Genomic DNA, 72,089 nt, shown 5'->3' with positions numbered 1-72,089 from the left:
GAATAACCCTGCCACTTTGTTTACACAACAGTATTTGCCTCCTACCCTCAAAAGACTGCAGGTCTGTCTTGTGTATGTAAAGATGTCTGTAATTTGTCTCCTTCCCTCTTTCCTCCTCTGTTACTCTTTCCCTCTTTGCATTAACTGGTGGGAAGCACAGATTGCAATACAGTAGGCCGATGAATCAGTTCTTTCTCCCACTTCAATCATTAAGTTTCTGGTGTTGCCTATTTTCCCTGTACACCCTTCACGGTGGCATGAAAGTGCCTTATTGGTAATCAACTTCAAGTATCTTAGAGAGAAGAAGATTATTACTTCCATACAAATATAAAAGTTGTGAGTCAAATCATTAACTTTAAAGAAAATTTACTGAGTCTAGCAGGGTGATGATCTGATTCCTTTCTCTTTATCTTATTTCCTTTGCTAACTTTAACATAAAAGAAGTGTGGTGCCAATTTTGAGACTGTGTTATGTTGTGTTGGAAATCATTGCTAACAATGTTTTTGGGCAAATACATGAGTAGCAACAAGAGTTGTATTGATTATCATTGCACGGTTTGCTCAGCTAAAGCTTTGTTATTTTCCTAGCACTGTCAGGGGAAACCAGAATTTTTTTTATCATACAAATATGCCGATTATTTGACTATGAATTTGTCTCCCCGAAAATATTTTGAGGTTTGTATGAAATAAATATTTAATATCTCAAAATTATGAAATGAAAATAGTAATTTTGCTATATAAAATATTCTTTTTGGGGGGGCCGGTGAGGTGGTGCTAGAGGTAAAGTATCTGCCTTGCAAGCACTAGCCAAGGAAGGACTGCAGTTCGATCCCCTGGCGTCCCATATGTCCCCCCAACCCAGGGGCAATTTCTGAGCACTTAGCCAGAAGTAACCCCTGAGCATCAAACAGGTGTGGCCCAAAAAACCAAAAAAATATTCTTTTTGATAAAAATTTTACTATAGATGGCTGATACTCAAACTTAATTGTTGCTTTTTTTTTTAAAGTTTCCACTATTATTTGTGTGAAATATTTGAGAGGATGGACTTAGAAAAATAAAAAATACAAGGGCTTTACTAAAATATTTCCTAAACTTAAGAAGCATAGAAGGAAAAACACAAGATGTTGAGATTCATTCTGAAGCAAGTGGTGGTTCTTTTTCGAGAAGTCCAGTTAGACCAGCTATGAATACTCTTTTTTTGTGGGAGTCTCTGCGGTGGTTTTTATCACATGAAGAAAAGGAGGTTAGAAATAACACCTCACCTGTATCATCAAAGATAAAACTTCTTGGCCAAACAAATCTTTGTCAAATCTTTCTTCCCTCATAAAATGAAGAGTCAAGGAACACATAAGACCTTTACCTTGAACTCTGAATAAAACTTGACCCCACAATATTTACACCCTTTGTGGTCAAAATGAGAAAACTGGAAAGAAAAGGCATTGCCAAGTCAGAAGCAAACACATGTCTTGCAAAAGTCAAAGGTCTAAACACTCCTCTGGGGTGGGCTGTCACTAGCTCCTAGAAAACAATTTAGGTTGTTCTTCAGGGATACAAATGTGAGCGTTCTTCAGTCAGCTCCCATGAGGAGAGTTCTTACCTCTATCAAACTCATCTGTCTTAAGTTATCCCTGGATACCAACATGATCTGTGCGTATGTGTTATAGGGCTGGAGTGATAGTCTACATTAATATCTGGAGTCCTTTTGATTTTTAATTTACACAATTGTGAATAACTATTTTTATTAATGAGTCAGTCTAAAAGCAACAATACATATGAACCATTCCTGAGATAACTATGCATTTTATCATTCAAATTTAAATATTTTTATTGTAAAATATAACCTATAAATGTTCTACTCAGCAGCAATAAGAAATTGAGATCATCCAAAAATCTAATTTTGGTTTGTTGGATGCAACATTTTATTTGTAATGTAGCTGCCAGCATTGATTATTAAGTAGAAGAAATGAAATGAAGCAAATGTCAAGATTCCCAGAGCAGGGACTTTATTACTTTTTTAGTTCACAGAATTTAAAAGGTCTCTCTGAATGTTGGGCAGGTTCAGAATTTAGTCCCCATCAACATCCCTAAGGCTGTGCAAAAATCTTATCTTCCTCATAAAAGGAACTCAAAATTATTAAATTCACACTTTAAAAAAATTAATGTGCCTGTAACTGACCTAGGGATCTTGTAACCCTTTTAGTTCAGTAATCTTCAGGGCAGAACCCCCAAATTCTGCATTTCTAACAAGTTCTTTCCTTGTGTTACCTCTGCAATGAATCCCTCATCGAAGCACAAAAGTTTAAGTTATTTTACTAAATTTACAAATCCTGCTAGTTTTTAATAGTGTCATTCAAAATTCATCTCATCATACCACTAACAAGATGACACTAAATTCACCTATAACAACCATGTTAGATAAACTGAAAATAACAAAGCATAGGATTTTTGCAGAAAGGCTTCTGATCACCACTGCTAGAGTAATTTGTAAATTATATGCCTTTATAAATGGCATACACCTTATAAAACAAAAGACCAAAACAAACAAAACATGAAAATAAAACAAAAAACCCGAAAGAAATGTTTAGCTGAAAAGACAACACAGTATTTAAAGTGGTTACCTTGCATGTAGCCAACCCTGATTTAATCTCTAGAACATCTAATTTTGGCTTCCTGATCACTTCCAGAAGTGATGAATAGTCTTGTATACCCCTGTGTGATCCTTCTTAAGACCCCCCCAAATAAACAAAATGACTTCCCCAATCGCATGCCTTGTCTAAGTGTTAATTTAGATCTTATGTCTTTTCTCAAATTAATTCATTTCTTCTTATTTTTCCAATCCCTTATTATTATTATTTTTTTTATCATTAAAAGGTTTACACTTTCTCTGAGAAGTCCTTTCAATGTTCCAAGATTACCTTCACCTACGACCTTCTAGCTCAGATCAGATGTTTTAGGGTCAAATGTATCTCTCTCTCTGGGGGAAAAAAATGCCTCAACAACACGAACCATCATTTATAACAAAAATTCAGATACTGTGTTGGTTTTATCAGTTCTGTAGAGGTTTACTTGGTGTTATATATAATGAAGTGTTGAATATGGGGAAATTAGAAGGTTGGGCAGTAGGAGTAGATGAAACTGTTTATCTGTCTGGGGGAAGAGGCAATCAATTAGCTCCTCCTTGTTCAGGAACACTATTTTTGCAGACAACCTGTGCAGATCAAGCCATAACTATGGGATTGCCCCATGGTGATAATGCCTCCACAGCACTCTGATAGAATCTAAATTAACTTTAGAATAGACACTTTAATTAGAATACTCTGCAACAGAGTCTTGAAAGCATATTCATAAACTTTGTCTGCCAATGACCTTTAAAGCAATAGAGCATTGAAAAAAAATTAATGTTAAGTCATCTTCATATATTCCTCCCTTGCCACACATACATTGCCAGTTAATACATCCTGAAATTCTTCAATCAAAGAAAGGGAAGTATTTCTGTTCTAGAAATAGTCATCATGTTTGATAGTCTGTTTTTCCAGTCTCTCTTGCATGCCTAGAGAAACATATTTGCACTTTGACAGGTACTTAATATGTCTCAGGAAAAGGGAGACACACAAAGAAACTCACATACACATTCGTAGACATAGCACACAGACTTAAAAGTTAGGACAGTTGTACTAACTAAATTCAGCCAAGATTTATTTAGTTACTAAATGCAGAAAAAATGTATTCCTGATTATTCAAAACAGGCTCACAATAAGAAGCAAGATGAAATATCAAGATAGAAGGAATTTTGACAATTTGGCTCCCAGTATGCTCTCATTCCAGTTTCAGACTATCCACAACAGATGATCTAAGATATGGGTCACATATTGGTCACATATGGGTCACAGTCTCATATGGGGGTATGTAACTGAATGTAGGTATTGTGGAAAATTTGATTACAGTAATAAATTATTGAATTCACAGTGATCAAAATTAATTCAAAATAAAATGTGCAATGAATGAATCTGCGGTTTTTCTCAAAGTGTTCACCTAGAAAACACTTTGCACTTTACACTTCTTGGGTGAAAGTAATAAACGAAAATGTTTAAGCAGCCCTGGTCAAGATCGTCTACTTGTTTTTGTTTGCTTGTTTGTTTGTTTGGTTTTAGTTTTGGGGTCACACCCAGCTGTGCTCAGGGATTACTCCTAGCTATCTGCTCAGAAATAGCTCCTGGCAGGCATGGGGGACCATATGGGACGCCGGGATTCAAACCAACCACCTTAGGTCCTGGGTCGGCTGCTTGCAAGGCAAACGCTGCTATGCTATCTTTTAGCCCCAAGATCGTCTGCTTGTTTTCTTTAGAATGTTTGCCCCTGCTACCAAGTACTTATAGATGCACTTATAAAAAATAATACTAATTCACTTTTTTCTCAATAGGGAACATACAGTACTGGGGTAGGAATAGAACTAAAGCCCTGTGCTATACCACTTGAACTTTCTGCCAATTCCCATATACAGTTTAAATAATATTCTATGTGACAGGTTTCTTTTAGATTAGGCTCACTTATGAAATCTTGTGATCAAAGTCTGTTTTCCATCCACTGTGGCTTCTGTTATTCTTTGATCATTTATAAGATCTATGAGTAGCATTATGTGCATAATCACATTTTATATATATATTTGTCTTTGTTTAAACACCTTTTTATTATAACATTTAAAATGTTACTAAATGAGAAATGAAAATGAGATCATATCAATACCTATTAAATATAGCATGGTGGAACTATTATTTTTAATTAAAGATAGAATTAAATTTTGAATTAAGTATTTTTGGAAAAACTAATTAAGTGAATACAATTCAGTATTATTATATGAGTAAATTATTAATAATTAATCTTTGATTTCCTTATGAAAACAGTTTCTACAAGTAACAGAAAAAGTGACCAGAGAATAAAACACTTCATATGCATTGCATGCCATACAAAGAGCTGGTCATGGTAAAATATTCCTCTACCTTATGTTTTTATTATGGTAATTGATTACTATGATTACAGATTTGAAGATGTTTTTCAATAATAGCTTCCATTTATTGAAGATCTCCCAGATGCCCACAAGCGAAGTACATGAATCATTTAAAATACTCTTATCTGGGTTTCATTATTCCCTTGTAATGGATGATGGACCTTGAGCTCAGAGAGGTTAAGTAGTTTCTCCACATCTAACAGCTCGTTAGTGCTGGGCTTGGAGGCAGACTTATAGTACCCAGCTCAATAAAAATTTCATGTGCATTTATGATTTACATTTTCTAGGGAAAAATGTGCCATGAATACACGTTGATATTTTATGCTGTTCAAAATAGGTGCACTTGAATATTTTTATTAATTGGACTATAAAAAGAAATAAAATGTCACTGCCTAGAAATAATTTTTTAGGTATTGATCTGTTTTTTAAAGCAAAGATAGATCAATTATCTTTGCTATAAATCTCTTTATGATTTTTCCAAATTGCTTTCTTCTTTACACGGTTTTTTTCTGTTGTCCGATGTATTCCACCATTACATATAATATCAATCTTACCATCCAGACTGTTTATATTCTATCTTTATCATTTCTATAAGGATGCTAATGATCAGATGTGACATTTATGACTATTTTAAATATTCTCACAATTATTGTACTTCTGAGGCATAATGTTATAGGAGTTGTACATTAAAACCATAAAAATGAGTGAAAATACAATATGTGATAAATCACAAAACAAAGTATCAGCTAAGGCTTGGAAGACCTTTCTCAAGTACTGGTTAGATGTCATCTCCAGAGGTAAAAAATCTTACCAAACAGGCCTCACTCTAGAGGAAAACAGGCTTCAACTGACTTTAAAAAACATAAACTGGGGGCTGGCGAGGTGGCGCTAGAGGTAAGGTGTCTGCCTTGCAAGCGCTAGCCAAGGATCAGGACCGAGGTTCGATCCCCCGGCATCCCATATGGTTCCCCCAAGCCAGGGGCAATTTCTGAACAATTAGCCAGGAGTAACCCCTGAGCATCAAACGGGTATGGCCCGTATAACCAAAAAAAAAAACAAAAAACAAAACATAAACTGGCTTCAACTCTAAGAAGTTCACACATAAGCTTTCTTGCAGACACATGTGATCACTGTTGTTAATATATGCATATGTTTTCATATGTAATGCACCTGGTATGTTTATTTCTTTTCCTTCTGTCTACTTTCTTTTCAAAATTAAGTATTTTAACATTTGATGTATTTGATTGACTTGTTATTTTCAAATTCAGTCATGGCAGACATTTTTCCATCAAGTCCTAAACAGTGAAATATATAAGGATGAATATGTATCATCAATTTAATGTATATTTATCTATAAAAACTATACAGACTTCTATGCCCAGATAGCCAATTGAAGCTTATTTTAAGATAAATATTTTTAAAAGTAAATTATGAATTTTTTTCTATGTCTGAATAAACTGTTTCTTTTATGACTTTGACTTCAAAGATTTTATCTAACTGTTGAACCTTAGCTTTCAAATCTAATGTGTAGCACATGATATTAAAATATAACTCTAGTTCTATCTCCTGTTGATCTTCTGTCATTTCAGAAAAATATGTTTATTTTTATAAAAAAGAAGCATACTTTGAAAGTAGAAGGATAATCCCTGTGTGCTTCTCGGCATTAATAAGCCTTTAAAAATAGTTTGGCAAAGATCTCAGAAAATTTTCAGCTATATAAAAATTTAAAAGTTCATGTTTTGCCCCTAAATCAGGCCTCAAAGGATAATACGTATCCATGTATTGTAAATAAAGGGTGTACTGTGGTTTTGCTGTTGTGCAAACAGCTTGGAGCAATTCTAATATTCAGTGGTGCCACACAATTTAAAGAAGACATTGAAGAAGACAGAAAGTGACCTTATTCAAAGCATAAGCTTTGAAAAAAAAATAATTTCCTTATTCTTTTCTAGTAGGTGAAATATAACTAATGAATATCAAATATTTCAAATCAATGTCTTATTTCACATTAAAATTAAACAATAATCCAAATTCATGAGTTTTCATATGTGTCCTAAAAATTGGGTAAAATTTTACCAATAGATGCCTTAAGTCATTTTTTTTTTTTGCTTTCTACATAAAGAAACATTAGTCTAAAATAGAATAAACTTTAAGAACAAGGTACTTCAAAAAAAGATCTTCCTTTGTGGTAAGTGCCAAAGAGAACACGTTTTACATTAATTGGTTGTCTCAGTCCAGACCATCTGTCTCTCCAAATGTAATGAATGCTGGCATTCATACTGGTATATACTCAATAGCTCAAATTGGGTCTGAAATAAACCCTGCTCCAAGTATCTGCCTGTGTGTTGTGGAATGTTAAAATTATTTTTATCAGGTTCCCTCCTTACACTAAATTTTTGTTCAAACTCATATAACTTGAGAAAAGACTTCCCATAGATCCATATTGCATTTGCATAGTTATATTTACATCGTTCTCTCACTAAACAATTCATAGAGTATACATGATATTCTATGACTCTCTAGAAATTTATATATTATGAAATTAAAATAACATTTTCCTTTATGCAAAATGCTTTATATATTTTAAATAAGCTTTTTAAATAAATGTTATTTAGAATAAAAAAGTTTTTTGCATCTTTGTCAAGAAGTAGGCACCATCACTTATCTTCATTTTGTAGACAAAGATTAAAGGTTTAGAGAAAGCTTAAATATTTTTCCTATAATATCTCTACCCACTCATTTTGTTGGTATCAGCAATTCTAATCATCTCATATAGTCTAAACTCCTTCCTGTCCTGAATCTCTATAATCAATGAAAAAAAAGATGAGAAAAGTCCCTCCATATATTCATTTGTTTTTTGAGTCTAATTGTAAAAGTCTCTTCAGGAACATCTTGTCTTAGATCAGCTTTGGCACATAGGTGCTTTTTATTAATTTTTTTTCTTTATTTGGGGGGACACACCTGGTGATGTTCAGGGGTTACTCCTGGCTATGCGCTCAGAAATCGCTCCTGGCTTGGGGACCATATGGAAGGCAGGGAGATAGAAATGCGCACGGTCCATCCTAGGTTAGTACGTGCGAGGCAAATACCCTACTGCCTGTGCCACCACTCTGACCCCTTCTTATTAATTTCTTTAAAATAACTATAATTACAATGATAAATGTATACATATACTTATTCAATAGAAATTAAATTTCAGAAAGTAAATAGAGACTTTGCTTATCTTGTTGGCCAAACTCAGTTCTGGTATTTATTACCTTATATAAATGAGCAATTAATTATTAGGTAATATGTTAGAGCAAAAACCTATAGTCAAGAACTGAAGGGACAGGAAAAATAGCACAGCGGTAGGGAGTTTGCTTTGCATGCAGCCAACCTGAGATGGACCTGGGTTTGATTCCCAGCATCCCATATGGTCCCCTGAGCCTGCCAAAATCGATTTCTGAGCAAAAAGCCAGCTGCAACCCCTGAGCAGCAGCGAGTATGCCCCAAAACAAAAGAAAACAAAAGAACTGAAAACTATGAGGTTTCCTCTCAGTTTTTGTTTTCAGTACAAGAACATGATAAATGTAACTTAGTCCAATAAATATTATTGCATATTGTATATCCAGTGAGAAGTCATTGGAATATGAAGACTCTGAATAGGGGAGGGCTAACAGACAAGTAACTTAAGTAAATTTATAATCACTAATATTTACTCTAAGGACATTAGATGATAATTTATTATCTTTCCTCTGAATATGTGTTTGCAAATATGTACACACATATTTTATAGCCAATAAGGTAGTTGATTATATCATATAGTAGAAGGCATATGTTTGAATAGTGGGTAGTTGAAGACTTAGAAAGACCCAAAGTTATATTATGAAAAAAATTCTAACAAATTTAGGACTTTTTCATTATTATTAAATAATTACAGTGAAAACAATGAATAGTATTCAATGGTCCTTTTGCTTCAAATAGAAAAAAATTCAAATCTACTGTCAAAAGTTCAAAGCAGAATCAGAGGAAATGTTTGGAAGCTTAACCAGGATTTGGAAAAACTGCCATCACACAGAGCTACCAGGAGCATCTATACTACCATTAAGTTGATAGCATGGAAGATAAATAGAGGGAAGGCATTGTAGAGTGCTAAATGCCAAATTCTTTTATGTAATCTAACAGGGTACAAAATAGTCATGAGCCCCATTATTCCACAATGTATACAGTCAAGGATTAAGTGCAATTAATAACTAAGTATAGTCAAATGAATGCCTATGAGGAATACTTTAAAATGACTTTGATCATGTACAATTTGAGAAATCAGGAAACCCAAGGTATATAAGGAACAATGAAACAGGACTAACCAGGAGAAAAATGGAAAGGAGTTGAGGGCATTATATGCAAAAGGTTTGAGACTAGAGGAGGAAAGCTAAAAATCACATAAAGCAGACTAGTTTCTAGAACCTATACACAGATTATCTCAATTAATCCTGATGAAGTATTTTATTTTTCCCATGTGTCAAATAAGGAGATAGATTTTCAGTAAACATATATTTAAAATTAGATCTTATATGTATTACTGAAATCAAACTTAAGTGCAATTAAAATATAATCAGTTTATTAATGAACAATCATAGAATCCTTCTTGGGCAGTATGAGCGACACTCCTGATTAATGAATAGGTAAAATTAAAACATTTGGACAGATTACATTGTTTAACATCTAGAATGTTCAAAATAATGTCCAAGGAGATTTTTGTCCCTTATTCATTTGGAAAACTAAAATTAAATACATATTAGAAATAACTCAGCATCCTATACTTGCCTTGCAAGCAAGATTCACTTTTAAATTATTTAAGAAGGAGACAGATGATGCTTTAAGATTATTTGAACTGTTTTAAGCAGAAAAAAATCTACACATTTCACTTATTTTATTTTTACAGGTGTGGCTCTTGCTAAATTTGTCTGTAAAATATCTACCTTAAAATATGGACTATGAATTCCTAAATGTCATGTTAACACACACAGTTTATATTAAGTAGCCTTTTCTTTTATACAAAAAAGAATAGAGATAAAGTGGACTTGATTGATAGAAACAATTTCATGTTGGTTTGTGTGTGTGTGTGTGTGTGTGTGTGTGTGTGTGTGTATGTGTTCTGGTTGTTGACAACTCCGTAGATATGGTATTATAGAAAATGTTTCAGCTCTTATGGTTATATGGCTTGCTTAAACGCTTAAAAACATAAAGGCAGAAAAAAATATATAGGAACATTTACCTTTCAAAATAATACAGTGGTAACTTTCCTAGCTGTTCAGCAGAAACAAGTAGCTTTGAGTCTTATCAGACTGACACCTCATTTTTTGGCAATAGTCATGATAAGATATTGTGTATCCCTTTAAAGTCTCAAAATGTTTCCAAGTCTTTAAGAACAGGAAACTAAATATGACAGATTGTATTCTGTGCTGTTCCCAATCAACAATTCATGCTTTGTTCCTCCTGAAAGTCATGTCCAATCTTGTTTCAGGCTTCCAATTTAGGAAAGCCCCTCAAAGGCCTGTCTCTAGGTTATCAGATACTGTGGCCTCACAGGAGAGGAAACAGTGGCAGGAAACTACACTTCGACCCTGCAGACCGTTATGGAAGCAGTTCTGACTATCTTACAAAATATCTGTTAAGAAACACTCCCTAAATTCATGGGCATCATTCCCCAAAAGCCTGTGGAAACAGGATGTCAAACATCATAATTCCATTTAAAGAATAAATCCTCAATGGATTAAATCTGTTTTATTTCACAGCATCACACCTAGTAAGGGAATTTTGCAGTCTTCTTATGTACAATTGACAACATTTTTCACTTTTTGCTTTCTAAAAAAAATTCAGGTTAGCTATTATTTCCATGTGTAATGCTCTAAAATATCTCTGTTGGGGCCAGAGAGATAGCATGGAGGTAAGGCGTTTGCCTTGCATGTAGGACTGTGGTTTGAATCCCAGCATCCCATATGGTCCCCTGAGCCTGCCAGGAGCAATTTCTGAGTGTAGAGCCAGGAGTAACCCCTGAGCACTGCTGTGTGACCCAAAAATGAAAAAGTAAAAATAAAAAATAAATTAAAATAAATAAAATATCTCTGTAAAGATTTCATTGGACACAGTAACAGGAATGGTGCTTTATTTAGATAGTTTAAGGTGTTTGAGAATTGATGGAAAGTAATTCTAATACCCGTATATGGGACATTGGGGTGGAAAACATTATTGCATTCATCTTTGCTTCCTTTGATCAACATTATTTATCTTTGTTCTTTGTTATACCGAATTAGTTATAGTCGGTATATACATATATTATCTTTGCAATACTTAACATTTTCTGGGTTGCTAGACTAAGAATTTAGTGTTGGGATTGTGCTAATTTGGATTATCACCTTATCTGAGAGGTGATAAGGGAAGCATTATTATGAAGAGCACCAGTAGCACAAAATAAACTATGGAGTTGGAGCTTCTGAAGTGATTGTTAGGTTACTACTGTAAAAAAGGAAGAGAAAAAAAAAAAAAAGAACAAAGTGAGCAATATCCATAAGCATTGTTTAGATTTCTTTGATTTTTATTCGTTTTTTTTTTCTTTCCCATACTTTTGGCTTATTAAATCCATGTTTAGGTTGCTGCAGAACTTGTTCCCCTCCCATCATTAGTGAAATGATTTAAGTGTGTTTTATTCGTTCAGCAATGAAAAGACAACCTATGACTTCACATAAAAACAGATTAACCTGCCAAATATTGCGCAAAAGAAGCAAGACAAAAAGAGAGAGGTAGAGTATCCTATTTAATTCCAATTACATCTAATGCTTTAAGAGAATAATCATGTTGCTCAAAAATCTACATTTGGATAATTGATAAAGGGAATTACTGACTGGAAGAAAGGAGAACATTTTGGTGGTATTGGTCATTGTATTGTTTCTTTAACTGAAAAAACTTTCAAAGACTGTTTAGTTTGTGAAAATGAATTGAGTTGCAAGCCTAAATGTACACTACTGGAAGTGAATATTAACTGATTTAAAAAGAAATAATGAATCATACACTTTATGCCTTAAAAACTGTGTTATTCAAGGTCCTTAAACATTAATTTTAATCGATAAACAATGTCACAGTCATGATTATTTCAGGGCCCTCTTATATCTTGTGCCTTAGACCAGTTCCTTACTTTACGACCATGACAACAGCATATGCTTCCTTCCGCAGGGTGGAAGTGAAGGTACAAAGTCACAAAGCCTCAGAGATTACTTCTTTCTCTTAGAAAGTATTATTCTCATTGGTTAAAGATACTTTCTAATCTGCCAAATCTCTTAAAATTCACAGCATGAGCTGATCTTCAATCTTCCATATCTTCATTCATCCAACTAAGGCATATGTTAATTTCTAAAAATTAATTTTATACTAACTTCAATTTGTTGAACAACAGTTATATGCAGTCACTGTCCTTTTTTTGCTTAAGAGTTATTTCCGTTAGAGTTCAGAATAAATAACTCTAATCCATTCATGCTTTTATAAAAAAAAAAACTAGAGAATATCCATTTTAAAAGAAAGGAAGAAAAGGAAGATAATGAAGATAATGTCTTACCACAAAGCACATGGCTAAATAGATGAACTCACTATTCACCATTATGTCCATATTTAAACTGCCAACTCATACTTTCACACAGAACTGAGAAGTACTGAGCTAAATCCAGAGTGTAGTATGAGTGCAGTGACAGAATCTTAAGAAGTAAAGTTCATCAAGTTCCCCAAATAGTTAAATGTCTAAATTTTGCAAGAAGAAAATAAAATTCTGCAAAGTAACAGTTTTATTCACTACAATATTCCCAGTGCCTAAAATAGTGCAAAGGATTCAACATTGGGTTATAAAGTATATTAATCACATCTGATGAAATAATTTAAAAAATTAGAGAAACATTTGTCAAACTCTGTCCTGCAATGGGAGACAGCCAAATGTCAAAAATAAAGAGATTTTCTTTCCCCTGCACCTTTAAATGTCATCAACTCAAGGGAATTCAGTTAGAATAAGGCCCAAGGTCAGATTCACTTTTTAAGAACATATAAAATCTGTGATTTAGTTTTTTCAAAGAAATTTAATTTCAAAGTCATCAACAATTTCTCAAGATTAATTATTTTCTTTGAGAGAAATAATGATAAGTGCCAATTATCAAAAAAGTTGCAAATCAAAGAGTGTATGATTTTCCAATTATTGCCTTTATGATTTTTTGTCTTTTTCTCAATGATAAGTTGTATTTAATATGATTTGATTCTTTCTCTTGACACTTTAAAAGTCTATCAAGCACTTTTGTCACTCCTTTTGACTTTGCTTTTGCTTTTGGATCGTCTATTTCTGATTAACAGAAGCTTGAAAGTCTCTTGTTCAGAAGTCAATCAGAAAGCAGCTGTTTAATAATGGTACAGTGAGCAGTTGACACTTGCCGGGCTAACATCTTTTCTACAAAATGATTACATCTACTACACATCAATCATTTGACATAACCAAAATAAAGCCAGCTTAATAGAACAATATCTCATGATAAATACCTTCCCTTGAAACTTCCCATCTTTGCCTCCACACTTACATATTGACAAATGATGCTCCCTCACCTACGTCCTCTTTTTCACTAAGTAGGAGGCCCATTGTCCGTGACAGCTTCCTCCTGAATTCACTACGTAACCTAGTTGTTAGAGACAGTGTTCAAACGGAGTCTTCTCTATCTCCGTTTACAGCGAGCTAAATCAATAAATACTGAGGAATAGCCATAAACTTATGGTTGTAGCTCCTTGCCCGAGTCCAATGGAACAAAGAATGTAACATGCCTTTCTTACTTTGTCATCTATAAAAATCATGTATTAATATTGAAATTCTTGCCTTTCCTGGACAATTTCACAGGCCGTAGATGAATCTGAATGGAAGTTTCCACACTCAGTTCGCCCCCTTATCAGAGTGGGAAGAATATTTATCTAAGAATTTTTGGTACGTTTATCTGAAGCAGCTGTTGGAAATGACTTAAGCACCATAATGGGGTCTTAAAGATTTTTTACTTCTGGGCCCGGAGAGATAGCACAGCGGCGTTTGCCTTGCAAGCAGCTGATCCAGGATCAAAGGTGGTTGGCTTGATTCCCGGTGTCCCATATGGTCCCCAGTGCCTGCCAGGAGCTATTTCTGAGCAGACAGCCAGGAGTAACCCCTGAGCACCGCCGGGTGTGGCCCAAAAACCAAAAAAAAAAAAAAAAAAGATTTTTTTACTTCTATTCTTTTTTGCTTGTCTGTTAGTTTTTGTTATCTCCAAAATGAATTGGCATTTTTTTTTCTAATTTACACCCTGTATTTATTAGTTCTGGTCGTAAACAAAACAGAAAACATCACTTTCAAAGTATGTTGCTATAAGAAATAAATATTCATTATTTATTGCACATAAATCCATGAGTCAAACTCATATTATGTATCAGCACTCAGTGGCAGGCATTTGGGGACTGACTAGTCTAAATTCATATGCCTTAATTCATGTGCCATGCTTGGATGGCAGCCATCTAAGGCAGTGTATTATCTGGGTTGCTTAGCTCTCTCTAATCTAGAGATCACTTTATTAGTTACATAAATTGGTCAGACTTCACAGGAATAAAAGAAAGCACATACCAAAACATTGAACCTAACATGTTTTGTTGGCTTTTACAAATTACAAACCTAGAACAAATTTAAGGTATGAGAAATATAGACTACCTCCTCTGGTAGGAAATTAAAAGTAATGTCAATGACTATGACTATAGGAGAAATGTAAAAATCATAGATGATTTTATAATCTATAAATGGTAAATTCAAGTGTTTTAAAATATATTTATTCACATTTTAAAAAGAACTACCCACTTTTAAATTTTGACTATTTTTTAACAATGAAACTTTAATAATGAAACTTTTATTTGTCAAACATGTAATTTTAAAGTTTTATTGATAGTTTTTTGTTATCGTTGTTATTTTTCTTTGTTTTGGGGCCACACTCAGTGGTAATCAGGAGTTCTGAGTTCATGGTTCTGCAAGATATTACTCTTGGCAGGGGACAGGGACCATATGTGATGCTGGAATTCAAACCAGGTCAGCTACATGCAATGCAAACACCCTATTTCTGTGCTATTACTCTGGCTCTGCTACTGATGGTTTTGTTTTCATTGTTGGATATCAGCTGGAAAGTAACCTTTTCTTAGATTAAAACCTTTCAACAAAAATTTCTGTTTAAAGGTCACAGTTTCATTTTCACATAAAAAACTTTTAATTGTATTAGTGTTAGCTGTACAAATTTAAAATTTTATGTAACATCTTTTATGTAAAGCATAAAATTTTCACACATCATTGAGGCAAGTCAAATACCATATTTGTTCAGCTTGGCCATCATCCAGATGTTTTAGGTTTGTCTCTAGTAAGGGTGATGGAATATATTATACTATATTTATAACAACACTGTAAAAAAATAGTTTGAAAGACACCAATTAAAGCAAAGAAAATTTAAGAAAACAATGAAAATGTTTAATATTATTTTATTTATTAAAATGTTACATAAAATAATGTATGTAAATAACTGTTGGAGTATTTGATATTTTTCAAGAATACAGGGCAGTGCCTTTATTCTAAAATTCAGCATAAAATAACTTATTTTTTGGAGGCTAATGTATATGTTTGAATGTATTCTGTCAACATCCATCTATCACTATGGCACATTTCTGGAATTTATTTTTAACCAGTGAATATTCTCACACTCTACTGGCTATAACAGACTTGACATTTTGTAATTCAACAGCCTTTTTCTTTATTTGTACCAGTCACATTATTTTCCATCAATTTGTCCTCTGGAGAGAAGTTTTATCCACTGAAAAAAGAAGAATAAATGGATAGAAATTATATTAATGCATCATACTAAATGTAAATATATATAATTTTAAATGTTTATTGAAGACTAAAATGTCTTAAACAAAATAAAAGAAATAATACTAAACTCAAGCTTCTAATAATTTGCAAGTGGAGCCACAAGGAAATAACATATTGTATGGAAATACAGAATAAATAATTGTTTAAATGAATTCTTAAAAATAACAACTGATTTCTACATTTCAGTCATTTTTACATTAGTGGGTTTATAAAAATGTTAGCTATTGCTATTGAATTTTAACATTTACTACAAAAAAGACATTCTGTAAAATTTATAATAAATTATTGCCATTTATCCTCTCTGAAATTATGTTATCAAATAGTAAAACAAACCTTGTTTTGTTTTTTGAGTCACTCAGCAATGTTCAGATCTTACTCTTGACTCTTCACTCAAGGATCATTTCTGTTGAAACTCAGATGAAAATAAACCAGCTGTACTATTTATTTAGTCTCAATGAAATAAAACTTTTGAAAGCATGACACAAATGTTAATAGAACAGGATAAATTCAATATATCACCATATCTATGACTATATTAAACCTTCTTTTTAACTGAAGATTTAGAGTGAATTAAAATATTTCAAAAGAGGTATCAAAGCAATAATACAAAGTGTAGAACATTAGTCTTGCATATGAATGACTACTATTCAATCCCTAGCACTCCATATGGTCCCTGTAGTTCACCAAGAGTGATTCTGAGTACAGAAGCAGGAGTAAGACTTAAGTACCCTGGGTGTAGTCCTTAATATCAGAGAGAGGGAAAGAAAGAGATATAGAGACACACGAAAAGAAAGAAAGAAAGAAAGAAAGAAAGAAAGAAAGAAAGAAAGAAAGAAAGAAAGAAAGAAAGAAAGAAAGAAAGAAAGAAAAAGAAAGAAGAAAAGAAGGAAGAAGAAAGAAAGAAGTAAAGAAAGAAAGAAAGAAAGAAAGAAAGAGAGAGAGAGAGAGAGAAGAGAAAGAAGAAAGAGAGAAGAAAGAAAGAGAGAGAGAGAAAGAAAGAAGAAAGAAGAGAAAGAAAGAAGAAAGAAAGAAAGAAAGAAAGAAAGAAAGAAAGAAAGAAAGAAAGAAAGAAAGAAAGAAAGAAAGAAAGAAAGAAAGAAAGAAAGAAAGTAAGAAAGAAAGAAAGAAAGAAAGAGAGAAAGAGAGAAAGAGAGAAAGGAAGGAAGGAAGGAAGGAAGGACGGAAGGACGGAAGGAAGGAAGGACGGAAGGACGGAAGGAAGAAAAGAAAGGAAGGGAGGAAGAAAGGAAGGGAGGGAGGAAGAAAGGAAGGAAGAAAGAAAGGAAGGAAGGAAGTAGGAAGGAAGGAAGTAGGAAGGAAGGAAGTAGGAAGGAAGGAATAAAAACTTGAAGAGTAAATTTGTCACAATGACGATAATTTTTAGTAGTTGTAGAGTTACCATTACCAACTATTACAAAGTCATAGTTACAAGCGTTTCAGATACTGTATAGTAAAATGTACTCAAATTTGCAGCAATATTAGCACTAATTAATACCACTATTAAAAGTGAATATATTCAACCCATTTTTACACGGTTAAGTTTTTTTCAATATTTTCAAAATTACCTGGCACACATTTTAGTTGTTCTCCACTAAACAAGTTCCATTTTCCTATTCCCCGTAGAAGCATCTTAATTGAAGTTGATTTACAGAAACTGTTTCCTAAGTACAAGACCTTAAACAATTATAGTTGCAATCAAGCAAAAAGATATTTCATCTTCAACTTGTAATGTATCTATACTCAGTTGTTTTCCAAAATGTATCAGAAATTTCAGACTTTGGTACTGAGTTGAAGTTCTGTTAAAACAGCAAAGTATTTTCTTCATGGAGTATTCCCTTTAGCAGATCCAAAGACAAGGAACTGAATTTTTCCTTCAATTTCTTGGCTTTTTCCTCTTATGCTTCTCAACTATCACTCCCTCACCGCGTATGTAAAATGGGATACCCATATACTGCCCCAGTTCCCTTAAGCGTTAATCAATGTTATGTTCTTAAGATATACGGATCTTTAAGGAAGAAATGCACTGATTGAACTTGCTTCACATTTCGGATTCAAGGGAACAGGACTGAAAAAAATAATCAATACCGACTAAAGCTGATCATTTTAGAGGTGAAAGAAAATCTATGAGGAATACCAGAACCATCAAAACATATCCATTTAGAGCTTAATCTGTTATATCAAATTAATAAGAATGTATTTTTAAATAACCCACCAAAAAGTCAGCATATGTATAAATTTCGTAGCAAACTGGATACTCTGATTATTATTTAGAGTAAAAATATTAAGAGGCTACTATCCCATTTTAAAGGGAAATTCTCACAGGGAGATAGTTTATGGTGGCTTTTCTAGAAGGCTTATATTTTAACATATTTAATATGTCCAGGAGGGAATGATTTATCCTTAAATATATGACTAGAAATAAGTTTGCATGTACTTTAAAAGCAATTACTTATGGCCTATATATTTGACATAAAATGCCTAAATCTAATAGAGAAAATACAACTTTTGTACTTTTTTTTTTTTTTTGGTTTTTGGTTTTTGGTTTTTGGGTCACACTCGGTGGTACTCAGGGGTTACTCCTGGCTGTCTGCTCAGAAATAGCTCCTGGCAGGCACGGGGGACCATATGGGACACCGGGATTCGAACCAACCACCTTAGGTTCTGGATCGACTGCTTGCAAGGCAAACACTGCTGTGCTACCTCTCCGGGCCCACAACATTTGTACTTTTAAAATTTGTAAGAACATTAAAAAAGCTCCATGATCTTAAAATGTTAACTATAACATATAGCAATGTTAACTCTAAGCACAAAGTTATGTAATGATCTACAATGGAATCAATTTATAGAATTGAAACGTATTTTTTTCAACTAATAATAGATTTCCACTGAAAATAAGGACAAAGGCACTAATATTAGTAACAAAATATTTATCAATAAACATTTTAGAAAATTAAAAACCACATTTTTTATATTCTAAACATACGTGGATCAGCTTGTGTGCATGTGACTTTAAGTTTAGGCATCAGAGCTTCATCAAATTATGCTCATAAATTCCATGTCTATCATACACAAGCAGTCAGATCTATATAACTTGATGCTAATGAATAAACAAAATATATAATTATACATAAATCATGCTGGCTGATCTAGATTCTTTTTAGATATAAATTTTGAAAGTTTTTCTTTTAGAGATATTTTGGTAAGAGCAGGGGATAAAATAATTTTTTTCTACGTGTTGTTCTATATACCTTATGGTATCAGGTCTGATATTAAGGTCTTTAATCCATTTGGATTTTGCCTTAATACATGATGTTAACTGGGGGGTCTATGTTCGCTTTTTTGCAAATGGCTAACCAGTTCTGCCAGCACTACTTGTTGAAGAGGTTTTCCCTGCTCCACTTAGGATTTCTTGCTCCTTTGTCAAAAATTAAGTAATTGTATATCTGGGGAACATTGTCTGAGAACTCAAGCCTATTCCACTGATCTGAGAGTCTGACTTCATTCCAATACCATGCTGGTTTGATAACTATTGCTTTGTAGTACAGTTTAAAGTTGGGGAAAGTAGTGCCTCCCATTTTCCTTTTCCCTAGGAGTGCTTTAGCTACTTGAGGGTGTTTATTGTTCCAGATGAACTTCATAAGTGTTTGATCCACTTCTTTAAAGAATGTCATGGGTATCTTTAGAAGGATCACATTAAATCTGTACAATGCTTTCGGAAGTATTGCCATTTTAATGATGTTAATCCTGCCAATCCATGAGCAGGGTATGTGTTTCCATTTCCATGTGTCCTTTCTTATTTCTTGGAGCAGGGATTTATAGTTTTCTTTGTATAGGTCCTTCACATCTTTGGTCAAGTTGACTTCAAGATATTTGAGTTTGTGTGGCACTATGTGAATGGGATTGCCTTATTAAAGTCCATCTTTTCCCTATCATTATTGGTGTATAAAAAGGCCATTGATTTCTGTATGTTAATTTTGTAGCCTGCCACCTTGCTATATGAGTCTATTGTTTCTAGAAGCTTTTTGGTAAAGTTTTTAGGGTTTTCTAAGTAAAGTATCATGTCATCTGCAAACAGTGAGAGCTCCATGACATTGAGAGTAAAGGCATCTTCAAGGAGGAAACTGCACTTTCCAAACAAGTGGAAGCAGAGATCAACAGATGGGAATACATTAAGCTGAGAAGCTTCTGCACCTCAAAAGAAATAGTGCCCAGGATACAAGAGCCACCTACCATGTGGGAGAAACTATTCACCCAATACCCATCAGATAAGGGGCTAATCTCCAAAATATACAGGGCACTAACAGAACTTTTACAAGAAAAAAACATCTAACCCATCAAAAATGGGGAGAAGAAATGAACAGACACTTTGACAAAGAAGAAATTCAAATGGCCAAAAGGCACATGAAAAAATGTCCTCATCACTGATCACCAGGGAGATGCAAATCAAAATGATGAGATACCATCTCACACCACAGAGTTTGGCACACATCACAATGAATGAGAACAATCAATGCTGGCGGGGATGTGAAGAGAAAGTAACTCTTATCCACTGCTGGTGGGAATGCCTTCTAGTCCAACCTCTATGGAAGGCAATATGGAGATTCCTCCAAAAACTGGAAATTGAGCTCCCATTTGACCCAGCTATTCCACTCCTAGGGATATATCCTAGGATTACAAGAATACAATACAAAAACCCCTCCCTCACACGTATATTTATTGCAGTACTATTCACAATAGCCAAGCTCTGGAAACAACCAAGATGCTCTTCAACAGAAGAATGGCTAAAGAAACTGGTACATATACACAATGGAATATTATGCAGCCATCAGGAAAGATGAAGTCATGAAATTTTCCTATACATGGATGTACATGGAGTCTATCATGCTTAGTGAAATAAATCAGAGGGCGAGAGAGAGAGATGCAGAATAGTCTCACTCATCTATGAGTTTTAAGAAAACTAAAAGTCATTTTTGAAACCATTCTTAGAGACAATGAGAGGATGGCTGGAACTTCCAACTCACTTCATGAAGTTCACCACAAAGAGTGGTGAGTGCAGTTATAGGAATATCTACACTGAGAACTACCATAATCATGTGAAAGAATGAGGGAATTGGAAAGCATGTCTAGGTGGGGGTGGGATGGAATGGAGGGAGATTTGGGACATTGGTGGTGGGAATGTTGCACTGGTGAAGGGGGACATTCTTTATATAACTGAAACCTAATCACAATCATATTTGTAATCAAGATGTTTAAATAAAGGAAAAAAGAAAAAAAAGAAATAATTGTATTTTTCTCAGTCTGAAGCTCATAGTCCATGTGTTTCCTACTTTGCTATGTCTGACTTACTCTTTTTCTTAAATTGGTTAAGAGAGGTAAAGGAATGTCTTTTTCTATCTATAGAACTGTAGCTAAAGTGATATATAGAGATACTCAGATAAAAAGATGTTAATAGCATTGTACATAGTTTCCATGACTATTATTGCAAATGTCATGTCACACCAAGTTCAGTACAAGTTTAGATGTTGCAAATGTCACCTCAAGTTCAGTACAAGTTTAAATTACAAGTTTTAATTGCATTACACTAAACTTTGCAAAATAGTATCAAATGAAGTAAAAGAAAATCTATTTCCCTTATGTAAAGTGAATTTGAACATAGCTAGTTTAGGTGTGGTTTATTGACTTCAGTAATATCAGAAATTTAAGTTGTGTCACCTTTCTGCCATAATAAGCACATTTTATTTCTATTTGCAAGGTTACTACATAGAGTAGATGAATGCTAAAATTCCAGTACTTAATTGTAGTTATTTCTTTTATGTAGAACAAAAGAGGAGAAAAGGTACAGTCGCAGACATTTCTTAACATTAGAGTCAATGTCTTTAATCTTGAAGCTCCCTATAAATCTTATGCCATATTCCTACTTAGGTCACACTTTGAAGTACATATTTTTTCTTTTTCTTTATTAATATCTCATGGGCTACATCTGAAGGTTATACTCAGGGCTTATTCCTGGGTGTGATCAAGGGACAATATGTGTTCTCAGGAATTGAAATTGGGTCAGTCACATGCATAGCAAGCACCTTAATTGTGTACTATATATCTCCAGTCCCAGAACAAAAGTTTTTGATCACACAAAGAGCCCTCAAATAATATGATGACTCTAATCCCAAAAATGAAGTACAGGAGAGAAAATGAAAGGACCAATGCTAGATCCAACAAACTTTTTTTTTTTTTTTTTGGTTTTTGGGCCACACCCGGCGGTGCTCAGGGGTTACTCCTGGCTGTCTGCTCAGAAATAGCTCCTGGCAGGCACGGGGGATCATATGGGACACCGGGATTCGAACCAACCACCTTTGGTCCTGGATCGGCTGCTTGCAAGGCAAACGCTGCTGTGCTATCTCTCCGGGCCCGATCCAACAAACTTTTAACTAAGTATTAACAAATATTAATACCTTATTTCAATATTTTGTGAATACAAAGATAAACTAATAAAAATGAACAAATCAAAAACTTTAACAATTCAATCTTTTAGGCAACCAATACATATATTGAGTATCCCCCTCTGCTCTCCTCAATAACCCCAACCATTACTACAACCATTAATTAGTACACAATCCCAGTAGTAATGTCTTGTCTAGTAAAGTGGCCCTTTTACACAGCTTTCGATTGGAGATTTGGAAAATGCTAATGTAAAGTGAGAGGAGGGAGGGCACAGGAGTACTGCAGCAAATTAACTATGCACATTTGATTTGGATATCATTTTATGAGGAAACTATGATGAATTGAGAGTTAATATTACTAAAAGTTGGCCAAGTAAGACTGAGAAATGCAAAAAGCATCTTTTAGCATAGGAATGGTTGTTGGAACAACTCAATGGCCTGGGGATCTCAATGTTGAGGAATTTGGGGCTCAGTCTGATTGTTGTCACAAGAGAAGTAGCAATGTACACCACAATAGAAAAGGCAGAGATGTAAATAGGATTTAGTGAACCACTTAGATAGTAACTGTTTTTGTTCTTGGACTAATAGTCATTAAAGGATGCAAACAAGAATACGCTTTCATCTGAAGTACTTAGTATTCCAGGGGCAATGAATGGTTGAATGGATCCACTAACTAGAAACCTCATATGCTTTTCCGTACTCCTTTTTTCAAATAGGATGAGTATAATTTCTAAAGCCAAATTTAGAAAAATCTCATGAAAATCATTTGAAATGTTGTCTTTCTTAGAAAATCCAGCCTCATTTTTCGGTTTTGAAGAGCTTTATTTTGTATGATATGTGTACTGTTTGAAATCATGCATCGGATTTATCACAACTCCTAAATTCAATTTAGATAGTTTCTAAAATAATTTCCATAACTTTAATGAGTTTTGTAAATCACCTCTGAGAACACACAGGCTAATATGCTTTGTGAAGCTACTGGAAGAACGACGGTCATAAAAAAAGGAGCTATGCTAATGAGTGAATTGTACTGGAATATTCCTTTCAGTGTATGTTTTCCATTATTTTAATCAAGAAAGTGACAAAAAAATCTCCATACTTATTGTGCAACAAACAACAGAGGCACCTGCAGAAAATGGAGAACTGTGACAGTTAACAAATGTAAAGCATCAAGTGCATTAAAATATGCAATATTTCATCAGGATGGAAAATAATTTTCAGCATTACATTATATGGGACTTATATTGTCATTCACAGCAGTTGAGCATATAATTAAAACCAACTCTGAAATTCAGACAACATAATCACTGTATCTTAGTTTTCTATGGTTAAAATATAAGAAAAAACTATGATTAATTAGAAAATATTTTTGTTCAGAGAGAATTATTAATCTGAAAATCCTATCTTCAACTGAAAGAAAAAAATGTTCTAGTGGAATCATTTTTCTATTAATTATTCCCGTTGAGACTTTCTCTGTTTTACAAAGCTGTACAAGCTTATATTTCAGATAAATATAATAATGTCACCAAGAATGAAACATAAATTATGAGACTGTACAATGAATGTTTGTGTCAAGGTGTCAGAAGCACTTTGAAGAATCTTTACCTCTAAGGTTGTTCATTTAGTAAGATAGTAAATAAGAAACTTACTGTGACTATGCAAAAAAACAAAACAAAACAAAAAAAAAAACCACACAAGCCAAACCAAAACAACAACAAAAAAAACCCAAACCTTGCCACACCAGTCCCCCTTCCTTTTTTTCTCTTGATATTATTGTTTTTTGTTTGTTTGTTTTTAGTTATTGCTGTTTTTGTCGTTGCTTGTTTTTCTTTTCTCTTTTAAATTTATAACTTTTAGATGGGCTCCTCCCAGCTTTGTTCTTTCTTTCTTTCTTTTTCTTTCTTTTTCTTTCTTTCTCTTTCTTCTTTCTTTTTCTTTCTTTCTTTCTTTCTTTCTTTTTCTCTTTCTTTTTCTTTTTTTTCTTTCTTTCTTTCTTCTTTTTCTTTCTTTCTTTCTTTCTTTCTTTTTTCTCTTTCTTTTCTTTCTTTCTTTCTTCTTCTTTCTTTTTCTTTCTTTTTCTCTCCCCTTTCTTTCTTTCTCTTTCTTTCTCTCTTCTTTCTTTCTTTCTTTTCTTTCTTTTCTTTCTTTTCTTTCTTTTTCCTTTCTTTCTTTCTCTTTCTTCTTCTTTCTCTCCTTCTTTCTTTCTTTCTCTCTTTTTTCTTTCTTTTTCTTCTTTCTTTCTCTTCTTTTTTTTCTTTCTTTTCTTTCTTTCCTCTTTTTCTCTTTCTTTCTTTTCTTCTTTCTTTTTCTCTTTCTTTCTTTTCTTTCTTTCTTTCTTTCTTTCTTCTTTTCTTTCTTTCTTTCTTTCTTTCTTTCTTCTTCTTTCTTCTTCTCTTTCTTTCTTTCTTCTTTCTTTCTTCTTTCTTTTTTTCTTCTCTCCTTCTCTCTTTTTTCTTTCTTCTTTCTTTTCTTTCTTTTTTTTCTTTCTCTTCTCTTTCTTTCTTTCTTTTCTTCTTTCTTTCTTTCTCTTCTTTTCTTTCTTTCTTTCTTTCTCTTCTTTTTCTTTCTTCTTTCTTTCTTTCTTCTTTCTTTCTTTCTTTTCTTTCTTTCTTTTCTTTCTTCTCTTTCTTTCTTTTTCTTCTCTCTCTCTCTCTCTCTTCTCTCTTCTTTCTTTCTTTCTTCTTTCTTTCTTTTTCTTCTTCTTTCTTTCTTTCTTTCTTTCTTTCTTTCTTTCTTTCTTTTTCTTTTTCTTTCGTTTATTTAACAACAGAACCACAAAACTTGAATCATCTTGTTCTGCCTCATAAATTGAGGAAAAAGTAATGATACCTGGAGCAAATAGTCGCATGTACATTGAGAGAAAATAAAAAATGAACAGATCTAAACACCAAATCTAAAGTCAGGGCTGTAGCGGTGACGCAGCGGTAGGGCATTTGCCTTGCATTCAGCAGACCTAAGACGGAGTGGTTCAATCCCCTGGCATCCCATAGGGCCCTCCAAGTCAGGAGTGATTTCTGAGAGTAGATTCAGAAGTAACCCCTGAGCATCACTGGGTGTGCCCCCCCCCCAAAAAAAATCTAAAGTCAACCACACAGAATCAAGATAACCCAATCTACAACTTATACACAAAGGGGACCTTTTACAATAGCAGTCCAGTGGACAAGAAGGGTGGGAACAGCGGTGGAGGGAGGACAACACTGGTGGTGGGAATGGCCCTAATTTACTGTCACTATGTACCTTAAATATAACTGTGAAATATTTGTAATTCACATTGGTTACAATAAAAATTATTTAAAAAAAGAAACTAAGAGCTCAGAAAAAAATTTGCAAGGAATTGTCTTAATTGTTTTGATAACTAAGAAAACTATTGTGTTTAGATATGTAAACATTTCTCATGTAATGTGCCAATTTTTTTAATGTGCCAAATTTGACACCAACTAATTATTTTTCTTTTTGTAGACAGTCTGCTTATTTTCTTTCTTTTGGTTTTTGTGCCATACTCAGCCTGTTTTAGAATTTTCTCTTGGTTCCACATTGAGGAATTACTCCTGGTCATATTTGGGTAATGAACCATATGTGATGACATAGATTGAAAACAAGTTGGCTGTATTCAAGGCAAGTCCCCTTCTATCTCTTTATTTCAAGTATTTGTTTTTTTTAAGGGAAATATAGGGAATGATTATGCTTCTTTTCATAACTGCATAATCTTCATCTTATTACTTTCCTCAATTAAATAATTTGGGTTCTAAAAAAAATCTTAGATTCATTCAGTACTAAAAAATTACCACTAGTTTTTAGCAATAAGATACAGTGATCAAAGTAGTATGCAGCTACTTTTGCCAAAGCTGGTTTGTTCCATGGAACAAACATATGGTTCCCTGAATACTACCAGAGGCTAATTTTGTGCTCATTGTTAGGAACTGACTCTTAACTCCACTAAGTGTACCCCAGCCCTTTCATCTGCTCTTAAAAAAACCAATTAAATGGTAATATCAGGATTATCATTTAAAGTCTAGTGATATAGTTCAATGTATACTAGAGAACAGAGTATTCTATATAAAGTATTAAAAGTATTCTATACTTAATATTCAATGTAGTCAAGAGAGTTGGTTTTCAATTGCTCTTATTATTTAGAGTCCGTTAACTAAGAAAGCAACATTGGAACTGGACTTATCTGGGAGGATGTTTGAGTTTAACAAGCATATTAAGATTTACCCACAGACATATAAGATGATTATCATATTATCAAATACTAGAAAGCATGTAAGTAAATATGTATTTTGAACATAATAAATCTTAAAAACGAGTGTGAGGTAGAGCTCTCTTCTTTCTGCATACACAAACAAAATATTGGAAGTAGTTATTCTGAGTTCCCTTAGTACTAAAGCTGGTAAGTCTACAAATCAGAAGAATGTATCAATTTAGGGTATTTCCATATTCTGCTCTTCTCTACATAGGCTTTACTCTTTCAAACCAAAACACTGGCATAACACGTTACAAACAACCAATTTTAAGATAATTTATTATTTTATCAAGCTAATTCAGGAAAATAATGGAAGTGAAGCAATGCTTTTGCTAAAGCTTAAAATGTGAGTGCGTCTTTAGTACTGAAAATGGAATTTAAGAAGAGTTTTAGGTGAAATTCTTGGGTCTTGAAGAAGGTGTTATTGAAGAAATTCTTAAAGTATTTGATAAAGATGTAGGTGGGGTCAAGTGGAAGTAAAGGACATGTTATTGGAAATTGAAAAGGGAAATTTTCTGTACTTGGAAAAGATCTTGCCTGAAGTTACTCTGAATGTGAAAAATATAGCCAAGATACCAGACCATTTAGAGACCTGTACAAACAGAGGAAGCATGCCATCTGGTTTCTTCTTATGGTCCAGATCCAAATTTTAGAGGAGACAGTATAAAAAAGAAATCAGACCTGGATTTTGATAATTCTCATTTTCTAACAATTGTCAGAACAAAATCTAAAGGTAATTCTGATCTATAAAATAAAATATGAGCTCTCTGAATAGTCAGACGTTCTCTAAAATATAGATCCTAAATGAAACAATAGGGCTTCTTAGGAAGAATTAGAGCATTGTCTTTAGCAATCTCAGCACCACATACGGTCTTTCAGGCACAGCCAGAGTGATTTCTGAGTACAAAGTAGTCATAAGAACAGCAACATCCTGGCGTGGCTCCATAGTCCCAAAAGATTATGTATGTTTAAGGTTGCAACATGTTGTCTTGATAACCTCAGATAATGCAAAATGCATCATTATCGAGCACTTCTTTCTTCCTTCTTTCTTTTTTGTATTTGATAAGAGTAATATTTCATATTTACTATTTTATCAACTTTCAAAAATATAACAAGCAATCCTAACTAAATCATGATTAGATTACAAGAATTTATTCATCTTATTTTTTTTTTTTTGTGTAGTGCAGAACCTTGGATTTGATGACTTTTTGCACACTTCTCTAGTTTTACCATCAATGTATTTATTATTCTTTTTTTTTTTCCATCACCAGTGCAATATTCCCATCACCAATGTCCCAAGTCTCCCTCCTCCCCACCCGACCCCCGCCTGTACTCTAAACAGGTTCTCAATTTCCCTCATACATTCTCATTATTAGGACAGTTCAAAATGTAGTTATTTATCCAACTAAACTCATCACTCTTTGTGATGAGCTTCCTGAGGTGAGCTGGAACTTCCAGCTCTTTTCTCTTTTGTGTCTGAAAGTTATTATTGCAAGAATGTCTTTCATTTTTCTTAAAACCCATAAATGTGTGAGACCATTCTGCGTTTTTCTCTCTCTCTCTCTGACTTATTTCACTCAGCATAATAGATTCTGTGTACATCCATGTATAGGAAAATTTCATGACTTCATCTCTCCTGACAGCTGCATAATATTCCATTGTGTATATGTACCACAGTTTCTTTAGCCATTCGTCTGTTGAAGGGCATCTTGGTTGTTTCCAGAGTCTTGCTATGGTAAATAGAGCTGCAATGAATATAGGTGTAATGAGGGGGTTTTTGTATTGTATTTTTGTGTTCCTAGGGTATATTCCTAGGAGTGGTATAGCTGGATCGTATGGGAGCTCGATTTCCAGTTTTTGGAGGAATCTCCATATCGCTTTCCATAAAGGTTGAACTAGACGGCATTCCCACCAGCAGTGGATAAGAGTTCCTTTCTCCCACATCCCCGCCAACACTGTTTATTCTCATTCTTTGTGATGTGTGCCATTCTCTGGGGTGTGAGGTGGTATCTCATCGTTGTTTTGATTTGCATCTCCCTGATGATTAGTGATGTGGAGCACTTTTTCATGTGTCTTTTGGCCATCTGTATTTCTTCTTTGTCAAAGTGTCTGTTCATTTCTTCTCCCCATTTTTTGATGGGATTAGATGTTTTTTTCTGTCAGTGCCTTATATATTTTGGAGATTAGCCCCTTATCTGATGGGTATTGGGTGAATAGTTTCTCCCACTCAGTGGGTGGCTCTTGTAACTTGGGCACTATTTCCTGTGAGGTGCAGAAGCTTCTCGGCTTAATATATTCCCATCTGTTAATTTCTGCTTTCACTTGCTTGGAGAGTGCAGTTTCTTCCTTGAAGATGCCTTTAGCCTCAATGTCCTGGAGTGTTTTACCAACGTATTGTTCTATATATCTTATGGTTTTGGGGCTGATATCGAGGTCTTTAATCCATTTGGATTTTACCTTCGTACATGATGTTAGCTGGGGGTCTAAGTTCAATTTTTGCAAGTGGCTACCCAGTTTTGCCAACACCACTTGTTGAAGAGGCTTTCTTTGTTCCATTTAGGATTTTTTGCTCCTTTATCAAAATTAGATGATTGTATGTCTGGGGAACATTCTCTGAGTATCAAGCTTATTCCACTGATCTGAGGGCCTGTCTTTATTCCAATACCATGCTGTTTTGATAACTATTGCTTTGTAGTAAAGTTTAAAGTTGGGGGAAAGTAATTCCTCCCATATTCTTTTCCCAATGATTGCTTTAGCTAGTCGAGGGTGTTTATTGTTCCAAATAAATTTCAAAAGTGCCTGGTCCACTTCTTTGAAGAATGTCATGGGTATCTTTAGGGGGATCGCATTAAATCTGTACAGTGCTTTGGGGAGTATTGCCATTTTAATGATGTTAATCCTGCCAATCCATGAGCAGGGTATATGCTTCCATTTCCGCGTGTCCTCTCTTATTTCTTGGAGCAGAGTTTTATAGTTTTCCTTGTATAGGTCCTTCACATTTTTAGTCAAGTTGATTCCAAGATATTTGAGTTTGTGTGACACTATAGTGAATGGAGTTGTTTTCTTAATGTCCATTTCTTCCTTATTAGTATTGGTGTATAGGAAGGCCATTGATTTTTGTGTGTTAATTTTGTAGCCTGCCACCTTGCTATATGAGTCTATTGTTTCTAGAAGCTTTTTGATAGAGTCTTTGGGGTTTTCTAAGTAGAGTATCATGTCATCTGCAAACAGTGAGAGCTTGACTTCTTCCTTTCCTATCTGGATTCCCTTGATATCCTTTTCTTGCCTAATCGCTATAGCGAGTACTTCCAGTGCTATGTTGAATAGGAGTGGTGAGAGAGGACAGCCATGACTTGTGCCAGAATTTAGAGGAAAGGCTTTCAGTTTTTTCTCCATTGAGGACAATAATTGCCTCTGGCTTGTGGTAGATGGCCTTAACTAGATTGAGAAAGGTTCCCTCCATTCCCATCTTGCTGAGAGTTTTGATCAAGAATGGGTGTTGGACCTTGTCAAATGCTTTCTCTGCGTCGAGTGATATGATCATGTGATTTTTATTTTTCTTGCTGTTGATGTTGTGTATTATGTTGATAGATTTACGAATGTTAAAACCAGCCTTGCATTCCTGGAATGAAACCTACTTGATCGTAGTGGATGATCTTCTTAATGAGGCATTGAATCCTATTTGCCAGGATTTTGTTGAAGATCTTTGCATCTGCATTCATCAGCGATATTGGTCTGTAATTTTCTTTTTTCGTAGCATCTCTGTCTGGTTTAGGTATCAAGGTATGTTGGCTTCATAAAAGCTATTTGGAAGTTTTCCTGTTTTTTCAATTTCATGAAAGAGTCTTGCCAGGATTGGTAGTAGTTCCTCTTGAAAGGTTTGAAAGAATTCATTAGTAAATCCATCTGGGCCTGGGCTTTTGTTTTTGGGCAGACATTTGATTACTTTCTTAATTTCCTCAATAGTAATGGGTGTGTTTAGATATGCTACATCCTCTTCATTCAATCGTGGAAGATTATAAGATTCCAAAAATTTATCCATTTCTGCCAGGTTTTCATTTTTAGTGGCATAGAGTTTCTCAAAGTAGTTTCTGATTACCCTTTGAATCTCTACCATATCAGTAGTAATCTCTCCTTTTTCATTCCTAATACGAGTTATCAAGTTTCTCTCTCTTTCTTTCTTTGTTAGTTTTGCCAGTGGTCTATCAATCTTGTTTATTTTTTCAAAGAACCAACTTCTGCTTTCGTTGATCTTTTGGATGGTTTTTCTGGTTTCCACTTCATTGATTTCTGCTCTCAGCTTTGTTATTTCCTTCTGCCTCCCTATTTTTAGATCCTTTTGTTGAGCACTTTCTAATTCTATGAGCTGCGTCATTAAGCTATTCAGGTATGCCCCTTCTTCTTTCCTGATGTGTGCTTGCAAAGCTATAAATTTTCCTCTCAGTACTGCTTTTGCTGTGTCCCATAGGTTCTGATAATTTGTTTCTCCATTGTCATTTGTTTTCAGGAAGGTTTTGATTTCCTCTTTGATTTCATCTCGGACCCACTGATTATTCAGTATGAGGCTATTTAACTTCCAGGTGTTAAAATTTTTTTCTTCTGTGTCCCTTTGTAGTTTATATATAATTTCAGGGCTTTGTGGTCAGCAAAGGCAGCCTGCAAAATTTCTATCCTCCTGATATTATGGAGATATCTTTTGTGTGCTAACATGTAGTCTATCCTAGAGAATGTCCCATGTACATTAGAGAAAAATGTGTATCCAGGCCTCTGGGGGTGGAGTGTCCTGTATATATCTACTAGGCCTCTTACTTCCATTTCTCTCCTCAGGTCTAGTATATATTCTTGTTGGGTTTCAGTCTGGTTGACCTGTCTAGTGTTGACAATGCCGTGTTGAGGTCTCCCACAATTATTGTGTTGTTATTGATATTATTTTTCAGATTTGTCAACAGTTGTATTAAATATTTTGCTGGCCCCTCATTCGGTGCATATATGTTTAGGAGGGTGATTTCTTCCTGCTGTACATATCCCTTGATTAATACAAAATGTCCATCTTTGTCCCTTACTACTTTCCTAAGTATAAAGTTTGCATCATCTGATATTAATATGGCCACTCCTGCTTTTTTTTGGGTGTTGTTTGCTTGGATGATTTTCCTCCAGCCTTTTATTTTGAGTCTATGTTTGTTCTGACTATTCAGGTGCGTTTCTTGTAGGCAGCAGAAGGTTGGATTGAGTTTTTTGATCCATTTAGCCACTCTGTGTCTCTTAACTGGTGCATTTAGTCCATTGACATTGAGAGAAAGAATTGTCCTGGGAGTTAGTGCCATCTTTATATTAAAGTTTGGTGTGTCTGTTGGTAAGAGTCAAGAATATAAGGAGAAGTTAAACACTAGTTGAGACTATAACTGTGACAATGGGAAGAAAACATAGATTTGCGTCTCAGTGTAAACTAATAATGTCAGAATACTGAGCAGATCCTGGGGTATAAGTATTAGAGTCCCTGACAGTGAAAGGGTATGCCAGAAGACATTGTAGGAAGAATTCACTCTTAAAAGATCAAGGAAAAAGTCACATTGATTTTGACATTTAATTATAACCTGCAGCTTTTTCAAAATCAAAACAAATGATAGGTTTATTTCTTTGTTTGCTTTGATGCTTTACCCATCGGTACTAGGGGCTGAGTAGAATTTAGATCAAACCTGGAGTTCCTGCATGATTTGTTCTAGCCCTTCAAGTCTTCTCTTCTGCCTATGACTTTTATACTCATTAAAATAAATTCTACATTACTTTTAAGAAATGGTAAAATTATGACTTTTTCTATAGCAGGATGGAACTGGAAGAGGGAAGTCATGCTAAGAAAATAAGTAAAAGGGATTAAAAAAAAACAAATGGTACATGACACTATATGTTTATAAAAAAGAAAGCAAGGAAAAAAATCCAGAGACAATGAACTCATAGACTCTGAAAGCAGAACTGAGGTTACCGAGGTAGGAAAAGGAACTGAAAAGATGGAGTAGGTCCAGTAGACTGTGGGTTGATGAATGTTGACATTTCAGTAATTGGTGTGTAGTAATGGTGTATCTCTAAAATATATAAGCAGGACCAGGATGATAGTACAATGAGTAGGGTACTTACTTTTCATGTTACTGATCCTCAGTACCCCTATGATTCCCTGAGCTTGCCAGGAGTGATCTTAAACACAAAGTATGGAGTCTCCCTCAGCATTTCTGGATATAGACCTCCCACAAAACAAAAGAACTTTCACTAAACTATAGTTTAATGTTCTTGAGAAAATGGCTAAAAGCAGAGTTTATAAGAAGTATATAGAACAGGTTACAAAATTGAAGATGGGGTTGATAGGAGCAGATCCAGATATTCAACAACTTAAGATCAGCCTTCAGAGTGGTAAATAGAAGTGATTCCCTAGGAAGGACACAATTTAATTTTCATAAGGAAAAATTATCCAATGGAAATATGGGAGTCTTTAATAAAATAACCTCATGCCAACCACTGGAAATGGCCACTATGATCATCATGACATGTTTTGTGTATTGATGGGAAATTGATAAAACTAAATGTTCTGTTAAATTAAAAAAGCAACAATAGCAAAGAGTTCTTTGTGTGGAAAAATCAGAAGAGATATAGCAGAAAATTATTACCTTCTACAACTACATTGCTCTACAAAGAGCCATTCATGTTTCTGGTTACATATGCTTCATTTTTATGAGCCCAGAATATCAGTGTAATATCTAGAAATGCTACTATATTATTTTCCAGATTTTTTTGGTATAAGAGTTTCATATAACATAGTTGAATCTAAGGGATTGAAGTGGATATATTGAATAACTGTATTGGAAAGAGTGATCATACACCTAGTATCTGTAACTTAAAAGAAACTGATAGATAGATATTTAAAAAGAAATCACAAGTATTTTGAACTGAACAGGACCCTACAGTAGCCAATTCATTTACAATTTGGGAAAAATAAATTTTTCTTTTTGGATTTTTTGGGTCATACTTGGCGGTGCTCAGGGATATGCACTAAGGAATTACTACTCCTGGTGGTGCTCAGGGAACCTCATAAGAAGCCTGAGATCCAAATTGGGTTGACCACATGCAAGGTAAATGTCCTATTCACTGTATTACTATTTCAGCCCCTGAAAAAAATGTTTTAAACTTTATTTTTCCCCTAAGAGTCTTTGATAATTAAAACGTAATTAAAACTTAGACTGTAGAATGACCTGGCCATTTATTTTAAGTCAAAGAACTTGAAAAAAAATCATTAAAATATCTAAGATTTGCTTTCTGTCATATGAACAAATTAGCACTTTAAATTGTAACTTCTGAATAAAGTAACAAAATAGCTGACACCTAGGAAAATGTGCAATAAATGATAATCATAGTATTGCTACAAAAATGCTATAATCTCATATATATTAAAATAATCAAAAAAAAAAGAAAAGAAAAGAAAAGATAAGGCCTCCCAATTCTTACCATAGGCTGTATTCTTTACACTGACTGTATAGAAAATGGAGGTACAGTAAATGCATCCCATATACATCTCAACCCAGGCTCTTTGCCTGGTCTGTATTGTGATTTGGGGGACAAAAAAACTGCTATAATCTTGGAGACTTAATAGGATTCAAGTCTCCTATATCCATCACTGTTTATAAATTTTCAAATTCTACTTAACTATTTTATGTGACTTTTATGGATGACACACGTCAATTTCAGATATGTTATTTTGCCTATTATCTCATGGTGTCAGAATATCAATTTTCTATCAGAATTGCTGTATTATATTAAGTGGCATTACAACCAGTTCATTTTTTAGCAGTTTTCCTCCTATTATAATTTCTGAGCATTCCAATTCATCAATGTTAAAGATAATTTCCTGCCCTCATAAAATATTCACATCCTTTTTTGTGTGACTAAGAATTGTCTTCAAGCAACTTCATCCTGTCATTAATTAAAATAATGAGTAGTGTAATATTAAATGTGTAATTCTCTGACAAGCACTCAAGTGTTTGCCGAGAAGTCCCTTTCTACCAAAAACATCTGGAAAATAATATGGTAAATTAAAAAGCTGATACTTTAATATACTACAGGGTAATCCCAACTCTAGGTAGGAAAAGTGCCAAGTTGGCAACACTCTTAGTCCTGGCATGAAGCCAAGTCTTCCTCATTTTTTCTTTTCTTGATGCGTTATATTAGAATTTTGCTCAGCCCTCTGTATTTTCATTTCTTTACTTATCAGACAAGAAAATGACAACAGACACATTCTAACACAGGTTAGTTTTTCTGCTTGCGACAGACAGTGTCTCACACCAACACCACAATCATAAATATTTTAAGCACTCCGATAGACTTGGGAACAGCTGTAGTTAGTAAAAATAGTTGCATGACTCCTGCCCCAGCTGTAAAAGTAAATTGCTCCTTCTCATTGGTTTTATGTCCTCTGCTAGATGCATTTTAATGGGCCAGCAGGTCCTTTTTCAAGAGGCAGAAGTCCCCTCCTTTCTCCCCACTTTCCACTTTATGTCTTCAATGTGTTGAATAGTATAATAAGAGCTTGAAGCTTTAAAACTCAGTCATCCAACACAATGTGAAATGAGTTACTTGGATTGTCCAGGACTTTATTGTTCTGATTCCCAGCCCTATGATGTTTTACAGTTTGTAAAATACCATCAAAGTCTCACACCTAGGATCTTCTGATTTATACAGAGAAAAATTGGTGCTCCTACTTTCTTATTGAGAAAATGGAAATGTAGAGCGCTAAGTGTTTCCTCCTCAAATCAAGAGAGAAAACACAGATGTGTTTAGTAAAATGTAACAATTGCAATCATGACAAGATAATCACTCTATATCATATGATACCATAACAGAAAATGAAAGAATTGACACTTGAATGCAAATGTTGGGACCCCTTCTCTAAGGCTCTCTGTGGCAGCACCTTATAACACAAAATAAAAATAGGTCCTCCACTCCCTGGGGGAAAGTTGCAGTCTTTTTATTTTCTTCTCCTCTCCCTGCTCCTCTGTGCTTAGTCTCCCTGTTTTTGAGGTCACTTTTCTCCTTTACACTTTGGTTCTCAACATAATTTGGGGAAATACCTTGAGTAGGGGAAAAAGATCTCTACTGCTTTCTGTTCCAAATTAATTTTATCCCTTCTTGTCTCTGCAAAAACTAAGGAATCAACAGCACAGTGCTCTTTGGAAAAGAAAGAAAACCTTTCTGCTCCCTTAGCTCTGCTGCTCCATTACCTGGGGTTGCTAGGACCTTTTATAGTAGCTCAGAGAATTCTAGCCTTTTCCCTTCCTTCTTTGTATACTGGACTCAGAGATCACACTATGTCTCTACATGAATATGGACAGTTAGCATTTACCAACATGTATTTGTCAATTCCTCGAGTTTAATAAAAATAAAAAAACTTTAAAAAATAAAAGGGGCTATAGAACGACAGCAAAAGTGTAAGTTTGAGATATCTGGGTGGATTAGGTGGACATTTTTACAACATGGCTTCTTCTTTGGCATGTTTAATTGATGTATTTAATGGACATCTTGCAGTTTAAGATGGCACTTAAAGTAAAATTTTCTCCTAATGGTGAAAAGTAAGTAGCCCTGCTACTTGATGGGAAAATCAGCAGAACCTTAAAAACTTATTTGGAATTGACATTCTCTACTGTAGTTTTGTTTCTGTTTATTTTTAAATTTTCTTTTTGTTCCACTATAAAGGATAGATACTCAATTTTAAACCTTAAAATGTGTACAAGTAGTTTTGTTACAATAAAACTAAATTTGTACAAAAAATAAAGATAGGAAGAAGAGAAGGAAATATGAAAAATAATGTAAATGAAGATTGCAATATACTACAAGTTCTCTCACCCAACAAGCTTCTGGTAGAATACCTAAGAAGACAAACATTTTTTTATTTAATCCAAATAAAGCAGCCTTCAATGAAATTTTACATGAGACTTGATAGGTGAGAATAATTTTACTAAGTTTTGAAAGTCTTTTCATATATTATTTTCTGTGTCTTTCTCAAACTTCTCCAGAGAAATATTTTTTTAGGAGGAATTTAAATTTTCTTTCATTGTTCTTATCTCTGATAGTTTTAAAAACTGACATCAGAAATCATTTCCTTAAATTTTAAACGTATTTTAATAATAACCTTTAAAAGTAAATTCAACAATTAAAGTCAGAATACAGTACAGAAAATCTCACTGATGAAAAAGGAAACAGTTAATATCAATCAAAATTTTCCTACCAAAAGTTGGTCATTTTGCTGCTTTCTCTTTTCCTGTCATGTACTACAAACAAACAATTTAAAATGATCTCCTAGTGTCTTCAAGATCAATTCTGAATTTCTTAGACAGGCCATAAGAACTACTCTTCTTCTTTAACTGCATTTTTAGTCTTTCATCAATTCCACCAAATTTGTGCACTAAACTTGCTTCATTGATTTCTGATCTCCTTGGTACTTTTCAAAATAATATTACCTCTTTGTATGGTAGGCAAAAATTTTCAAGAATCTTTATTTGGGCTGTCAGAGGTTCACAAATACGTGGTCTCTGAGGGAAGAAAAGGGAGTAAGAGAAATAGAATTGGGTACTGGGATATATTAAACTCTGAAGCTGATGAAATAGAAGCTTTAATCAATACTATTCAACATTTTCTGAATCAGGACAAAGGACCTGGGGCTTTATAAAGCCAGATTGACTTGCTAGTGAAGATCATCTGCCTCTGAGGACATGGCATATATATAATCCTAGGCAAGTTTTCTTCCTATAATTGAAGCCTAATCACAAAAGACTCAACTGGAGAATTTCAATAACCAGCACTCCAAGAAGATGGAAAAAAGAATGACTTTTTCCTAAAAGGAAGTCTGAGTGGTACTAATGTCAATATTAGTTTGTAAAGGCATTCCCTACTCCTTTCCACCTGGCATAAATCCTATATTTCCTTCTAAAGGCAGGTTGAATGATATTGCCCACTGATTCTTTTCATAATTACTAGAATTATTCTCACATCACTGTTCCATTATATCATACTTTGTGTCAATAGAACAGTATTTATCATAAGTCCCACTAGTTTGAATTACAGGAAGACAGGCCCTGTGTATTATTTAATGTGCTTGTTCCAGTGTTTGGTACAACACCATGCTAAAGTAATAAATAAAATTTAAATTAAAAACAGAAGCATAGGTACTCTCTGGAATAACTTCCTCCATTCAGCCTCCATGAAGTAATGGGAATTAATTTATATCCAAATAAAATTAGGAAAGATCTACTGTAGTCTGCTCAAATCTTACATTAACTTATTTGTTGAGAGAGGTTTTGTATCATTTATACTAAGAAGAGGAAGTAACATGAAAGAGAGTTGAAATGAGAATTGGATATAACTAAAAATGAGAGTTAAATTTTATACCAAACACTGTGAGGTACTAGTTGGAGACTGATAGAGGTACACTCACTTGTTGTGTACTACGATTTCCCAATGCAATGGTCTTCAACATTTTTATACCTCTTGACCAGTGACGCTGATACTGAGAGTCATTAACCTAGAAGGAAACTAGTGTTATAGTTTTATTGTTATTTTGGGTCACAGTTGGTGGTGCTTAGGTGCTTACTCCTAGCTCTGTGTTCAAGGATCTCCCTTAGCAGGCTTGTGAAACCATATGAGGTACCAGAGATTGAACCAGTTAGCTTGTTTACAAGGCAAGAACTATTGTATTATTGTTCCTTCTTGATTAGTGGTGTTTGATCTTTGATATCATCAGACTGACAATGGTCTATGGACTAGTGGTTGCAGACCACTGTACTAGGCAATAAGTATGCACAACTTTCTCCTAGAATGTTTGGGCTAGGAAAAAAGTTCTTGAATTTTTGTTTCTTGTTTCTTTGTGTTTTGTTTGGGGGCCACATATAACTGAATTCAGGGTTTACTTCTGGCTCATTCTTTGCTCAAAAAATCATTCCTGGTGATGGTTAGGGTGATGGGGATTGAATCCAGATTGGTCACATGCATGGCAGTGCCTAGTCATTGTACTATCTCTCAACCCCAAAAACTTATAGACATTTTATCTTTATTTTATGTATCAGAATGGAGTGACAAGAGTTAAGATGTTTTTTGATAATTTTTCAGATAACAAAATTTTGTATACATTTTGGGAAGTTGAAGGTGTGCATCTATGTCAGACAAAATAAAATGAGCAATGAGTCTGATGATCAAACATCTCATCTTTCTCTTATGTCTCTCTGAGCTATTGAGCTATAGAGAGATGTATTGGTCTGTATTGCTATATGCTGTCAACCAAAACCAGTTAGGACATATTTTTTTATTTTTGGTTTTGAGGCCATATCCTTCTGAGCTCAGGAGTTACTCCTGGCTCTTCACTCAAATTTCACTCCTAACAGGCTCAGGGAATCATATAATATGCAGGAGATCAAACCTTGTCTGTCACGTACAAGTCAAATGCTCTATGAACTGTGCTAATGTTCTGGCCCCAGGACATCATAATTTTAAGCACCAACTACTTTATTCAAATTTTGTTTTCTCTTGAGAGAACCATTCATGGTTTTAGCATTCTAGCAAAGGAATCTATATTTTTATTTTCCTTTTGATTTTCTTGCACTATTTTGGACTTTTTATTTGAGGGGAACCAAGATTGCAAGTAATTAAGTTTGTTTTATATAAAATCAGAACGGATTTTTCTGTGTGAAAAAATCATAATTAAATGGAAAAGATAAAATAGTTTTTTCTAGGATTGTGGGAAAACCTAATTTAAAAAATAAGTTATGGGGTGCAGGAATCCTTAAAATATGATAGCAACAAGAGAAAGAATCAAACCATGGAAAACAAGCTGAATAATTTGGAAACAATTGGAAAATTTTCCAGCAAAAAATATCAATTAAAGATTAGAAAAACAGGACTTAACATTTTTAGTTATTACCAGCACAAAACTTGGGATTTGATTTTTGTCAAATGAACAGATTAATTGACCAATTATCTACTTTTTAGAGGAGGATAACAGAATCCAGTGTCTCTAAAATTTGTTATTCATCATGGTCAGCATGAAAAAATAAACAGTACATATAAGAATAAAAGTGTGTGATTTAAAATAAAGATAAAATAATAAACAAAAGAAGATGACTCTCACCTGATGTAGCCATTGCAAATATTCCACAGGGTTCAGTGATCTGTGGGAGACAATATCAAACCATCTAGCTGTAGAAAAATGAGAGTGAAAAAAGAAGGCTATATGGATAGAGAAAAAGATACAGTAAATCAAACAAACACACATTCATATTCTCATTCTCTCTCTTTTTCTCTCTCACACACAATTTAATTCTTTCTTTATCACATACAACATTTTCTTTTTCTTATTTTACTGAAAGGACTTAAACTAATAGCATTATCTTGAGCAAATGAGTACAGAGAGCATTCAAATTTTACTTTCCACATTCAATGTTTTTACCTCAAACAAGTCAGAATCACTTTGGTAAAGTCAAATCCAAGGTTGGATCAAAGAGATTTAACAATATACTTGATATTCTTGATGTACCAAAAATAAGAAACTGTAAAAAAAAGAAGATTAGGGCATGTCCAAAAGACATACAATCCAGCTACAAAGTTTGAGTACACATTTTTCAAGTAATGGAATAATACTTAGTGAGAAATAAAAGTTTAAGATTATGGTACTTTTATACATAAATCTAGAGTTTTTGTTTTTTGTTTTTTGTTTTTTTTTTTTTTGCAATTCAGTGAAAAGTGGCTTGAAAGAGTTCCTCTCTGCTGGATGTCATTCTTCCAGACCATAGATAAGGCAGCTGAGTTTTATAAAATATATTGGACCTCAAGAAAATTCACCAAATTTACTTATAAGACATTTTCTTTCAAGGTTGAAAGGTTCAAACTTTTTTCTTTTACCAAAAATAACTCGACAAATTCTAATAGTTAACATGAATAATTGGCAATAAAAATTATTGATAGTCTGCTTACATAGGAACCCAATCCCGAAGCCTAATGAGATATTAAACATATTAGATGCTAGGGATGCCTATCTCCTTTCTTATACTGTAAATCTGGGGAACAAAAAAATGAATAAACATTTGTTTGGCTATCATGGTCTTTGGCATATGCACTAAATAAGTTACTGTAACTAATATCATCTTTCACATAATGGATTTATATAGCTCAGAAAATGTCAGTAGAATAGCAAGACTTTTTTTGTTTTTGTTTTGGGTCACACCCGGCAGTGCTCAGGGGTTACTCCTGGCTCTATGCTCAGAAATTGTTCCTGGCAGACTTGGGGGACCATATAGGATGCTGGGATTCGAACCACTATCCTTCTGCATGCAAGGGAAACACTCTATCTTTATGCTATCTTTCTGGCCTAGAATAGCAAGATTTTTATAAATCAACTTGTCCGAAAACAGTCTGATAGTCCAGCTCAGTGGTGAAGAGCATGAAGTTGGCAGTATAAAGTACTTGAAATTGAAGATCTACTTCCAAGTAATCAGAAGACTATAGCGTCTTCACAACTCTTTACATGTATCTGTTCACTCATTTATAAAGTTGTACTAATAAAAATACGTTATTCTTAAAGTTGTGTGTGAAAAGTAAGTATAATAGTAGACAGTTTCTAAAAACACCTGGCTGAGAATAATATCTATATAAATGTTTAGTATTATGATACCACACATCAACAAAATGGTATGTAGGTGTTCTTCAGAGAAGGTTCTGGTTATATTGAGCTGTGCCAAGTAAGGAAGTGCTGACATAGTGTGATGATTATTCCAAGCTATGCTGCCAGATCAGAATATGAATCCCAGTTTTTTATTTGCTAGCCAAAGCACAACTGCTTGCAAAAGAAGATGAGGGGTAGAAAGATGAAAAGGACAAGGAAGAAAAACTAACTATAATCTCAGTGAGAAAATAGAAGGAAAAAGTTAGGTTGTGAGATGAGGCAAGAAGAAAAAGAGGCTGGCAAGGACCTGGAATTTATAGTGAGACCCACTGCCACCATCTTCTTAATAGAAAAACACTGAGTTCCTCCAACAAGCTTCCAAAACAAAAAATGACTGCCAATACTGCCCAGGCAATCTGATCCTGCTGATACATCTGAGAACTTTTTAGAAAAGAAAGGATGCAAACTCCCCATTCTGCATGAACTACAATAGCAGAATGCTACCCCCTCCAACAGAAATGGCCTAACTCCGAAACCGAAATCAAACAAATTGTTTGTTTGAATGCTAAAATCCTCGCAGGTGAGATCAAATCACAGAGCTGAAAATTCTAAGTGTTTTCTTGTGTAATGGGTGTAAGCCAAGGCCCTCTTCACTCAATTCACCACCCAAAACCCAGCAAACTCACCCACTGCCTTTTCTATCTTCCTGAAAAAATATCTATAGAACTAACTAACTAACTAACTAACTAACTAAAAACTGCCCATTCCTCCACCAAACTCCCAAAGGAAGTTATGGCTGCTGATACTTCCCAGGAACGTTAGTCCTGGCTGATACCACTGTTGCATTCTCAGAAAGTTAAGAGGATGACAGATTTCCCCTTACTGAATGATCAATGGCAGATCACTACACCCTACACCATCCTACAAAAAAAGACCCAGCTCTTCAACATTATCCATTTCCAAGCCACTAAAGTGGCCATGTGCACTCTTCAGAATCTTTTAGTATTGTCAATCCAGTAGTAATATAGAAAATATGATGAGAACATTATCACTTAATCTACTAGCCTCAGTGAACTGAAACAGTAACACAGAAAGCTCAACTAAACATTGATCACATCCCAGTAAATCCTTAGACACTGACTTTAGAAACACCATGGTGTGATATAACAATCATTTCAAATTGACCTGTGCTGATCTAAGTTTTAATAATTTCATTTGCCTTTGTGCTATAACAGGCAATAAATTTGTTTGTGCCAGCATGGAGGCAGGCTAGAGTGATGGATGGGAGTTTGGGGACACTGGTGAAAGGAAATGATACTGGTGGTGGGTGTTTGAATATTTAATATCAGAAACAACTCTATTATAAATAACTTGGCAAATCATAGTGTTACAAAAAATCGGGAAAAACGGTCAGTAAAAATACATTGGGGTAAATGAAAATGTCAGAATAGATATGTTATGCCTTCAGATGAAAGAAGCATGGCTGAGAAGGAACCAATTATTTTATACTGCTATATTGTCAGAATTCCAAATTTGGACAAATTTTTCTTTAGAGAAATCAGAAAAGAAGAAAAATGCTAAAAATTTTAGCTTGAATTATGAAATTTGGATTAACATGATTGTAGACAGATGCACAAACCCAAAAGTACAGACATTTTCAAGGATATAGATAATTCATAAAATCAGAAATGCTGAGGGGCATATTTAGACTTATTATGTACCAGGAGATAGAGATTGATATTGTACATGAAAATCCCAGAGGATCAGTATACTTTAGCTATCATCTGAATCACATTGTATTTAAAAAAGGAAAACTGATTTTCTAAGGTACTGAATTTCTACAATACTAGCAAGAGAAACATTTTATTTGCTTACTTATTTTGCCTTAATAGCTCCAGAAATCATTTGAAAACAATTTTATGCAGGTTACAAAGTGCCAACCTTAATTCATTAAATTAAAGATTAATTTGCTAATCAATTTTTTACAAAATTACTGAGAAAGTTGTTTCCAATAGCATGTTATTTTCATGAGTTGCTTAAGCAAACTCAAATGCTGCCTACTTGGAATTACTTAAGGCTATAGAAGCCCAAGAATATAAAGTGAAGTAGTTTATCTTTGTGTCTTTCTAAAACAAAACAAAGAAGAATGTATAGAAGGAAGTAACATTTAGCAAGAGTTAGTTCTGAGTTTGTAATATTTTTCAGAGAATTAAATGTGAAGAACAGTAGAGAAAGTCAAGATAACTAATTTCAGAAAAATTCTGAAAATAAAGGACAGTGGAAGTAATAATGTAAAAAGGTAGTATAACTTTTGAAGCTGAGAGATGCTTGACACATGACAGTGCTGTTAGTGCTGAATGTATGGAATAAATATTTTTGAAAACAATGTACAACAGAAATAGATGAAAATGAAAAAGTCAGAGCTGTCATATGGATCTATGATGTGGGCTATGTAAAAATTTCTACATATCCTGGCAATTTTTACATACTCAAAATCACTCAAAACTTATCTGATACTAATTCAGTTTAGGGTCTTTCAGAACTTATAGAAGATAATTAAGTATACAGACAAATATTTTATAATAAAAATATTTGATCCATTATAGATGTTTCAGAAGGGAGCTATTGTCATTTACTTTGTTTTCTTACACTTGGCTAATTTTTACAATTTTCCTCATCATTTGAAGAAAATGATAAAATAATATATAATAAATTTGTTCAATTTTTCTATTTAGTTTGGGACACCAAATCTATATGGATTTCTAATAATGTACTTAAAATATTATTCTGAAAATTATTTTATTCCAGTTTCTTCCTTTACATTCCTTCATTCATTATGCCCACTTTCTTTTCCAGAAAATAAAATATAAATTTTTTAAAATCTTTTCCAATTTTTATATTTTTTTCTTTCCCAGAATGAATAGCTTATTTAAAAAACTCTATATAGTCTCCTGCTACTTCATAGATTGATTAATATTCTTTAACTGAATAACTTAATAAAATTTGGAGATATCAATTTGAATTCAATGTCAATATCTTTTAATAACTTCTGACATCACATTTTTAGCACTAGAAATATAGATGTCAAAGAGTGAACTAATAAGAACTAGAAGAGAAAAAATGACCGAGAACTTATTTTCAATATAATTTTTCACTTCATACTAATAAAGTTATAATTAAATCACCACAAGTTTTACCTTTTCTATTGCACCTGAAGATACAACAATTCATAAAAAATACTATGCAAGGTGTACATGAAGGTGTGGTTACTATGCTAAGAAAAATAGTGAAAAGGCTTAATTTTCTTGGAAAAGTCTGACTTTATCACTAATATTCATGTTTGCACTTGCACTTCAAAATGACAAAATCTCATCCCTTTTGTGGAATAGTCCAGGATATGTTCCCTTAGAATATATAATAAATCTTAAGTAAAATTTTCTTCGAAATATTGTTTTATTATTATTGTGTATGTGAAAGCACACATGTACATGCACAAGTTCCTGCATATATATACACAGGTGCCTAGGTAAGTATGGTGCCATGAGACTCAGGTCTCATGCAACATAGGCAAGGATTTTACTACTGAACTACATCACCAAGACCTTAAATATATATCTGCTATGAAGGCAAAGACCTGGAAAACAGAGAAAGGTTAGGACTATTTCCTTTTACTACAAAGAGCGTAATCTTACTCCAGCATGGAGAACCACAGATTCCTAAAGTCCAGGTGGCAGGGATTAATTCCCAAATTAAGTTAAACAAATGGAATTCAGCAATATATTGATGGGTACCTTAGTGAAGCTAGAAGAATCTTAATGTCCAAAGCAGGGACAGATTTTACTGATCTTGACCTCTCTAAGGTACCTTTGCCTGTGTTATACATAACCATTCAGCTTCAAATAAAGATCATATTCTCAACTTTATGATCATTAGACTATGCCTTTCTCCTTTTGCAATATTCCAACTATACCCAATACTCATTTTACATTCCTTACAACTACTTGAGGAAAAGAGATCACAACACATATTTCAAACAAGCTTCAAGCAGGCTAACGGAAGAGAACTGAACCTGCCAAGGAGCAGCTGAGTCTGATCAACATAAAGTAATCATGGAGAGCATTCAGAATGTCCTTGAGATGGTTATAGCCTCACTTTGTAACCTTGGTATCCTGCGAACATATGCCAAATATTCTTATATTTTTTGTAATCACAAAATAGCTTTTATTTATCTAAGTTTTATAATTCTTTTTTTTTTTAATTTTTATTGTGACCAAAGTGCATTACAAATCTTTCACTGCATCATTTATGGTATGTTGTGTATGTAAATATTTTAGGGGATTATTATGTTACTGACCCTACCCTGATTGGTGATTGTGCCCTACCCTAGGGTGTGACCTGGCATTCTGCCCCCACTCTAGGGTGATACCCGATTCTGCTTCCACCATTGGGTGGTATCTGATCCCACCATTGGGTGGTACCTGATTCTGGGGGATAAAAACAAGGGTTGGTGGAAGGCGAGAGGCTTTTGACTGAAACTTATGCTGAGTCTTTGGACTTCAGTCTTGTCCACCGAATAAAGCTAATATTTCCACAAGCCTGACTGCGAGTTGTTTACCCGCCGTTTCACTTCAGAACCGTCGGCTGGACAGGGTGGCAGACGCGTGCTCCGAGCTGGAGGGGAAAGACCTCATTCTCCATCCCTCCATCAGTCAACCTCTTCAGGGGCTGACTTGCAAAAATGGTATGTAGTGACAATGAATGAAGGGCATTCTCACCACCAGTGCTGTCCTCCCTCTGCCCCTCTCCCAGTATGCACCCCATATCTCCCTCCTCTACCCCTCAGTATGCTAGTGCAACTGGTCTCCACTTTACAACTTTACAGTTGTAGATTGAGCAAAGGATAAGAAAAAGGGGAGAAAAAATTTGATGACAACTACCAAAAAAAAAAAAAAAAAGAAGAGAGACAGAAAAAAAAAGGAAAAGAAAAATGGAAGAAAAAAGAAAAAATGGACCCAGCACATAAAAATAAAAATAAATCTCTAAATAATAACCACAAGAGTGAAAAAGAATGAGAAAAGTGGAAGAAAAAAAGAGAAGGAAAATAAAGTCGAAAACTAACAAATCAAAACAAAAGAAGAAAAAGTATGGGTGCTGGAGTGGTAGGGTTTGGCGTTCCCCCACTTTTTTGTTTGTTTGTTTTGTTTTTGCATAGGCACAGTAAGCATTGGGGAAGAAAGGGAACTCCCGTGGCCTAAGAGATTCAAGGTTTCTCTATCCTTGAAGCATACCATCATGGGATCAATCCCTGGCTCCATATATACTCATTACCCCATTCCAAATGCTTTTCTGTGATTCCAGGAAAGTTTCCTCTCGGTTGTGTGTGAGAAAATCAAGCCACTGTAGCTAGCGATCTTGGTATTTGCACAGGTTATAGGTCAGGGTCTAGGATAGAGTCTCTAGGTTCTAGAGGTTCCTATCCATCGTTGTTGTGGTGTTCAGTCTTCTGTAACACTTGCTCCCTGTTTTCCTTCAGTCCCTAAGTTGAAGCCTAGGATATTATGGATCTAAAGGTTCTGCTCAGTCTCTGTTGTCCAAATTAGACTCTGCAATAAGACATCTTGTTGTTGTTGTTGTTGTTGTTATTTATGTGTCCTGGAATACAGCCTAGGGTAGGGTTTTCCTTATTAGTCCCAAGGTAGGCTCTGTTCAGTCATGGTTGTCAAAGTCAGTTTTCTGTTGTTGGTGCTCTTATTTTTCACAGTTCAAAGGACGATATCTCTTCTGATTTCCATTTAGTGTTAGTTGATGTGATAGGACAGCCTGGTCTTAGGTCAAGTTTTCCTTTCCTCTTATATTTTTAAGATGGTTCAGACCCTGCATTGCAAAATAACATGATTTGGAGTTCATTTTTCTTTACTCTCCTGCCAGTAGTCTGTAAATGCTCCAACCTTCATCAGGTATATATAAAATGGAGTCCTTGCCTTTGTTCTCAAACTATTTATGAAGCATAAGCTCAACTAGCTCTGCTAGTGTAAAATACCAGACATTTCCCACTTCTTAAGGTATGTTCCTTTTTTTTTTCTCCATCCCCACGTTCCTTGTTTTTTTTTTTTTTTTTATTGGCTTTTGGAGAAAAATGTCCATAGCACAATTACCTTAGATATATTTATTTACTGTCAAGTTATTATCACTAGATAGCACATAGAGTATTGATTTTATTTTAACATAGTTATTAAATAACTAGATGAATAGGTATATAAAAATAACCAGATAGAACCCAGGGACCAACAAATTGCATGCTTTTGTCATTCCTTGCAGCTGAATAGTATTCCATTGTGTGTGTGTGTGTTTGTGTGTCTTCATAGCCCACTCATCTGTTGTTGTGTACCTGGATTGATTTCATATTTTAGTTATTGTACTAAAGCAGCAATGAACAATGGTGTGCATACATTTTTGTGAATGAATGTTTGTCAGGCCTTGGGATAGATACCCCAAAGTGGAATTTCTGGATCATAGAGAAACTCTATTTAACTTAGGTGAGAACTCTTCAAACCATTTTCCACAAGGCTGAAACAGATGACTTTCCTGCTATAATGAATAAGTGTTCCCTTTTCACCACATTCCCACCATCATATATTGTTCCTACTATTTTTGATATGTGCCAATCTCACTGGTTTGAGATATTTCATTGACCTATTAAGCTGGATTTTTCTAATGACAAGTGATGCTGAGTTCTTTTTCATGTGAAAATTGCATATCCATTTGTCTTTCTCTGAGACATGTCTGTTTACTTCCTCTCCCCATTTTTTTTGATATTTTGAATGTTTACTATCTTTATGAGTACTTAATATATCCTGAATATCATGTTGAGTGATGCCAGTAAAGAAAGACAAATACAAAATGATCTCTGTGGTACATTGATTATGTGGTACATAAAATAACTGCACGAGAAATGTAATTTAGTAAAGGGTGATACCTTAATCACTTCACCCCAGAGCTTAGGGACGAGGACAGAGAAGAAAAATAAATCAAGATGGGAAGGATGAAGATGAGAAAGGAAGTAACAGTGGAGAAGGAATTGGGACTTCAGATATATTTGTGATTTTAGAAAGTGTTTTAGCTATGTATACAAAGCACAAGCAATAACACTGAAAATATGAGATCTAAGCTGCAACTATTGAACTTTGTAATATACTTGTCAAGGTGGCAGAAGAAGGTAGGGGATAATAGGGTATTAGCACCATGGTGGAGATAGTTGACAATGGTGATGGGATTGGTTTTGAAATATTATATGCCTAAAACTCAATTATCAATATATTTTTCAATTATGGTTCTTCCATTAAATTTAAAAAAATTGAAAAAGATAAATTAACTAATGTAAATTTACTGGGTATGAATAATATCCTAGATTCCATAAAATTCAATTCTTTTTTTAAAGAACCTAAACATTTATATTAAGACATACACAAAACAAAAACAGGGGAGTGAACAATGTTGGTTCAAAATATATAAATTTATTTTATTTTATTTTATCTTTATCTTTCTTTTTTCACTCTGGCATGATTTGATTTCAGGACTGAGACTATTCTGTGGTGCTTATCTTTATTGCTGTAGTGCTCACTGGATATTTAATTTGATATTTTTTTCTGTATTGTTGTGGTGTTTCAATTACCTTTTTCATGTCCTCTCTCAAACTGAAGTCGAAAGCCTCTAGAAGGAGTCCTCCCATTTTCAGCTTATTTGATTTTTCTTTTATTTATTTATTTATTTATTTTATTTTTTTACCCCATTCTATTGCTTTTCTTTCCTTCAAACAAAACTACATAATTCAAATTATCTAGCTCCACCTCTCAAATAGAGGGGGAAACAAGGGAGGGTACCAGGACCAAACAAATATATATAATTACTAAAAGGAAGCTAGACAAAGAGGGGACCACCAGCCTGGGGGTGATGGTGGGGGATATGGGTTGCTAAAAGGGAACGAGGATGGGGAGGACAAATTTGGTGATGGGTATTACCCTGATTCAATGTTAATATGTACCTAAAATACTACTGTGAAAGATATGTAAGCCAATATGATCACAATAAAAATTTAAAAAATAATATATATATAAGCAAAGTGTTGCTAGATGGAGCAAAGGAAGAAATGAGTTTAACTGAGAACCGCAGGCATGATATTAATAGAGGAAATAAATGTGTTTTCAGTCTTGAAGAATAGGAAAATGACAGATTTGGAGATTGGAAAAATACTATTATAAGTTTCAGAAGCTTGGTCAAAGATGATCAAAGCATGGTTTAATCAGTAAAAACAATAGAATAGAACGTGCATAGTTTTCGAAATTTACTTAGAGAATTTATAATAGAGTGTACAGGTAATTGGAACACTCAAAAATTTTGAGAAAATTAATAATTAGTTGTTGTAAGGTTAACTGACAGTATTATGGTGAGTTTCCTATGAGACTAAAAACACTCAAGTGAAATCAGAGCTAAATAACAATAGCAAGAGATGATAATAAATGTAATGTCATTTCAGAGAATCTAGTAATATAGTTTATATGCCCTATTGTACTTGAATGACCATTCTTGTTCTCTTTATAATGTGCACAGATATCTAGATGTAAGATAGATGGATGCGCTTATAGAAAAAGCATCAAGTGAAATTTACTAAAATTTGAATCTAAAAATCAAATTGGAAAGGAAACACTTTTCAGATATGAGGACATAAACGTATGAGAAATAAACAAATTTAGTTAGAGAGCTGATGTCTGAAGGGAGAGGAGATGCAGATAAGGATCTGAGGGCTCTGAGTGTAAATGATGGGAATGCTGGTGCTTGCAAGGGTGGGAGTTTTGTAAATAATCTTTTATCTGTTGCCCTTTCCCCAGAGGAAGATAATCTTCAGAGATTTTACCTTAGCTTCCTCTTTCCTCACACATTCCCTTAGGAAATGTATCCCCCAATTTTTTAGGCTTAGTTAGTATTAGATAGAAATTTGTTATCTGTCCTTTTCTGATTGATTACTGAGTGGAGTCTGGTCTCTAAATCCATGAATCTGGGAGCCCTTGGCCTCATGTTTTATCTATTATGGCTGTCTTGTTTTCTTAATCCTCACAGTGCCCCTGCTTCAGCCCATTCATTCATGTAGGACTGGACTCCTCTAGCAGACATGCATTTATTTACAGCTTGAGGCAATTGAGCCCATTACAGTTATATCTCTTCTAATTAGATAAATACTTAGTGCCTAGAATTTTTTAATATAAGGAGGTTCTAGCGGGTAAGGTCTTGCATGTGGGTAACCCAGGTTTGACCCTTGGAATTCCATATGTTCCCTGAGCACCACTGAACATAATTTTTGAAAACAAAGCCAGGAGTAACTCCTGAGCATCACCAGATGTGACCCGAATAAACTCCAGTCCAAAAGGATGTTCTATTGCATCAAAATTTTCCTTTCATACTATCATAACTTGTTTTGAGATCAATAAACCATAAACAGAAATGACATGACTTGTAGCTTGAAAATTTTAGTGACATATATATTGATTTGGGGATTATTTATTTAGCTTTTCATTATGCATATTTTCCAAGTGGGGGGAAGAGTAAAAACAATGTGATTTAAATGCCTCTATTTATTTTGAGGTCCTGAATGTATTTATCTGTTTGTTTCATCCTGATTAAGCTGCAGCTTGTGTTAACCTTGGTGAATGCATATCTTTTTCCTGATTTAATTGCAATTGCCTGGAGCTTCAATCTGCATCTAATGCTGTGACAGCTTATAAAACAACAACAAAACACAACAAAATCAAAGTCAGTCAGAGAGGAGAAGGAGACAAGAAGAAAGTGAGGAATGCAAGGTTTTCATCTCATTTTATTTCATGAACTAAATGTTTATGCTTTCCTCCCCGCCCCCCCAATTCAAATGCTGAAGTTCTAACTCTAGAAATGGCATTTTTAGGTGAAAACAACTATTTTTTTTAGAATGGAACCCTTTATGACAGAGGAAAGAGGATGGATGAAGGAGGAAAGAAGGAAAAAGGGAGGAGAAAAATGTGGAGAGAGGTAGAAGAGAAAGGCAAAGAGGAATAAAGAGGTGGAAAAGAGAAGAGATGAAGGGAGATAGAGTTCTTTCAGGAAAAATCAATGTTATTATTTTGCAAGCCAGAGAGTCTTCATTGGTCATCAAAATATTGAATCAGGGCTAGAGTGATAGCACAGCAGTAGGGCATTTGCCTTGCATGCAGCCAATGCAGGGCAGACCCTGGTATGATTCTTGGCATCCCATATCCCATATCCCAGAACCCCCCAAACCTGCAAGGAGCAATTCCTGAGCGCAGAGCCAGGAGTACCCCTGAGGGCTGCCAAGTGTGTCGCAAAATCCAAAAAAAAGAGATATTGAATTATTGAATTGGCCAGCACTTTTATATTAGTCCCTCCAATATCCAGCACTGTAAGAATTAAATATGAATTTTCAGTCATCTAGTCCATGTTAGTTTGTTAGAGTAGACTGAACTAAGATAGTGAATGTATTGTATATTTTGCAAACTTTTTTCTGCTAAGTATTAATCTTTGACCTCTTTTCTCTAAGATTTTATTATATAAGTTTGTTTTGTTTTTACCTACACTCATCAGGGCTCACAGTTTACACCTGGCTCTGCACTCAGTGACTTCTGAGGGAGATTAATAGTCCATATGTAGTGTTAAGAATCAAGTTGTTAGCATGACAATGTTAATGAATGAGAGAAGTAGAATGCCTGCCTCCAATATAGGCAGGGATGGGAGAGGTGGGAGGGGATCATTGGTGGTGGGAATGTTGCTCTGGTGAAGGGGAGTGCTATGTTTATGACTGAAAGCCAACTATAATCATGCTTGTAATTATGGTGTTTAAATAAAGATGTTATTAAAAATAAAAAGAATCCAGTTGTTTTTTTTAATTTAAACACCATTGTTACAAGGTTGTTTATAATAAACTTGTTTTGATTTTTTTTCACAGACAAAATTGTTCATGATTGAGTTACAGCCATATCATGTACAACAACCCTCACCAGTGCAAATTTCCATTACCAATGACCCCAGTTTTCCTCTCACCCTCCCCAATCCCTCTTCCCTTCCTGTATGTGAGACATACATTTTTCTTCTCTCTCTCTCTCTCTTTTTCTCTCTCTCTCCCTCCCTATTAGAGACTTTAGTTTGCAGTACTCTGCCACCACTATGCCCAGTTTCCCTTCCACCCACTTTCCCCCTGCCTGCCTCTATGGCAGGCATTTTACATCTCTCTCTCTCCCCCACTCTCTCCCTCTTCTTTTTTGACACTGTGGTTTGCACTATTGTTAATGAATCAGTGTCATATATGTCACTATATCCCTTTTAAGCACTCAATTCTGTCCAGAGATTTTAGTTCCAACTATAATTGTCATAGTAGACCCTTCACTACTCTAACTGCACTGTTAGCTCTTTATGGCAAGATTTCTATTTGTTTGTTTTTTTTGGGCCACACCCGGTGACGTTCAGGGGTTACTCCTGGCTTTGTGCTCAGAAATCGTTCCTGGCTTGGGGGACCATATAGGACGCCGGGAAATCAAACTGCAGTCTGTCCTAGGTTAGTCATGCAAGGCAAATGCCCTACCTCGGTGCCATCACTCTGGCCCCTATGGCAAGCTTTCTATCATAAGTTGGTCCTCCTGATCCTCATCTGTGTTGTATCTGGATATTATTATCATTTTGTTATTTAAGTAGTTATTATTTTATTTGTTGTTACTTGTTTTATGTATACTATTATTAGATATTATATGAATAATATATTGTCAATTTTATATGGTTATATATAAATGTAGTATTATTTATTATATATTTATTAATTTATTTCTTATATACACCATTTTATTTCCTTATATTTCACAGATGAGTGAGGTTATTCTGTTTACCTCTCTTCCTCTGACTCATTTCACTCAGCATAATAATCTCCATGACAATCCATGTATAAGCAAATTTCATGATGAGAACCAAGTCTTTATGTTTTTAATTTTTCCATACATGATGTTCAATAAAAATGGGTTTGCTAAGTGCCACCAACTGCAAAATAGAAGACTTGCTTTATTACTATATTTAAAAATATAAATAATAACAGGAATCTCTTATGTAAGTGCTTACACTTTAAGGTTTGATAAACAAAAACTATTAGAGGTTTTCCAGTTGCTTGAAGAGCCCCCCTCGATAGAGCCCCTTTGCTAGCCAACTTTGTCATCTATGAAACTTGCCCATAAGAATAGTGCAGAATAGGTAGCTGAATGAGACATTCTTAATGATTAGAGATTCTTTTTTTTTTTTTGGTTTGGTTTTTGGGCCACACCCGGCGGTGCTCAGGTGTTACTCCTGGCTGTCTGCTCAGAAATAGCTCCTGGCAGGCACAGGTGACCATATGGGACATCGGGATTCGAACCAACCATCTTTGGTCCTGGATCAGCTGCTTGCAAGGCAAACACCACTGTGCTATCTCTCTGGGCCCATGATTAGAGATTCTTACATGAGGTTGCTGCAATAGGTCAAGGTCATACATATCTAGAAATATTGTGGGGAGGCTAAACTGAGGTAGAGATTTTCTGGTGCAAAGGGTGAGAAAAAATTATGTTGGTGAATACTTCAATATTTATGATAAAATGAGAGGAATTCAGTCCAGCATAAATTATATTTAGTAACTCATCTGTAAAGAATGATTCAGAAAGACTGTAAGTCTAAAGTCAACTCAGAATTTTGCAAAAACTTGATTTTTTTCCCCCTAGATTACAGGCTCTACCCACATGTTCACAAGAAAATACAAACTGAAATTAAGCCAACACTTTTTCCCAAGAGTAATCTTACAGTCAGGAAACTTGTTCTACTTGAAATTTTCTCATTTTTTAGTTTCTTTGATATTGCCTTAGCCAGAGGTCTTGTTTTTCTCTTCTGTCTAATCTATGTAAACTTATTATTAGAAAAATATTTCCTGAATTGGTTAGAGTAGAGTACAGTGGATAAGGTTTTTACCTTGCAGAAAGTCACCCAGGATGGTCCTGTGAGCACCCCAGATGATCCCCTGAGCCTATCAGGTGTGGAGTAATTCTTGAGTTCTGTCAGGTATAGCCTTCAAATGAAAACAAAAACAAAGAAATAAAGAAGAAAGAAATTGCATCCCAAGTAAAAGACCCAAGTCATTTTTCCCTTGGATCCTGAAAACAGAATAACCTAGACTCTGTGACTAGCACTTTACTTTTTGTTCCCAAAACAATTCCTTTCCTGATCCTTGAAGTTCTTTAATAATAGCATCTTCAGCACTTAGCATAATGTTCAAATCATATTTGGGGGGGGGGCGATTATCTTTCATAGCTTCTGGTCTTTGAACATTGAGGCCGAATTTCAGTAGCAGTTTGTAAAAATATTAAGCAAATGGAACAAAATATACTACTCCAAGGTCCAAAATTTGCATCATTTTATTATTGTTCAGATTCGAAATTAACTTGAGTAAAGAATTTCCTGTGAGTATGAGATTAGAGTTTCTTTGTTTAGAAACAGTTGGTTTTGTTTATTTACCTGTATGATAGATATACCCAACAGGTTTCCCTCCAAAGAAGATTTTACTGTTTGTTTCAATTGTGGGATTTTATGTGTATGCATATGAATATCCCATTATGATCTCTCTTGGAATGTCTGGATTCCAGAATTTTGTTAATTAGTGCTCTGCCCTAATATTCATAATGAAGTAAAAAAAATCTAGCATTTTCTTATTCTCAGGACTTTCGCACATCCAATCTTTCTACTCTGGTGGTGGGATTTTCAATATTCCCAATTCCACTTGCAGTAGAACAACAGGTAAAATTTCCTCCTATTCTGCTTATAAGAATCAATCCTCAGAACCTGCAACTCTAAAAGTAGTAGGGAAGAAGCTTATATTTAACACCAATTTCCTTTCCAAGCACTCACCCCAAGTATGACATTCTCTTTGTCACAGTTTTCTGATATTAAATAATTCCTCATCTGGGTTAAATGTACCTACCTCCAAACTGCAAAGCTTTGTGAAGACAGATGAAGTACTAGATGAAAAGTTGCTAATGGAAGGGCCCGAGCAGTGGCACAAGCTGTAAGCGCCAGCCTAGGACGGACTGCGATTTGATCCCCCGATGTCCCATATGGTCCCCCAAACCAGGAGCGATTTCTGAGCGCATAGCCAGGAGTAACCCCTGAGCATCACCGGATATGTACCCCACCCCACACCCCAATAAAAGAAAAGTTGCTAATGGAGGCTACTTGGAACACACTAGGAATGACTATGATATAGATAAAAAACAAAACCACTGAATATCAGTTAGACCAGAGTTTCCCAAACTTATTTTCCCACGTCCAATCTCTTATAGAAAAACAAATGTTATTCAGAGATCCCCTCCCTCAGAAATCTACCTCTTTATTGAATAAACAGAAGCTTCTCCCAACTATTCTTATAACTACTTCCAGTTCCTCTGAAATTTTCAAGTGCCTCCCCTCAACGTTATACGTATGAGTTAAACCTAAAGCAATAGAAGATCGTAATGATTATAAAGGTGATCATTAAAATCAAGAGTTTATAAGACATAGACATATGTGACCACTTAACACAAGCTCAGACTACTTTTCCATATTTAATACCCAATGATAAGATTCATTTTATTATGGTCTAATTATTAATAAAATAAGATTTGGATCATTTATAAAATAAATATAAATCTATCTTACCTACTTGGCTTAAGAAAAATATAAGGCATGTATGTAATTTGGATAGGTTTCTGTTAAAATTGTTACTATTTTAATATTTCTATTTCAAAGTGCAATAATAATATACAGCAATTTAGAAAATTGAGTTGGGGGAAATCTCCAGATAAGCATTCATTTCTCAGAGGATGATAGTACATCTGAAAAAAAAAATTCTTCATGGCATCCCCTCTCTGCCTGTTTTGCATGACTGCTTGGTATGCAGGCATCAGGTCACAGGTGGAAGACATTGAGGACCATTATACAACGTAAATGTTTATAATATATCATAATTACCAGCACACCTGTGGTAAATAACTTTGTAAGTTTCTACAGCAGAGATGCTGAAAATGCTCAATAGCAAAAGCAAGAAATAAAACTGTTTTTAACCTTTCATTGGAAGAAATCCAACTGACATGTTTTATTAATTAGAACAGTCACTTGGAAGGCTGTGATGCAAAAATTGATCACAAATGTGTCCTATTTTTCCCCTAACCCTCACCCCTACTCCCAATATCAGGTACACATAATCTTCAGGAACCATAATTTCTTTGATTGCCTTGTCTTCCTTTCTTTTTTTTTTTTTTTTAATGCATAATTTTTTTTATTTAAACACCTTGATTACATACATGATTGTGTTTGGGTTTCAGTCATAAAAGGAACACCACCCATCACCAGTGCAACATTCCCATCACCCAAGTCCCAAATCTCCCTCCTCCCCACCCAACCCCCGCCTGTACCCTAAACAGGCTCTATATTTCCCTCATACATTCTCAATATTAGGACAGTTCAAAATGTAGTTATTTCTCTAACTAAACTCATCACTCTTTGTGGTGAGCTTCCTGAGGTGAGCTGGAACTTCCAGCTCTTTTTTCTTTTGTGTCTGAAAATTATTATTACAAGGGTGACTTTCATTTTTCTTAAAACCCATAGATGAGTGAGACCATTCTGCGTTTTTCTCTCTCTCTCTGACTTATTTCACTCAGCATAATAGATTCCATGTACATCCATGTATAGGAAAATTTCATGACTTCATCTCTCCTGACAGCTGCATAATATTCCATTGTGTATATGTACCACAGTTTCTTTAGCCATTCGTCTGTTGAAGGGCATCTTGGTTGTTTCCAGAGTCTTGCTATGGTAAATAGAGCTGCAATGAATATAGGTGTAAGGAAGGGGTTTTTGTATTGTATTTTTGTGTTCCTAGGGTATATTCCTAGGAGTGGTATAGCTGGATCGTATGGGAGCTCGATTTCCAGTTTTTGGAGGAATCTCCATATCGCTTTCCATAAAGGTTGAACTAGACAGCATTCCCACCAGCAGTGGATAAGAGTTCCTTTCTCTCCACATCCCCGCCAACACTGTTTATTCTCATTCTTTGTGATGTGTGCCATTCTCTGGTGTGTGAGGTGGTATCTCATCGTTGTTTTGATTTGCATCTCCCTGATGATTAGTGATGTGGAACATTTTTTCATGTGTCTTTTGGCCATGCGTATTTCTTCTTTGTCAAAGTGTCTGTTCATTTCTTCTCCCCATTTTTTTGATGGGGTTAGATGTTTTTTTTCTTGTAAAGTTCTGTCAGTGCCTTGTATATTTTGGAGATTAGCCCCTTATCTGATGGGTATTGGGTGAATAGTTTCTCCCACTCAGTGGGTGGCTCTTGTATCCTGGGCACTATTTCCTTTGAGGTGCAGAAGCTTCTCAGCTTAATATATTCCCATCTGTTAATCTCTGCTTTCACTTGCTTGGAGAGTGCAGTTTCCTCCTTGAAGATGCCTGTAATGTCCTGTAGTGTTTTGCCTATGTGCTGTTCTATATATCTTATGGTTTTGGGGCTGATATCGAGGTCTTTGATCCATTTGGATTTTACCTTTGTACATGATGTTAGCTGGGGGTCTAAGTTTAATTTTTTGCAAGTGGCTATCCAATTGTGCCTACACCACTTGTTGAAGAGGCTTTCCCTGCTCCATTTAGGATTTCCTGCTCCTTTATCAAAAATTAGATGGTTGTATCTCTGGGGAACATTTTCTGAGTATTCAAGCCTATTCCACTGATCTGAGGACCTATCCTTATTCCAATACCATGCTGTTTTGATAACTGTTGCTTTGTAGTACAGTTAAAGTTGGGAAAAGTAATTCCTCCCATATTCTTTTTCCCAATGATTGCTTTAGCTATTCGAGGGTGTTTTATTGTTCCAAATGAATTTCAAAAGTGTCTGATCCACTTCTTTGAAGAATGTCATGGGTATCTTTAGAGGGATGGCATTAAATCTGTATAATGCCTTGGGGAGTATTGACATTTTGATGATGTTAATCCTGCCAATCCATGAGCAGGGTATGTGTTTCCATTTCCGTGTGTCCTCTCTTATTTCTTGGAGCAGAGTTTTATAGTTTTCTTTGTATAGGTCCTTCACATATTTAGTCAAGTTGATTCCAAGATATTTGAGTTTGTGTGGTACTATTGTGAATGGGGTTGTTTTCTTAATGTCCATTTCATCCTTATTACTATTGGTATATAGAAAGGCCATTGATTTTTGTGTGTTAATTTTGTAGCCTGCCACCTTGCTATATGAGTCTATTGTTTCTAGAAGCTTTTTGATAGAGTCTTTAGGGTTTTCTAAGTAGAGTATCATGTCATCTGCAAACAGTGAGAGCTTGACTTCTTCCTTTCCTATCTGGATTCCCTTGATATCCTTTTCTTGCCTAATCGCTATAGCTAGTACTTCCAGTGCTATGTTGAATAGGAGTGGTGAGAGAGGACAGCCTTGTCTTGTGCCAGAATTTAGAGGGAAGGCTTTCAGTTTTTCTCCATTGAGGATAATATTTGCCACTGGCTTGTGGTAGATGGCCTTCACTATATTGAGAAAGGTTCCCTCCATTCCCATCTTGCTGAGAGTTTTGATCAAGAATGGGTGTTGGACCTTATCAAATGCTTTCTCTGCATCTATTGATATGATCATGTGGTTTTTATTTTTCTTGTTATTGATGTTGTGTATTATGTTGATAGATTTACGGATGTTAAACCAGCCTTGCATTCCTGGGATGAAACCTACTTGATCGTAGTGGATGATCTTCTTAACGAGGCATTGAATCCTATTTGCCAGGATTTTGTTGAGGATCTTTGCATCTGCATTCATCAGTGATATTGGTCTGTAATTTTCTTTTTTGGTAGCGTCTCTGTCTGGTTTAGGTATCAAGGTGATGTTGGCTTCATAAAAGCTATTTGGAAGTGTTTCTGTTTGTTCAATTTCATGAAAGAGTCTTGCCAAGATTGGCAGTAGTTCCTCTTGGAAAGTTTGATAGAATTCATTAGTGAATCCATCTGGACCTGGGCTTTTGTTTTTCGGCAGACATTTGATTACTGTTTTAATTTCATCAATGGTGATGGGGGTGTTTAGATATGCTACATCCTCTTCCTTCAACCATGGAAGATTATAAGAGTCCAAGAATTTATCCATTTCTTCCAGGTTCTCATTTTTAGTGGCGTAGAGTTTTTCAAAGTAGTTTCTGATTACCCTTTGAATCTCTGTCATATCAGTAGTGATCTCTCCTTTTTCATTCCTGATACGAGTTATCAAGTTTCTCTCTCTCTCTTTCTTTGTTAGGTTTGCCAGTGGTCTATCAATCTTGTTTATTTTTTCAAAGAACCAACTTCTGCTTTCGTTGATCTTTCGGATTGTTTTTTTGAGTTTCCACTTCGTTGATTTCTGCTCTCAGCTTTGTTATTTCCTCTGTCTTCCTATTCTTGGGTCCTTTTGTTGAGCATTTTCTAGTTCTATTAGCTGTGTCATTAAGCTACTCAGGTAAGCTCCTTCTTCCTTCCTGATGTGTGCTTGCAAAGCTATAAATTTTCCTCTCAGTACTGCTTTTGCTGTGTCCCATAAGTTCTGAGAGTTTGTGTCTTTATTGTCATTTGTTTCCAGGAACCTTTTTATTTCCTCCTTGATTTCATCTCGGACCCATTGGTTATTGAGCATGAGGCTGTTTAACTTCCAGTTGTTAAAGTGTTTCTTCTGAGTCCCTTTGGAGTTCACAAATAATTTCAGAGCCTTGTGGTCAGTGAAGGTAGTCTGCAAAATTTCTATCCTCTTGATCTTATGGAGGTATGTTTTATGTGGCAGCATGTAATCTATCCTGGAGAATGTCCCATGTACATTGGAGAAGAATGTGTATCCAGGTTTCTGGGGATGGAGTGTCCTATATATATCCACTAGGCCTCTTTCTTCCATTTCTCTCCTCAGGTCTTGTATATTCTTGTTGGGTTTCAGTCTGGTTGACCTGTCCAGTGTTGACAAAGCCGTGTTAAGGTCCCCCACAATTATTGTGTTGTTGTTGATATTATTTTTCAGATTTGTCAACAGTTGTATTAAATATTTTGCTGGCCCCTCATTCGGTGCATATATGTTTAGGAGAGTGAATTCTTCCTGCTCTACGTACCCCTTGATTAATATAAAATGTCCGTCTTTGTCCCTTACAACCTTCCTGAGTATAAAGTTTGCATTATCTGATATTAGTATGGCCACTCCAGCTTTTTTATGGGTGTTGTTTGCTTGGATAACTTTTCTCCAGCCTTTTATTTTGAGTCTATGTTTGTTCTGACTATTCAGGTGCGTTTCTTGTAGGCAGCAGAAGGTTGGATTGAGTTTTTTGATCCATTTAGCCACTCTGTGTCTCTTAACTGGTGCATTTAGTCCATTGACGTTGAGAGAAAGAATTGTCCTGGGATTTAACGCCATCTTTATTTCAAAATTTGGTGTGTCTTTTGGGTAGTCTTGTCTTAGATTAGGTCTTTCAGTTTTTCTCTTAAGACTGGTTTTGTGTCTGTGAAGTTTCTGAGCTGTTTTTTTGTCTGTGAAACCATGTATTCTTCCATCAAACCGGAAAGTGAGTTTTGCTGGGTATAGTATTCTGGGTGAAGCATTCATTTCATTCAGTCTTGTCACAATATCCCACCACTGCTTTCTGGCATTGAGCGTTTCTGGTGACAGGTCTGCTGTAAATCTCAGGGAAGCTTGCTTGAACATGATTTCCCCTTTTGATCTTGCTGTTTTCAGAATTCTGTCTCTATCTGTGGGATTTGTCATTGTGACTAGGATGTGTCTTGGGGGTGGTTTTTCTGGGGTCTCTTTTGGTTGGTACTCTTCGGGCATGCAGGATTTGATCACATATATTCTTTAGCTCTGGAAGTTTCTCTTTAATGATGTTCTTGACCATTGATTCTTCCTGGAAATTTTCTTCCTGGGTCTCTGGGACTCCAATGATTCTTAAGTTGTTTCTGTTGATCTTATCATAGACTTCTATTTTCGTCTGTTCCCATTCTTTGACTAATTTTTCCATTGTCTGCTCATTTGCTTTAAGTTTTTTGTCCAATCTCTCCTGCTGTATGGAATTGTTATGTATCTCATCTTCCACAGCACCAAGTCTATTCTCAGCTTCTGATACCCTGTCCCAGAGCTTATCCATTTTGTCATTCACTTCGTTTACTGACTTTTTCAGTCCTGTTAGTTGACATGTTATTTCAGTTTGGAGTTTTGTCATTTCTGCCTTCATATTTTCTTGGTTCTTATTAGTGTTCTGTTCAACTCGATCCATGGTTTCTTGGAGTCTGTTGAGCACCTTCCATATTGCTAGTCTAAAGTCCTTATCTGAGAGGTTGATTAGTTGTTCAGTCATTATCTGGTCCTCAGAATTGTCATCTTCATTCTCTATGTCTGATGCTGGCCTGCGTTGTTTCCCCATTGTCACACTTGTATTGTGGGTTTTTCTACGTGTTGTGGTGGTATTCATTGTCTATATGATGTAGGCAGCACACTCCTCTGGCTCCTCCCTTTCTGGATGGGCTGACTTGCCTCTAAGGGAGGGGAGTCCTCCGTGGATGAAGCCTCACACTGGGTCAAATCTTAGGCCCGAGCATGCAACAGAGAAGACAGTCCAGAGAGAAATGTTTGCTTCTGTGATATAGCGCCGTTCTTAGTGTGATTTTTCCTTCTTGTTGCAATGGAGTTCTTTCCTTAGAAAGAGTGCACGGCCGCGTAGCGAAGCAGAGCTGCTGTGCTCCTCTGAGCCTCTTTTTGCCCCACTCGCAAGAGTTTCACGCAAGAGGACAGTAGACAGACATAGACAGGTCACACTCACAGTCTTTCACAGCTGAGCCCCACTGGGCCGGTGTACTTTCGCGGATTTTCCCCGCCTGGTGTCACACACAGGGAGCCAGCTTTTGCAAAGGTTAGCCGGTTTTTATGCTCTGAAGTCCCTCCCTGAAAATGGCGTCTGGGCGAGCAAGGTTTCTGAAGGCTCTTTTTGCCCCACTCGCAAGAGTTTCACGCAAGAGGACATTAGACATAGACAGGTCACACTCACAGTCTTTCACAGCTGAGCCCCACTGGGCCGGTGTACTTTCGCGGATTTTCCCCGCCTGGTGTCACACACAGGGAGCCAGCTTTTGCAAAGGTTAGCCGGTTTTTATGCTCTGAAGTCCCTCCCTCCTTGTCTTCCTTTCTAAACAACACTCCTTGTGTTTAGTTTTTGTTTTAAAAGAAAGATCAATTATTTCTTTGATAAGCCATAAATTCTATGACTAACTTATGAAAAATGTAATTATTACAAAATCTAAATTAATGGCATTTTAGTATCACCCTTACATATTGTCACATACAAAAGACGTGTATTTGCTTCTTTACCTGTAAGTTTCGCATCCAGTTAACTTTAGTGAAACACCGGAGAGAAGCTAAGAGATTTATAGTTGCCTCAAACATACACTTGGAAAGATTCTTTAGAGTCCAATGTTGTCGGAAGAGAAGACATTATTGATTTACTGTGGTGCTAGGGTTTAAAACTAGGGCCTCGTATGTAAAAGAAAAGCCCCTATAGCTGAGCTGTATCATCACTCCCAAGAACATTTGCTTCGAATTTTACTCTTGGATTATTTAGATTGAATAGCAACCTATTTCTTTAAATAGTCTATTGTATTTTTGCTTCTTTATCTGACTACCTAGTGTTATGTCTCAAAAATGTTTCCACCTTCTACCAGTTAGTAAAATTGGCACATTTTCTCTGAAATCACAGCTGTTCTGTAAAGATAGTCTCTTGGGAATCAACGAGTGTTGGAGAAATCTATGATAATTGAAATTCTTTTGAATATATGCATTTGTTTTTTTTTTCCCTTTCTTTCTTAAATAGGCATGGACAACCTGAGTTTGTGAGCCAAATAGCTTATATTCTTGCCTCACATGTAGTCAACCCAGGTTTGGTCCTCAACTCTGCAGCTGGTATACTCACTCCTGAACACAGAGTCTAGATTCAGGAATAGTTCCTGAGTATTTGTTCAACACCGGTACCTTCATTCCCTAAATAAACCCAAACCGCCCATAATGAGTACCTCCAAAAGCAGGTTAGTTAAAGGGTCAGAGCTAAGCTAAACAGTTCATCAGTTAAAAGTGTATTTTTTTTAAAGACAAAAAGGATGGGTACTAGTGCCATTCATATTTCTATCATCTTGTTATAAGTCTCATTTCTGTTGTAATTTCTTTAGTCTCGTAATTAAAATCTTTTTGTTGTCTATATTTTTATGAATAGCAAGAAAAATAAACAGTATAAAACATTTTTATTTAAAAAAAAACCTGGCCTGTCTTTGCATTTGCCTCTTCCATCTCTTCCCATCAAACACACATGTGACATGAAGCAAGTAACCCACATCATCATCACATTCTTCATCTTCCAGAGAAATAAGATCAAGCACATAGCAAAGTAATTATCTTAGTTGTGGAAATTTCAAAATTAGATACTATGAACATCTTTGCCTGATCAGGTGCTATTTCTTGCTTTCTTTTCAGAGCCCTTAAGTTAAAGTCTGAACTCACTTATGGGTCGGAGGTGCTCACAGAAGCATCAAGCAAATGCCACACAGCTCAGTGAGGCCTGATGTTGATACAGTTTTAAGAGGAAGAGGAAAATCTTTACCCCTTGAACTCAGTGAAGAGGAAACACAGCCAGAGGCTCTATCAACAGGGAATTAATGAGCCACAGGACATAAAGTCTAATAGAGAGCAAAGCATATTAATGAGCTCGAGGCTCGTGTTCACCCTCAGACAATTAGTCGGAGAAGACCTACCTCATGTCCCTTGTCTCTGATTCCTCTTCAATGAATTATTCGTGCTGCTGCCAGAAGGTCACAGCATTGTACATTTTAGTGCCTTGTTACCTAGAGAAACAAGTTCAGACTGTTTGGTCTGGGATTCAAAGTCACCCGTGGTACTACCACCCAATGCTCCTCTCTGAGTCATCAGACACCTTCTAACACAGCTCTGTGGGTTAGATGTTCCACAATATTGTCACCCAAATAAATCAATCATCAGTTCCTTTGGATTTGGGGGTGTAGCTTCTTCTTCTATCCTCAAATGTCTTTCTTATCATACAGCTTCCACTTGCTTCTCAAAACATAGCTTGGATGAAATATTTCCTCTGAAGCTGACCTTTATATTTCAATCTGGGTGCACAGACATGCAACTTAGATCTTGTGGAAAATAATAGTTAGGATGTAAGGTGTCTTGCCCTTAAACTAAGCTTAAAGAGAAAGTGAAAGGATAGTTGTTATAGTAATGCTTAATGTAAAGGACTGTTTGACAAATTTAATATGACAAGAAATGATAAGACCTTAGTACTTAACACATATTAACTACCTTAAATATGCTAGTTTGTAAGAGACAATTTTTATGTGTGTCCTTGGACTCCAAAGGAAATGTACAAGTTACATTACCTAAATAAAATAAATACCTAGGCTGAAACATGATGCTACTCAAAAACTGAAACCTCTGTTTTTGGATGGCAAATGTATTCTCTTGACCTCATAGAGACTCTTTCTTAACAATAAAACATACTGGGGCTCCTTTTATACTGCATTTCAAAGAGTGACAATTATGAGACCATCCAAGTCTGAAGATAGAGATACAGATGGTGATGGAATAAGGAAGAATTAAGTGGCGAGACGCTTGTAGTGCTTTACCAAGCCACAGGGAATGGCTAGCACAAGATGGAATTTATCAGATTTGTTTGGAGTTTTGACTTTGCCATATGGGTTCAGACAAAACTGAAATGCAAAACAGAATTCTAAATCATTCAAAGCTGTGAATGGAAATTGCCAAGTTTTACAGCCTCAATGAGAAGGTGGAGGAAAGAGCATGAAAGGGAGGGAAAAGAGGTGTGTTCCACCTCTCTTTAATTCATAGCTGCTGGATACCTACTGTGTATGGGTCACTTGCTAAAGGTGATGTAGAAAACAAAAAATGGAGAGGATGGGATAGGAGATATAGCAGAGCAGTTAGGGTGCATAAATAGCCTATCTCCAACCCAATAAATCCAGGAAATTATGTGGCTTTCCAAGCATTGCTGGGTGTAGACCTGGAGGTCCTCAGAGGTACCAGGGTAGCCCTTGGTGGTTCAGTGGAAGTAGCACCATATCCCCTGGGCCACCGTATGGAACTGTCATTCTAGTTGGTTGGGTTTCACTGGGAGAGGTCCCTGGAAGTTCTGAACATTACTTGGGAAAACACCTCTCCCAAATAAACAAACAATGCCTTCCACCCACACAAAGGTGATGAAATAATAAAAGGAAGTTTTTTGATCTTTAGCGATGCCAATAATTCTAGTGGGCTTAGAAGAGAATGCAGCCACTGATATGATTCTCCTTCCTCTATCATTTAATAGCTGTATTAGCCTGGGAACTCTTTAGCTTAACAAAATCCAGAAAGTTTCTTTCTAAGTCAGGTGTTTTAAAGAATTTAGTGATTTAAAAATTATGTATCAGGGCCGGAGAGATAGCACAGTGGTAGGGCATTTGTCTTGCACACAGCCTCTCCAGGATGGATGGTGGTTCAAATCCCAACATCCTGTATTGTCCCCCGTACCTACCAGAAGCACTTTCTGAGTGCAGAGCCAGGAGTAACCCCTGAGTGCCTCTGGGTATGATCCCAAAACCAAATAATAATAATAATAATAATAATAATAATAATGATAAAAGTTATGCATCATGTGTTTGGATAAATTCAAGGCTTTCATTGTAAGGCTTGCATACAATGCTTTCAAAGCATAGCTATAAAAGTATACATGATGTTCATGTATAATTTCCTTGGAGAATAAAATATATTTTGTGTTGGCATCAAATTTTATACATTGGCATATGCAATGAATTTATTTTCATTTCTAAAACATCAGCTAAATATATGTATGCATATATAATTTTTGATAGTATAGATCTAACAATTCAAAGATTAAAATTACTATATTAAAATAGATATAAATAATATTATTTAAAAAGTTTTTAAGTGGCACAAAGAATATATCTCCATGATTTATTCTTTTATAAAAATTTTGCCTTGAGTTGATGACTCACAGATTTCAGATATTATTTTCAGATAATTAAAAAACATCTGCAAACCTCCTAGGAATGGATTCCTGTACTGTTAGCATCTCAATCAAATGATACACATGACATAGCTAGCATATATTTATTTTATTTTATTTTATTTTTGATTTTGGCATCAGCTCCTTACCCCCAGTTATGATCAGAGCTTACTCCTGGCTCTGTGATCAGGGATCACTCTTGACAGTGCTCAGAGGATCTTATGGGGCTCCAGGGATCAAACCTGGGCTGGGTGCATGCTAGGCTAGGCAAGTGCTCTATTCCCTGTACTATCTTTTCAGCCCCAGAGATGTTACCTTATATAGCCAAAAAATACCTTCTTTATACACTCATCCATTTTTTTCCTTCTGATAACTAAAATTATGTCTCCATTTATTGTCATGCAATATAAATAGCTTGAAAGAGGATTGGTTTAAAGGCACAAATTCAGAATTATTCTCTGATGATTCAAACTGATGTTTCTACAGTTTATTGCTGAGTTGTTTTTTTTCATGGTGAGAATATACTACAATTTATTCATCCATTAATGAAAATGTGGATTGTTTCCAGCTAAAATTGGAAAGAGTGATTACCATCAGAGAAACAAATCTCCATTATAATTATACATTTTAGAGTCTACCAAAAGTTCCAGATTGAGACAGAATGAAGTAAGACAGTTCATGAATTTAGTTTTATGATAAACGACCTCACTCAGAGAGGATTCCACTAAGTATTGAGAATACATTAAATTATGGCAAAAACAAAAATGTCAAAAGCATTTCCTGGATTTGAGGAGAAAGGCACTTTATATTCTTGATCAGTGAGCTTGTATATATCGAATTTTTGAATATTGACTAGTGTAAATGAATTTCATTCCGAAGCTTGGAAAATGGCCTTTGAACATAATTTTGAAAATTTTGAGATCTTGGGTTTTTGCCATTTTATGCTGTAAATTCTTAAGCCCAGATCCACTTCACTCTATCATACTAAGAAGCTAAAGTTAAAAAACACAGATCATGTTGGGTATTTGGGCTAGCCTGTCAGTGAACAGAAAATTACTTTGTATTTTATAACTGTTTACCTAATGTTTTAATGGAGTTCTAGGTCACACAATTCAACATTTCTCAGAGACTAGGCACTAGAAATAGCTCAAAGTGAAATTCTTATTGTATAAGTCTCAGCATAATTGAGGGATTTTCCAACTCATGCTTTCTCTAGGATACAGAAACTGATCATCCCTTTATATGTGTATATTATCTGCCTTTTCACTCTCACACCTCTCTTTGAGGTATTTATGAAATTTTTACAGATGAAGTTGGTTGAGACCTTCAGACTAGTTTGAACTAGGATTTCTACTCAGGTCCCTGAAGATTTAAACCTTAGGTGTGCTCACCTGTAAATTCACTCTCTTCCCATTTGAGTTCTGGCCCAAATGTCCCATCAACCAGATTGATAAAGCTTTTGGAGACTTTGAAAGAAGCACAGTGCATCCCTGTGGCCAGCATAGTCAATAACAAGAATCAAACTTTGAGATTTCAAGGAAAAGGGAAAAATTAGCACTATGCAAGAATGCTAACTATGAACACTTGAAACAAGTCTTTCAATAAATTAAGACTTAAAAACTAATAAAGAAGCCAGATTTTATAGGAGGATTAATTTTTATTAACTTCTATATTTTTGGTATACCTGTGCATTTTATAGTGCTAGTTCTATAAGAATTTCTTATGTGACAATGTCAGAAACCTGTTATATATTTAATTGTTGCTCATGTAATTTGCTGGCACATGATTAGTGGTTGTAGGCAACCTTAGTTAACTTATGTGACCTTTAATCATTTAGCCTATTTGAAAACATAAATAAATCCATAAAATGTAGTTAAATTACATTTTTTTTTTCTTTTTCAAAGACCTGGGATTTACAGGAAGAGATCCTAATTTGTTTTCTAAAGAACAATGCGGGGGGTAGAGGTGGGGGGTATGGTTAAGATAGCACACAGATTACTTCAGGAACTTCAACGTTAGTCATAGCATTTATCTTCTATGTGGTTATGAAGTGTGGCTAATTACAACATCATTTATCCAAGAAAGAAAGTCAATACAGAGGAATTTTATGACTAAACACGATTTCATTTTCAATATATTCTCTAAGAATTCACAGGGAGTAGAAGAAATTTCCCCTTTGGTTCATCTTCTGGACTATTAGAGCAATCTTTGAACATCAAATTGATTAGTAGGAGCAAAAGCTCAAGTTTAAATACATATGTATATACCATCTACATATATGTGGATTTCAAACAAAATAAAATATATATGATGAGCTAAGTATGGGTTATGCGTCCAGAGTATCATGAGTGATGAGGGGAGAGTGACTCAAATGATGAAGACCAGTTCTTTTTACTTTTTTTTTTTTACATTTCATCACTTTATTTTTATTAATAATTTTTATTTTAATCATAGTGGCTTACATGTCGTTCACAGTAATAATTTAGGTATATATTAACGTTGAATCAGGGGAATTCCCATCACCGAATTGTCCTCCCTCCACATCCATTCCCATCCTGCCTTCCATATCCTCCACCCTCACCCCAGGGGCTACTAGAATGAGTGGTCCCCTCTAAGTCTAGCTTACTACTTAGTGATCTTACAACTGTTTGGTCTTGGTTCCCCCATTATTTCCCCCTCTAATTGGGAGGCGGGACTAGATAGTTCAAGTTATGTGGTTTTGTTTGAGGAAGAGAAAAGTAATAAAATGGGGTAAAAATCAAATACGCCAACAATGGACGGAGCCCTTCTAGAGGCTCTCATCCTCGATTTGAGAGACAAAGGGGGAAAAGGAGGTGAAACACCACAACAGTACAAATAGAAGTGTCAAATAAAACATCCAGTGAGCATTACAGCAATAAAGATAAGCACCACATAATTGCCATGCGAAGACCACTTCTTTTAAATTAGATGTCTTCCCTGTCATATAAATAAGTTTTTCCAATAGAGAGGTTATTTCTGATTAAAATCCTATTGTTGGGTAATGACCCAGTTTTCCTTCTCTGGGGGATATTAAAGCAGTGGTGGCATTTTCTCATGAGCCTGTAGGACTTTGACTAATCTCAGATTGAAATAATTTTTGGGTCAATATGAACAATCTGGGGAAGCTGTATTCTAGATTGAGCAAGCATGGTGTTAAATAGGTCTGGACTCCCCCTCCCCTTTTTTTGCATGTAGTTGACCAGTTTTGCTCTATTTTGTATTTCTTGCTTCTTTCTCAAAGATCAATTGATCATATACCTGGGGTCAGTATCAGAATATTCAAATCTATTTCATTGATCTGAGGGACTATTTTTATTCCAGTATCATACTGTTTTTAATGAGTGCTGCTTTAAAGTACAGTTTAAATTTGGGAAAAATGATGCCTCCCATCTTTTTAACCAAGAATTGCTTTGGCTCTTCATGATGTTTATTGTTCCAAATACATTTCAAGAGTGTTTAATCCAAAATATCATAGGTATTCTTATAGGTATTGTATTAAATCTGTGCAATGCTTTGGTAAGTATTTCTATTTTAATAATATTGATCCTTCCAGTCTATAAGCAGGGCATATGTCTCCATTTTCTTGTCACTGTTTTATATCTTGAAGTAGTGCTTTGTGTAAGTCTTTTATCTTTTTATTTAAGTTGAATCCAAGGATCTTAATTTTCTGATGCACAATTCTGAATGGATTTTTAAATAATTTTATTTTCTTAAAGAAAATATATCACTAAGTTGACATAGTTAATCATAATACATTTTTTCCAGATAAGTGAAAGCAAAGTCATTGAAATAAATGGAAAGAGAAAATCAAAAGTAAAATGAAAGAGAAGAGAAAAAAAGAAAAAGTACAGTAGCAAACTCATTTGTTAAAATTACTGTATCACCAATGAAATTATTAATGCAATGGCAGAAGGTTAGTAAGCTCTTGTTAAATATCCAGTCTATTAAACTGGAATATTCTTAGGGATGACAGCATCAAACAAATGAAGCCCAGAACTTTAAAGCTAAATATTATGAATTTTAGGGGCAAATACTCAGCTGTAGGGCTTACTGTAAGAGGGCTTGGCTCTTCTCTGCCTGAGATGGCCAGCTTTGTGCTGCATGGGCCAGTGTAGCCATAATCTTTCATGGCTCAGTTTACATATCATTCGAGAAACAAGTGAGTTTATGGAGCTGGCTTGGTTCAAACATTGTGACTGCATTTGTAGGTATGATTACAGCTGCCAGGCTTTGCCAGAAGAAGAAATATAAGAGAGAGTGACACTCACTCTCAATTCACTATTAATATCAGCACAAGAACTGGTATATCTGAAGTATGGTCAGATTGGTATCCCCAAAGGGAATTGTACAGTGTCAGTGATGAGAAAGGCCTTTAGGAAAACAGTTATTCTAGTGATTACAGTGATGGAGGCAGCAAGCATAGCTTATGTAGTGTGGGAGCTTGGCCCACCCTCTCCTTCTGAGAATGCCAGCTTTGTGCTGCATGGGCTGGTGTAGACATAAACTTTCACAGCTCAGTTTACATCTCATTTGAGAAAAACATGAGTCTATGGAGCTCTCTGAGTAAAACATTGGGCTGTTATTTTTTAATGTCTCTTTCTTCTCTTTCATTGTTTTATATAAAAAGCCATAGATGTTTATGTATTAATTTTGTAGACTGACAATTTTGCTATCCAAACCTATTATTTCTAGAAGTTTTTAAGTAGTGTCGTTAGGATTTTCTAAATAAGTATTATGTCATCTGAAAACAGTGAGGGCTTGACTTCTTCCTTTCCTATCTGGATGCCCTTGATATATTTTCTTGCCTAATTCCTATGGCAAATACACCCAGTACTAGATTAATAGGAGTAACAAGAGGAAGCAACCTTGTTTCCTGCCAGATCTTAGAGGACAGTCTTTTAGTTTTTTCCGATTGAAAAAAAATTTTCCTATAATGCTTGCTATGCGCTTGTGGTAAATGTCATTGTCTAGATTGAGAAAAGTTCCTTACATTTCCATCTTGTTGAAAGTTTTTATCATGAATGGGTGCTTGACCTTGTCAAATGCTTCCTCTGCATCTATTAATATTATCATAAGATTTTAGTTCATAATGTATATTATGTTGATTGACTTATCTATGATTATTCATCCTTAAATCTGTAGAATGAATCCAACTTGATCATAATTTTAATGACCTTTTAATGACTTTTTAATGACCTGCTGGATTCTATCTGCTAGTATTTTGTTATATATATTTTCATCTGTGGTCATCAAGGACATCGGCCTCTAGTTTTATTTATTTTTGTGGTATCTCTCTTTACTTTTGGAAACAAGGTGATGTTTGCTTCATAGAAACTATTTGGGAAAGTTTCTGTTTCTTCAATTTTCTGTAAGTGTTTGAATTGGATTGTAAGAGTTTGGATTGGCAATAAGACCTATTAAAGGTTTGAAAGAATTCACTAGTGAATCCATCTGGACCTGGACTTTTGTTTTGGGAAAGCCTTTTGATTACCATGTCAAATTCCTCAATAGTGATAGGTTTGTTTACATATTTCACATCATCTTGTTTCAACATTGGGAGGTAGAGATCAAATAAAAATGCAAAAAGATATTGATATTAGATTGAAACCATAAAGTACATATAGGA

At 35.0% G+C, this 72,089-nt stretch overlaps 1 non-coding gene across 1 annotated transcript; it reads left to right on the top strand.

Annotated features, from left to right (window-relative positions):
- The first annotated feature begins 34,082 nt into the window (after positions 1-34,082).
- LOC126028775 (small nucleolar RNA SNORA51) lies at positions 34,083-34,215 on the top strand. The gene has a single exon (XR_007502489.1). It is a non-coding gene; the product is annotated as a small nucleolar RNA SNORA51 (small nucleolar RNA).
- The last annotated feature ends 37,874 nt before the right edge of the window (positions 34,216-72,089 follow it).

This window comes from Suncus etruscus, chromosome 14, assembly GCF_024139225.1.
Source record: "Suncus etruscus isolate mSunEtr1 chromosome 14, mSunEtr1.pri.cur, whole genome shotgun sequence".
In the NCBI taxonomy this organism is placed as follows: domain Eukaryota; kingdom Metazoa; phylum Chordata; class Mammalia; order Eulipotyphla; family Soricidae; genus Suncus; species Suncus etruscus.
Note: the sequence above shows the minus strand (reverse complement) of the source record. Positions and strands in the feature narration are given on the sequence as shown.